The sequence below is a fragment of the Onychostruthus taczanowskii genome, unplaced genomic scaffold (assembly GCF_017590055.1).
Source record: "Onychostruthus taczanowskii isolate IOZ18803 unplaced genomic scaffold, ASM1759005v1 scaffold39, whole genome shotgun sequence".
NCBI classification, from domain to species: domain Eukaryota; kingdom Metazoa; phylum Chordata; class Aves; order Passeriformes; family Passeridae; genus Onychostruthus; species Onychostruthus taczanowskii.
The window spans coordinates 3,063,353-3,135,441 of record NW_024501348.1 but is presented as its reverse complement, the minus strand read 5'-3'; the positions used below and the strand labels follow the sequence as shown (position 1 = coordinate 3,135,441).

The following is a 72,089-nucleotide window of genomic DNA, read 5'->3' as shown; positions in this document are numbered from 1 at the left end:
TCCTCTTTGCTTGCCCTGTATGCAGCCACCAAAACAAGTCCAAGGATAAGAGCACTAAGGGGGATGTTTTCCTTAGTGTGAGGACAGATAGAATTACACACAATAAATGTTAATGTTAAAACAAGTCAGGCAGCAGCATTGGGGAAGACTCAGAGAGCTCATGTGCTGCAAAAGCCCAAGGGAGTTTTTTCTTATGTGCATACCTTATATTGTAAAGTATGAAATATTGTAGCTAATGAGTCCCATTTACCTGAGATGTTAATACATCCACATCCTGTGCCACTTTATCTTTTGACATTTTAGAGCTTCCTTTTTTTTTTAATGGAAGCCATAATTTTCTTGAGTATATTATCATGAATTCATTTCAACACCTAAAAGCTTAGCTATACTTTAATTGTGACATAGATATTGGCAATATGAAATCTGATTTTGCAATGCAAATGCCTGTCTATTAGCAGAATATTGTAAATTTGATTTGGACTCTGGAACAGCAGCTGTTTATTCAGTTCACAGGTTTCTTGTGGTTTGTGGTTTCTTGTGGTTTAAACATTTGCAGGGTGTAGACACTAACGAGAGCACTGAATTGTTTATGGTGATCTTTGAAGCAGAATTGCAGATTTGTTATGAATTTTTTGCCAGGCTAGCAGAAACCTATTAACCTCTCCTTATGCAAAGTCCCACATGCAGAGTAACCTCTCAAATCCAGCACTTTGGGACCATGACATCATGCAGGTCAGTGAGAGTTTATGCTGCTACTGTATGGCAGCTGGACACGTCCTTTCTTCTGGTCTCCTATCTGGAGGATAAGCTTTTCCCCAGAATACACCATTCTGGCATTCAGCAAAAAACGCCAACAAACCAACAACTCCCCAGAATTTCTGTAGTGCTCACAGCAGAAGCCCACGTAAGAGCACTGGATAAGGCAGCAGGTTAGTGGTCATCTCAGCAACTCATGACCTAGCTTTGTAAAGCCAGCTCTGCACTGGGAGTGAATGAAGGGATACTTCTCACAGGAAACATGTAATTGTCAAAACAATATTGCCCTACAGAGGAGCAGGAAAATTATTCTCACAAGCCTTTTCTACCTAGTTCTTGACAACATGCCTTCTTCCTTTAGGTACATAGCAAGAGGGAGCCCTCTAGGGTAAGTGTCATATGGAAAGACCTTGGTTTCCAGATGCTTTGCTGCTGGTTTCATTTTGTACTTCAGCAGCTGTGAAGGTTCATGGAACGTGGTGATTTACATTGCAACCTCCAGCCCACGGGAAGGACAAGCTGCTCACATGGGCCTGGGACATTCTGCCAGAAGAAAGATCTCATAATCTATGCCCTGTTTCTCTAAGCATCTATCAAAGACTTCATCCATCAAAGGCTGGAAGGGTTGGGAGACCATTGTACTGGCCCAGACTGGCCATTCTCATGCTCCCTAAAATGAACAGGTGAATGAATGCTAGGGAGCAGACAGCCCTCTCACCATTCTAGCTTTCACTTTTTTGTACTTTTGTGAATCTTTCACAGCTGCTGAAGTCCCATGTAAGTGTAATGCTTCTCCTTTTCCAGTTGTTATCCATCATTGTGCATTGCTCTGAGTCCCACTTACCTATGTGCTGCCAGTACTGTAGGTGACATGACACAGTAAGTGTCATGTCCTGTTTATTTCTTTTTTCTGTAATGACCATGCCTTTTCCTCCCCCTGCTCTCAGACTCCTCCAATAAACCAGAAAACCCAAGCCGCTCAGCTTGTGTTAGCTGCAGTGGGGGGAAGGAACAGAAGGCAGGAAGAGAAGAGTCATTGTGGTACCAGTGGTGGGCCAAGGAGAGAGATAAAGGATGATAAAGGGACAGCTAGAAGGAGTGGGATGAAAATTGAAAGTAGAACTTTGGCCCTAGCAAATCAAGTGGCTTCTGGTTTTTGTATGGTGTCTTCCTTGCAGGTGACTGAATGCCAGACTCAGACCTGCTCCGTGCCTGTGGCAGCAGCCCCAAGGACAGGAGGGTGCAACAAGACCCTCAGTGCCCAGTAGAATGGACATCCTTCAAAGGGGACATGGCAGACCTGGGTCAGCTACAGCCCTCCTGAGCTGCCTCACCATCCCACCCATCCCAGAGGCACCACATCTGATGGACCCCGCAGCCTCCTGACATCTCCTCAGTACAGAATTACTGCTGTGCCAAGGCTAACAATACTCCCTCCATTGCCCATGCCATTTTGGCTAAAGCACAGAGCAGTAGCTCAGGTAAATTACAGGCCTGCACCAAAAATTACTGGGTGTAACTCCCTGGCCTGAGTTGAAAGGATGGTAGACCTGGGGATTGCAGATCTTCCTTGTGAGCCTGGGAAACCATGAATTGCCTTGTGGAGCCCGTGGCTTTACACAGTATTGCAAAGCTGTCTTTTTTTCAGCCCCTTTTGTTTACAACCCCAGTGGCCATGCTTTCACCATCTTGGGCAGCTGCATAGCTAAAGGGTTACACATCTGTGTATTCTCTGGTCTTTCTTTCTGACCCAGAAACACCATGGAGAGTAAGAAATTCTTGCTCAGAAATGACTGTCACAGAGGCAATGTAATGCATTTTGATTTTAATGGGATTTCCCATTTCTTCTTTTTCAACTCTCACATCAAAGTAACAGAAACAGACAATTTTTCCTTGGGTGCTACCCTGTGGTGGCTTCTCCATCACGTGTGGCAGCTTGGCCTTAGGCTTCCACCAGGACTGAGTTCTCTGCACAGTGCCTGACCGCAGGCAATGAAATATGTGAGAGAGTGAAGTTGTTTGGGTGAGAAAGACACAGCTTTTGTTATTGCAGTCATTTTTAATATTGGACTAAAACAAGGGTAGCAACAGCAAAATTAATTTCCATTTCTTTTCTAATCAGGTGCTATAGCAGAATCAGAGATAGTTATGTGAAAGTTTCCTCTCAGACTTCACTGCTGCCCTGGAGTGGGCTTTATATTTCAATGTTTTAATTTTTCTAAAATTTCTTTCCAGTTTTGTACTGGCTTAACTTGGGAGACATCCCTGTGCCAATATGTCCCTCTGCTCTCTGCTGGGGCGCCTGGTGGGTGCCGTGGGCTAATCCCACTGTGCTTCTCCCTCTGCAGGGATGCATCTCCTGTCACTCCTCACTCTCCCATCTGACTGAATTTCTGAGCTGCATCCTGGTTAACACACAAACACAGAGGGACTCCAGGCATGGGAACATGGCTCACAGGAGCTGGAAGTGCTCCACTGGTACAGCTTATAATGAGATCCATCTGGAAGAGAAGGCAAAGGGAGCACTGACTGTCAGGGCAAAACATTTTCAGGAGTTGTCATCTGGCACAGTGCCCTTACCTTCCCCTGATGGGAACAGCCTGTCTTCATCAGAGAGGCATGAAGGCTTCATCTTGAGTCACCAATGGCATCAGTCTCCAAAAATACCTTCCTGCTTCTGGCACAGCCCTGGTTATTAGGTCAAGCACATTCAATACCCATAAACTAATGCAGGAGTTTGGCTGTGGCACATGCTGATTGCAAAAGGCTTCACTTGATGAAGAATTGCTCAATTAGTTAATGAGTTGCTCTGAAGGGACAAAGAGTGGCAAAAGACCAGATTTTGAGGTATTGGCTGCCACTTCTGGAGTGACAAAAAGCAGAGTATAAAATGGATGTATACAGAAAAGTCAGACTGTTTCTAACCAGTGTACTTGTTTCTGAACCAGAATGGGGGGGATCTGGTATGACTGTCTTTTCTTTCAAAAAGGTCTTTCCGTCCCAGCAAGCTCCATGTTCCCAACACTTATGCTCCTTTTTATCCAAATACTCCTTCTCTGGAGGAAAATACTTCAAAAACTATTTGGCAAAAACCCATCCAAGAACAATACACCAGCAAGAAGAAACTTTGGGACCTCCCTCAGGACAGCATTTCTACTGCTTCTTGAATTTGTGAGGCTTGTTTCCCATGGCAGTGGGGCAGCACCATAATAGCTAGCTGGGTAGGGATGATGCCACTTGCAAATTAGCATCAACATTTGTATTACAAAAATTGGTTTGTCAGATGCTCATACAGATGTTGTAGCTCCAGAGCATTTAAAGGGCAAGGAGTAACTCAACAGCTCCAAACTGGCTTTTAGAGGAGGAAGAAATGTGCTTAAGGCTCACCAAGAGAAGCAGCATAAGCAACTCTTCTGAACAAGCAATGCTGCTACACCTCGTGATGCTTTAGCCTCCTGCAGTGCCAGATGTAGCTAGTGTTTTACTATTTCTTTCTTCAAATAGCAGTGCTCAGAGGGGATAAACTTTACTTAACCTAATTAATTTTAATCACAGCTTTCAAATCTCATACTGTGCAAAGAATTACAAATTGGAATACATTAATAGAAGCCGTGGTTTATGCTGCAAGCTAATCGCGAAGTATGCATTTACATTTTCTGCATGAGTTTGCAATTACCATTAAAATAAAATTCAGTTATGTCCTTTTAAATTACTAAAATGTGAAGAACAGACTGAGCTGGTCCCATTTGTTGTAGAAAATTACTTGAAAATGGACTAGATTTCGAGGAATTAAATGATTCTTAGTGAATAAGAGGCTTTAGAAAATGATTTCCAGTCATCTAGAGTTAAGGTGCTTCCAGGCATTCTGGTTTAAACAATCTTTCTTTAAAAAGAATAGATTGCCTACCTACCTGCTTCAGTACAGGTTCATGGAAGGAACAAAGAGAGTTCTCCCATGAAGCCTTGGCTATATCTTCCTTTAGGAGTAAATCAAAGAAACATCTCAGCTGACTGCATGCAAAATCTAACTCCAAAATACCACAGTACTGAGCACTAGGTTAGGAAATGTTCTTCCCTGTGGAGAGGTTTCCTTATCATGTTACGGAAGAGGGGTGGGTTGAGAATAAAAATACCCCCAAATACTAAAATGAAGCAGCTCTGGATTATCATTACAAACATACAACTCCTCCATTTGTCCTTGAAATTGTAATTCTGGTAGGACCAGGCAAAAAATTTTACCTACACCAAAAGATTTAAGAGCCTTTTTCACATTTAAAAAGAATAAATGCATGCACTTGGAAGACTGATCCCTCTGGCCTCTGATGGTGACTGGGGCCCATTCCCCAGTGCCTGGCTGTGAGATCGCTGGACTGCTTTTCAGCAATGCCCACTCTTGTATCTGGAAAGTTAGGTGTCAAATTCCTGTGGTCTGTGTCACCCCAAGGCCCAGGGCGTCAATGACCACAGAAGAAGTAATAATAATGAGGCCTTGGCTTTCCTGATACATCTGCCAAAAGACCTGAATTTTTTAAATGGGATTGTTACTCCAGATAAAAATGGTTTGGCCAACTGGCACTCATCTTCAAAAGTAGCTTGATCCTTCAGGAATGCAAGTCCCATCCACTTCAGTGAAATGTAGGTGCCAAACGCTCTGCTGAGCATGGAGCTCAGATCTCTAAGTCATTCAGTTTTTTGAGAAAGTGTTATCTCGTTAGAAGTGGTCTCATATGCTAGAAAAGTTGAATTGCTTTGACAGCAACATTGTCCCGAGGAAACTATAGGGGTGCAGTCTGGCAGTGTGCAAAATTTGTTTTAATATAAAGCTTTACATGATAGCGACAATGTTCAAGACAGTACAGCAGTGTTTGTATATATTTTCTGGCACAAATATGCTGCTGCAATTTTATTTTTCTTTAAATTCAAAATCATGTAAAACAAGCAGTGCAAACTCTGGAGGGAAAACCACAGTGTCATCATAGTTTGTACAGACACAAAACCAATTTCTTTTGTATAGCAAAAAGGTCAAAATACACGGCTTTGAGGAAAACACAAGCAGATGTATCTATTATAGATTACAACCTTTAGCTAAGTTGTAAGCTCCATGCTTATTAAATATTTGATATTACATCAGAACTTCAGGAAAGCCTTGTTTAACATGCTGAGTTTAAATAAAATAGTTTCTCGTAATACTTTTTTCTAAAACATAATGTAAAGAACAAACACTGACACAGGGACCAACAGTATGGAACACTTCCATGTTATTAAATAGATCACTCTATGTAAAATAGCACTAAACCTCACTAAGATCTCTGGAAGAGGGAAATTAACCATGTTTTCATGGTGAAATATCACTTCAAACTTGTATTTACAAGAGGAAGCTTGCCAAAGGTTTATACTCTTTTAAAATGCAGCCTAAATGTTCTGTAGAGTGTTCATAACCACAGAAATTGATATAAGTAGCTTTAAAGGAAATGATGAGCTGATTCTTAACTGATGTAAATCACCAGAGCTCTGCTAGAGTAAATGGAAATTTATTCAATGGACAATTTTAATTTTAAATAAGATACAGATTGCAGATCCACCAAACTGGTTTCCATATACTTTCTTTAAATTGCAATGAGAAAAAGAAAATTCACTTTTCCACCCTTCCAGTTTTCGTAGGTGATTGTGAGACTGTGTGCTCATTTGGCAGAAGGAAATGTAAAAACACACCTCATTTTCCTCTTTGTCATGCTCCAGTAAATCACTGGTAAGTTTAAAAAGGTTGCAGTGCTGCAAAAGGGTAGTCAGAGGCAGCATGTAGTTAAATGCAAAGATGCTTCACCTCCAAGTGATTAATCTGCATCTTTTATGCCAGGTAGGAGGATGAGAGTGGTGCAAAAGTCCCACTTCTTCCCTCTAAAGAGCCCTGCCCACTGCTGAAACAGAAGCTGGACTTGAGCAAGTGCTTTTTGAACATCTCAGGGTTAAAGGTAAGCAGCCACTACAGATATGGAGGCTTACACCAGGGCTTATGACAGAACAGAAGAGCCCTGCACTTGTCTGCTGCTCTTTGGCAGCTGCTGCAAATACTGCAAGCATCCTCTGGTCATTTCAAAGGCTGCTCTAGTGATTCATCTTTGGGCCTTAGGTACTGTGCTGTGGTTTGGTTGGGTTTGTTTAAATGTAGAATTTTCTAAACCAAAAGAAACACAAAAGGTATTTATGAAAATAAATACAGGTTAATTTCAGATACCTCTGAGATTAATGCTTCTTAATGGCTATAATCCAACTTTTTTTTGGGTTCAAGCCTGTCCAGCTACAATCAAGATCAACCTAGACTGTAAGTAGGCTCTTGGTAGTAGCTGCAAAGCCCAGCCTCTCCCCAAGAGAGCATTTTTCTTGTTCTTACATTATTAACAATGTCTGATTTTAGACACAAAAAAACCCCAAACCATTTTGCACCCATGAGAGATACTTTGTGCATTGACTAGGCTCTCCATGTGATGTTCCTTCCCAACAATTCCAGGCCATAAGGAGGAAACCACTGCAATTCCCATTTCCAAGTGGTACAACAGCTCTCAGCACCACCAGCTGACTACTCACTGCATTTTAATTAGCTCGAGAATGTTCCCAGGCCACTGCCTTGAAATGAAATGTGCACACAACTGAAGACTTGCTCATTGGCAATCAAGTTTTTAATCTACCAAGCCTGCCGGGTTCTCTTTGCAGAGCAAAGCTGCTTCTTCAGAAGCAGTGATATTCCTCCAGGGGCAAGGGGGAGAAAAAACAGCTCTATTTTTGCATGATCACAGTTTTCAGTAGTACAAAATTCACTGCTCTTTGGGAAATTGCAAGACAAAAACTCTTAATAAATATGAAGTCCTCAGTGCTCTGGCATGTTAATGCAAGGGAAAAATTTCCTTGCACAAAAGAGATTATGAGCTATTTGGTACCATTTCTCGGTCCCCAGGCCATTCCTCAGGGTCTCATCTCTCTAACAGAGCAGAATGCCATGGTTTGAAGGGCTCTGTGAGCAGTATAGCTCAGAAAAAGGGCTTTGTCCGGCTGCTCAGCTCTCCTGCAGAAGTCTCTCACCTCCAGGAAATCCAGATTATAGCATGACGTAATTTAGCCCCTGCTGGCAGCCTCAGTATTGTTTAATTATTTTTTTCAAATTTATTGCAGTTTCTTGCAGATCCAGCATAAATGCTGTGTCTTGGCTGCTGCAAAGCTGACACCGAGGTATTTTGCAGAAAAACTACTTGCACTTATGATCCCTTACATAGTGAAAAAATACTGCTTTTGTGTAGTAGTGTGCTCAGTTAAAAAGGAATAGCACATTTTTCTTTTCCACTTTGCCTGAATTGAAAGGTTAACATGAGTCTATCATATCTCTGTGTATTAGCAAATAAGGTCAATGATTAGGTAGTTTAAAACTCATGTGTGCCCATATCCAGTCTCACAACATGGATTACAGGTAGAGGGTGACCTGAGGCCTCTGTACTCAGCTAAGCTTCAATGATAGAAGAATATGGGAGAAAGAAACCAGGGCTGGTCACTAAGAAGACGTTGATCACAAAATTGGCTGATCCTTTCAATGACAGTGTAGGGTACAGGTGGCACAGGCTGTGGGCACGTTCCTCTGGACAGACATCGGCCTTGGCTGGCTCTCCGGCCAGGAGGACCAAGGATGGGTAAGAGAGCCCCAAGCTGAGCACACAGGAATTTCTGCAGGACTCAAAGAGGCTCTCCAGAAGAGGTCTACTCTCCTGGCAAGAGATGATAAATCAGATCTTCACTAACACAGCAATGCTACTCTGCCAGTAAGCACAGAACAGTGCCGTTCTGTAGTGTGTGCTTTGGATTATTGCAAGAAATGCTGGCATTAATATTTTATTTTTACTTTTTTCCAAGTAAAGGGAGTTTGGCCTGGTTTCTCAAGCCAAGTAGGCCACAGTTCTTTCAAAATGATGGGCCTCCATGGAAACAAGTGTAACTGAGCTAAGTCAAGAGGCTGCCACAATTTACTCTTCCATAGAGCCCTAAAGATTTTCTGCTGATGTAAGAGAAACATTTATTTATTTAATTCTGATTTGCTTACTCACAGGCATCACAAGAAATAATTGCATTTTTATTTACAGCTTTGCAATCACTGCTAGATTCGTAAAAGAGATATGATCTTATGTTTCCTATGTTCTAAATAGCAGAGAAGATAGAATTTGAGCTTGGTGAGAAATTCTTTCTTCTTATGAGCACTGCATGCAGAGATACAGCTTTAGGCACATTCTTTCCTAACTGCACAGCATTTAAATGTAATTAAGCACAGTCACTTGTACCAACCAACATCATGAAGTGTATAACATAAATAGATCTCTGTTAACCTCTTCCATCAACAAAAAAATGATACCTTAATTTGAAAATTATTTTGCAGATTTTTTAAGAAGTAATAATGTGTTTGGTTTAGAATATTTTACTCTCTCCTTGAATTATGAAGTTCTTTGAGGCATTACCAAAAACCTCTCTCTTAGGTTTTTTATTTCATTAACAGTTATGATCCTGAACAAGATTAGGCACAGTCAGCTAGTTTGTAGCAAGTCCAAAATTGATGGTCTTTAATAAAAGCCTTTTATATGTAGGAGACACCTTATCTCATACTAAGATGTAATTTCATCAGCCACCCTGCTATGCATACCCAAAAGATGTACCCATTCATTCACTGCCATCCCACTTTCACAACGACAGCTGACCTGGTATGTTATATATATTATTTCCATTCGCATCAGCTTAATCAACTCAGACAGTTGAGAAATTAAAAATGTACCAAACCCTCACTAGCTAAAAGGATGTTTCCTGGATCTAGCTAAGCTAGATCCAGGGAACTTCTCCTGAGCTCTGCTGCTTAACTGATAATTATTCAGCGACAGAATCACTGGAGCCCACCACATACGTTAATGGAATGATAGGCAGGAAACATGAATCTTATTCCAAAATTCTTACTTCTTTCTGGAAGGTCAGCTGTGCTCTTTTGGGCCTCTATTTTCCTGTAATCACACATTTTGGAAAGTGATTTGAAGCCTTCAGGTGAGAAATGCTCTGCAAGTGTTATATATCAGTAATAAAATAGGCCTAATGACCACATCTTTTTCCTTAAAGGCTTCCCATGGAGCCAGCATTAGCCATGGAGAGGGTTCTGCAGGATTTTGCAGGTGTTTTTACCATAGGAGTCATTGCAAGATGGACTCCAGCTACTAGTTTGTCGTCATAAGCCTGTGCTGAGACCTGTACATCTAAACACTGGTGACAATTCAATCACCAATGTAAATTTCCTTATCACTTACGCTCCATGCATTGCCAAACAAGCTTTTGCCTCCTTGTTGCTGCAATGACATTTTTTACAAGGCACTGCTGCCTGTGAGACCACATGACAGTGCTAATGACCCATGTCCTTCCCCTGCTTACGCCTCTTGTTTCTCCACACTCAATTAAGGAAAAGGAATTGAGGTTAATATTCCCGTCCTTGAAATTAAATCTACCCTTGCCCCACAGTGCAATTAATGAAAACAACTTGGATACAGAGCCTTTCATCTTTAGTTCACTGGTTTATTTAGTAGGAGTTGACAATGACTCACGCCATTAATTTGTCTGCTGAATGGCAACCCCAGAGTGAATTAGTGACGTTAGTCGGGATTGAAGGCATAAATGTTGCAAAATCAGTGCCACGAGTTAACAGCCCTGCTGCTCTTTGAGGTGAGGAGTTGTGGTGACTCTCAGACTTCTCCTTGTGTCACAGGTCCTCCTGCAGCCTGCCTGCAGATGCACAAAGGATATGCATGGCCTGTGCTGCTCTTGATAATACTAATTCTAGGGGTAATTTGATAAAAATGGCTATTATACATCAAACATTAGCCCTGGTCGAAATAACAGGGCAAGTTATGCTATGCACTCATACTATGAGAAGTGTTAGTCAATTACATATTTGGCTATTAGAAGATTTTAAAGTCCAAAATAATGTTCAGCAGCAGAAACACAAGAGATGGGTCAAAATGAGTGTAGGTGTCATCTCTGATTTTCCTCACTGGCAGATGCCGATGACTGGGGAGTTCTTGAGGTTTTCACAAATGCTAAAGGCATCTGAGAGTAATCTCTCCTGTATCCACCTGTGTAGCCTCACTTGTAAAGCAGTGAGAGCTCTTTTCTGCACCATCCATTTCAGGACTCTGAATTAGACTCACAGCTTGATTTACCATGGAGGAATATGTGTATCCCTTGACTGAAGCAAGTGTGAGGAAGTATCTTTGTGAATACTTCTACCAGCCCTCCAGCTACCTGTTCCAAGGCTGAGCTCTGGGAAAATGGTTGGTATGGGAAGACTGGCCACATACTGAGTAGAGACAGCACCATCCTTCTGTGACAGTGAGAAGGTCTTGTGAAAGGAACCAGCCCTGGTTCTCTGTGAGAGTAACAATATCTCAGACCAACTGACGGAGCAGAACAAAAGCAAATTTTTCAGAACACTATCTCTCTGTACAGGTGTGAGGGTAATACATAATTTACTTCCTTGCCAGCCAGTTTTAGACATCTGGATTAACATGCCAAAATGACTGCAAATTCATTTTCCTCATTGGCATTTTCTTCTGTTTTTCTTGTCAGTTTTCGAGACTTCAGCATTTTGTTTGATTTCAGAAATGAACTGACTAAGTTTACTCTCTGTGATTCCAAAGCTCTGCTTTTCCTCAGCAGATAATTTCAATATCCAGACTAGAAGTAACTGTTCAGGCGAGGGAAGCCACAGTGCTGGTTAAAACTTGTAATATCAACACCAGCCATGAGACTGGTGTTCTACCTGATAAAGATATTCTGAAAATCACTCACTTCTTGTGAAATCTGCCCCCAAATAAATCAAGTAAGGGCTAAACCTCAGTAGAATCTTCTTTAAAATTTGCTACTTTCCTTAGCAACAATCTAAACTCTGTACATAGAAGCACAGAATCATAGAATAATTTAAATTGGAAAAGACTTCAAAGATCAAGACCAACCAGTAATCCAGCACTGCGAAGTGCAACACTAAACCATGTCCTTAAATGCCACATCTACACAGCTTTTAAATACCTCCAGTGATGGGGACCCAGCCACTTTTCTGGGCAGCCTGTTCAATGCTAGGCAGCTTTTTTGGTGAAGAAATTTCCAATCTAAACCTCCCTGGCAAAACTGGAGGGCATTTCCTCTCATTACTTGTGAGAAGAGGCTGAACCCCACGTGGCTACACCTTCCTTTTCAGGGAGCTGTAGAGAGTGACAAGGTTCTCCATGAGCCTCCTTTTCTCCAGGCTAAGCACCCACTGCTCCCACTGCTGCTCCTCACAGGACTTGTGCTCCAGACCCCTCACTGAACCTCACTGACAGAAAGTAAACTTGTAGGAGCTGGATATAATACAGAAAAGCTGTGTGCAATTGGTTATATTTGTATCTTTTCTTATTCTGGGACTGGGCATCAGGGAAGGAAAAATAAATCACCAAAGTCTCAGTTTCCAGATGATTAAAACCAAGTTAGATTCTTAATGTTCATCACTTTTTGCACCTTTTGTGATTTACTACAGTAGGATTTTATTAAAAAGGTATCCTTAGCTGAGGTCCTGCTCCAGGAATATTTAGATAAATCTTCCGCTTCATGGAGGGGCAAATTCAGCTGTGAAGGCCAGGTGAAGGCTGAGGTTTATCCAGGAGGTGCAGATTACATGGTGCTAAACCCACTGAATTAAAGCAGCTGAGATTGAAAACTCAGTTTCACCTCTAGCACTTTTTGGGGACACCATGGCATAATATGCAAAATTATTAATAAACCAGCCACATTCATCTCCCTAGCTGCGTTGTTATGGATCTTCCTTTTTTCCCCTCTTCTTCCTTTCAAGTCTGAGAACTCAGACCCCTCAGAGAAGCAACTATGAAAGCCTTTACCACTTGTTTCACCACATGGTTCTTTTGGTAGCACACTCAGAAAAGGGCTCGTGCCAAGGCTACAAGCATACTTCCCTGTTCCAGAGATGTGGGATACAGTACTCTCAATGACCCTCACCTCAATTTTTTTTTTTCTATCCCAAAACAAATAAACAAAATCCCTCCTTAGCCATCTCTTTGGAACTAGGGTTTTTGATAAGCATACAACTGTCACCCTAAATCTCACACTTCACAGCAGCTTTGGTGTCTGCCAGCACTCAAGGACACCCAGAGGGGTGGCTAGAGGCTGCTGAAGAAAAGCAGCAGCCCTGCTCTCACCACCAGCCCTGTAACTTCAGCCATGGCACTGTGCTCTGGTGCAAAGCACAGCAGCACTGACCAAAGGGGCTCCTGGTGCTGACTCTTCTTGTAAGGTCCCATCTGAGCCCTTCCCTGACAGAGGCAGTTTGTTCCCAGCAGTCCTGCAAGCCTCAGACAGCCCTCAAAGGATGAGCTGAATTATGTACACCTCCTACTTCATGAACAATTCCTGTCCAGGAATTTGCTAATCATGAAGGTGATGTAAAGAATGTGAGTAAGAATCTGATTCACATGTGGTGGCTTTGCAAATATGGATATCCCCACATGACAGGATGATTTACTCCCTGTTTAGCCTAATCTTTCTAACTTTGCCTGTTTTTGGAAGGGAGTCTGAGTAGTTTGAAGCATCTTTTGAACAGATACAGTCGCAAAGCTGCACGAAGTGTTCTCCATTTCTTAAGCATCTTTTCGGCCACCCCTCTTTCCACAATGTAGGAGTTACCAGGTCAGTCATGTGGCTTTGCACATCACTCAAAGGTGGCCACAGCTTGACATCTACACTGCTACTCTGAATGAGAAGGAAGGGGAATAGACCCAGACAGAGATTGTCACACATCTACCTCATCACAGAATGGTTTGCATTGGAAGGGGCTTTAAAGATCACGAAGTTGCAACCCCCTTGCCATGGGCAGGGAAACCTTTCACTAGACTAGGTTGCTTAGAGCTCCATCCAGCCTGGCCTCGAACACTGCCAGGAATGGGGCATCCATAACTTCTCTGGGCAACCTGCTCCAGTGCCTCACCACCCTCTGAGCAGAGAAAATGTAAAGATTATATAATTTCCAAGCTGCCTACCGATAGGATTTTTTTTCCTAATTTTCTGGTATAAACTACGATGTTGTTCCACAGCACATGCTAAGGCCATAGATTATACGAATGCAAGTCACCACACAGTCTTTTGCCCAATTACCACAGGAGAGCAGTCTGTGTGCAGTTGCTCCATCACTTTTCCTGTTCAGAATCAGTGGGACTGAAAAGCATGACCAGGCAAAGGAAAGACCAATGCATTCCCACCAGGCTGCCCACCAGTGTTAAAAGATTTACAGAATGGGTAAGGCTGGAAGGGATGACAGTGGGTCACCTGGTCCAGGCTCCAAAGGTCTCCTAAACCATGCTACTCATTATTGTATTCAAACATGTTTTGAATATCTCCAGAGAAGGAGACCCCACATTCTCTCTGGGCAGTCTGTTCCAGTGCTCAGTCAGTCACACAGTAAAGTTCTTCCTCATGTTCAGGTGGGACTTCCTGTGCATCAGTTTCTGTCCATTGTCTCTTCTCTTATTGCTTGGCACCACCAAGAAGAGGCTGGAAACACCCTCTTGTCACCTTCCTTCAGATACCAATACACACTGATGAGATCCATTCTCAGTCACCTTTTCACCAGGCTCAATAGGTCCAGCTATCTCAGCCTTCCCTCATGAGAGAGATGCTCCAGTCCCATCATCATCTTCACTGCCCTCCACTGGACCTGCTCCAGTAGCTCCATGTCTCTTCTGTACTAAGAGCCCAGAACTGGACACAGCACCTCACCAGGACTGAGCACAGAGGAAGAACCACTTCCATAAACTTGCAATGCTCTTCCTGTCACCCCAGGACACCATGTGCCTTCTTGGCCACAAGGGCATTGCTGGCTCACAGGCAGCTTGTTGTCCACGTCTTTTCCAACCTTAATGATTCTGTGATTCGATGATGTGCTCCTCTCCATCCATCTGTAAAAAGAAATGGTTCCCAAGTGCATGGCTGCCTTTATTCAAGTTAGAAGAGGAATACTGATAAACTATGTGGAATTATGCAGACACAAGCCTGTTGTATCCTTTGGAGTATTTCAAATTTTTAGCTACTTAGTGTAAAGCACACAGCTATAAAGAATTAATGCTTGTTTAGGCTAAAGCCCTAGGATTAGCAGAGCTCTAAGTATTTTAAGACAGTATTTTATTAATAATTAAAAATTAAAACTACTTAAGTCTAAATTCCTTTTTGCCCTTTCATTAAGCACTATTCCATAATGTAGGTTCAAAGTTAAACATGTGCAGCAAACCTCTCCAAGTTCAGTGAAGGATGTGAATTCTCCCTGCAAGAAGCAGGAAACTGCTACACGGGCACAGAAAATAACTGATGCACTCTCACACCTCTACTTATCTCTAAAGAATGCCTCTAAAGAATGTGATCTTCACAGGCATAGAATATCACCCATCTAGTGACATTACTGAAGTAAATAAAAACTAGAGAAAGCTCTGATTTTGGAGTAAGAAAAAGATATCTATCAATTCTGATTTGATATATGCAGTTCTCTACAGAATCAATGAGGTTGGAAAAGACTTCTGAGATCGTCAAGTCCAACCTATGACTGGAACCACCACATCAACCAGACCATGGCACCAAGTGTCACCTTCAGTCTTTCCTTAGGCATCTTCAGGGACAGTGAATCTACCATGTCCCTGGGCAGCCCATTCCAAAGCCTAATCACCCCTTCTGTGAAAAAAACTCATCCTAATGTCCAACCTAAATCTACCCTGGCATATCTTAGGGCTGGGTCCCCTGTCCTGTTGCTGGTTGCCTGTGAGCAGAGGCAGACACCCACCTGGCTGCATCCTCCTTTCAGGCAGGTAAGAACCCGCGAGTACGTAACACCGTGTTTCTATTTGCATACACATCTACACAGGATTGCTTTTCTAACATCCTGCTTGTCAACCAGTTCGGCAGGGATATCTCTATTCTGTGGGGTTGGGTGTGCCACACCGTTTTTCTTTCCCCTTGTTTTTTCAAACTTTCCCGGCAAGTTACAGCAGGGCACCTGACAGGATCAAACTGTTCAGAACACTTCAGAAGAGATCTGAAGCACAATTTTGGGATCTTCACAGGCAATGAGACACTTTCGGGGGTCATCTCTGCCTCTGGTATGACAATGGAACCTCTCAAGTTGTAACATACATTATGAACAAAACAGACAAGTTACAGGGAATGGAATTTTTCAGACGTTAACAACAGAAGACAAGCACTTATCTCTTTGCACTACATCCACAAGGTAGATGTGGCATTCTTAAAATATCTTTATACTCAGTTATGAGTAAGACTATTCATCCTACACCCCAGTTCTGCATACAGGAAGGAACAAGCTCATAGCAGAAGAATTTTTTTCAGCAGTGGGAACAACTGCAAGATGATTATCTTCCAACCAGTGTGGGATTCCATGAGAGATCACGGATGCTCTGGCAAGTGTTGGGGCATTACTACATGTTTGTGGAAGTCTCTCAGCTTTTATTAATTAGACTCCTGACAAAGCAGTAAAACCCTGTAACAGAAAGCCACACTGCTCATTCCTGAATCATATGAAATCATTCACCATTTTATGTACAAGTTATGAATTACAATCTTCAATTCCTCATCAGAAAAAATAACAAACCAAAAAGCCTAAAAAAGCATTTTTGGAAGAACTGCATAGTATACAGAAGCATACTTCAATTACAAAATATCTTACAGAACACAGACTGTAACAAAAAGCAGAGCCTGTTACCTTTTCTGAGAAGGCAGTGCCCAGCCCAAACTAGATGTTTCACCTCCATTATTAGAGGAACAGCTTTAACTGAACAGAAGAGTACGTGAAAAGACTTCCTGAACAGTCTAAACAGTTTAACAGAAAAATTAAAAGTACATTTGTAAACAACTTTAAAACACGAGCCTTATGAAAACAATAAAGGTCACTGAAAGTTAAGCTGCTAAACTCTTCTTATCCCAAGCTGCCGTGTTTTACCCTTATAGTTTTTTTTATGATGACAATTTTTTTCGTATGGAAAACCTCTGTGAGAAATCTGGGAAAGTATTTTAAAAATTTCTGGTAAAATTAAGAAAAGGACAATTTGAAGGCAAAATGTCAAACTCCAATTTCCTTTTGAAAATTAAAAGAGTGATAAAACCAAACTACTGATTGAAGTCAACAGTGTATGGTAGCACAGCACTCATTTATAATCTGAGACCCTTTTTAATGTAAACCCTGGAAAATCACGAACAACTGCCAGAAATTAATTTTGTATTATGTACCATTAATTTATCACTGCATTCGCTTTCATTATTCAAACCTTGCCATAAAGTGACTTTTCACATACAACAGATTTACCTTCAGCATATCTCTTTGACTACACAGCAAAAATGTAAAAACTGTCCTGAGAAATGATTTTGTGTATGTAACTCTCAATGCCTCTGAAGTTGAGCATCAGTATTTATGCTGCTCTACTTCATGCTGCAGCATATGTTAAGTTAGCTGCTGATCACTGAGTGTCTCCATTTTGGTAGATAGACAGATGTATGTGAACAGCAATGCTTTGGATAACTTGTGCTATTCCTAATACTAGAGTTATTTTCTCCCTCAATTACATTTTGCTATAAATATGTGTGCCCTTAAGTTGATCCCAATATCAGTTTCAGCTAACTAATCAAATTATCTCTTAAGGTTTTGGGAATGAGAACCCTTCCTTTATTTAAATAAAATGAGGGAAAGGTTTCTAACTCCCAAAGCTTTGCCAACAATGGATTTATTTTCAAGACAGGATGTTCAGTAAGTTGTTCGTCCTCTTTGCTGTTCACAGATAAGCACAACTGTAGTAATGGTTTTTATCAAGTAGGCAGGAAGAGAAAGAGAAAATAGTATGAGGTTTTTCCCCTTAAGGTTTTTCCAAGTTCTGCTCATGGGCATGAGTAACTATTTATTTGAAATAAGTGTACTTCAAATTTCAGATCACTTCTCTTTTATTTATAGGGCTCAGCAACTAAACTTCAATTTCCTATTTTAATTTTGCAAACAAGTGTTATTAAAACCCTGCCTGTAACTGAGAACATCAATAACTTATGTATGTATGTAAGGAGTAATTTATCATTGTATATAGAAGTGTCTCATTTTTGTACCAGTTAAAGTTAATTCATAATCCAAATAATCAATCTGCAATGTAAACAAGTAATTACTTTCTCCTATGTAATAATGGTAAATATCAACACTGAGCATTACATATTCCACTCAAGTTCATTAAATGCAATTCTTCAGTCACAAAGGCAGCAGGCATTCTGTGATGAACTTCCTTTAAGCTGTGTTCAAATGAGTGGAATAACTGAGATTCCTGACAGAGATCTAAGCTATTTCCCTCATTTTCTTAATAGTTTCCACTATTTGCATACTCAACTCCACTTTATAATTTGCTATTTAAAATAAAGTTATTTCCCCAAACTCTTCTCTATCTAAAACAAACTTATTTACATTTATGGTAATTGCTTTTCATCAAGTAAGTTTTAAGAAAAAAAACTCCTGAAACAAAATCAATAATGGAGCAAAAACATAAAGGGTGCAAATATTTCAAGTACTGTATTAATTTTCTTTCTGAATTTTCTTCCAAAGATCCTACAGGGACAAATTTTTAAAGGTTTGGAACACACTTTTACATATTTTTGATGATATCTCTTTTATATAAGGGACCAATTCTGTCCAGCAATCACTTTCCCAACTTTTGGCCAGTATTTAAATGAAACTGAATGTCATTCACCCGAAGAAAGTAAACAAAATACAGCCTTTTACTTCAAATATTTTATGAATGCAAGATTACAAGAAATATATTAGTCAAAATGCAGGGCTATCAAGCACTGAACCGAGAATGCTGGCATCAGCTTGCCTACCATTTTGCATGTGGAAAAATACACTATGTCTACAGGTAAAAGGCATCACTAATGCATCATGAATTACTCTGGTCAGCCAACATCACCTCTGCAGCTTGGTGCATGTTTCAGTTTATTATGAAAATAATCATCATAACAATAGTTTGAGATGAGACACTGGAACAAAACCATTCTTAAAGAGGAAAGTCTTTTTTTTTTTTTGCTCTTACTGAGGCAACACCAAAAACTAAAAATAAGTTCTCACAATTTAGCAGCCTCCTCAACACTGGTTAGGCTAGCCTTCACACAAGGAGCATGCAAACAGCCACTCTTCTTGCTTTAAATTGAGGACTGTTGGTTAATTCAAGTCACTGTTTTTTCACCCTATTCAATTAACCTGTTGAACTGGATTTCACCTAGGAAAAAGAAAATTAAATGATGTTAAGTGTAGCAGACATGTACAGATCACACCAAGAAGCTAACACTCATGAGCTGTCATAATACGGGATAATAATAACAATAAAAAAAATCAGTCTTTTCTGTGCATATTTTTCATTTAAAAGGTCCCAGGAAATCATGATGTGCCTGGCCGCTTCTGTTGCTGATTTCTGATGACCTCTAATTGTTTTTTGCATTGCTGATAGTATGTTGAGAGACTTTTATTTTCATCTAACAGCTTTTTATGTTCTTGTACTAGACGGGATGTGTTTTGCTGGTCTTTTTCATCCTGGTCCAGTTCTGCTATTAGTTCTTGTCTGAAATGGAAAAAAAAAAAGTCATTGTCTATATATTCTATTTTCATTTATATTCTATTTATATTCTATTTTCATTTGTGTGTAGCTGACTTCATATGTTTCAAATCAGTATTTGATTATCAATCTGAACTCACAGCTGGTGATATTCTGTGCAAAAGAAGTTGACAAAAGAATGTTATTCTTTAATGTAGTCTGAGGAAAAATTCCCTTCCAAATCAAATCCACATTTAAACTTTAAAACAGCTGAGGACTGAGCCTCAGTCTCTAAAACTGTCCTTTAGATAATTTCTTTCAGAAGTAGTTTTACAGGTCACAGTAAAATACCTAGGAGCAGCACAAAATTTCATAAATATATTCAATTCCAATTTTAGATATCTATATGTACATTTTAAATCTCTAAAAGGCAACTTCAAATACAAAATTGCAGTAATTTTTGTAACTTTTTAGTGAAATGCTATTTTCTATCTGGACTTGAAATTATTGAAGCAGTGGAAAAGTAGAATCAAGGAAATTACTTCTGTAACTGGCATTTCCCATTATTTATGCTGTAAGTATTCAATGTGTTTTCTTAGCAAATATTTTAGGGACCCAAACATACTGATAATATTGCTATAATTTATTCTGCAAAACTGATGTGGCAGTTTGTTTTACTATTTTGTTATGAGGTGACAAGAAGGCAAGCTGCCAGCAATATTTTTGCAACAAAATAGCAAAGGAGAAAGTTAATTAATTGTTGCCATATAGTTTTTAATTACAGTGAAAGAAAATTTAGTAATTATATGAGGGCTGAACTAATAACTACCTTAACTAGCATTAAATTAATCCATCACAACATATTTTTTAGTTTTAATGCCTGTGGACAATTACAGTCTGACTAAGAAAAACCAGTTTGGAAGAAATGTGAACACAAACTTCCTAGGAAAAAACCTAGTAGGAATCTAAAAGTAGAGAATAACAGTTTTGAAACAAGTATATTTTAAATAATTTATTAACCATTAGAGACAACATCAATAAAATCAAAATTAAGATATTAACTCTAGCATCATTATCTCCTCATGAAATCTAAAAATCCTAGTTACATGTGAAAAAACTTAATTGGTCACAGAATACTACGCCCAAAGTGAATATGTGATAGGAGTTCAATCTTACAGTAACATTTCCCCCCCATTCTGTATGTTATTTCTACCGTACAAAAGGATTACACACACATTTTTCTCATTAGCTAATCCACGAATACCAAGGCAAGATCTCTATTAACAGCTGCCAGTGGCTCAGACACTGGTGTGTCACAAGCTGATTATTTGGTCTAGTGTGCAACTATGACCTCTGGACTGGTCCCCAGCATCAGGAAACAGAACACAACAGAACTTGTTATGAACTCAAAATCTGAATCAGCAATCATTTTTTACCTAATACAACAATATGTGCAGCTGCTTTACTTATACATGTAAACAATGCAAGAGGAAAGAGCTTATTTCCAACACACAAGGAAAAGGCACATAACAGCTTTTAAGCATCAGGTCCTCAAGCCATGGCAGAAAAATCTAAGATGAGTGTTGATAATATTGTTGTAAATGCAATGCTTGACAAAAGTCAGAGATATGATTAAAACTAACAGCAAAATTACTAACACTGACATATTACCCAAAATTCTATAATTGGTTAACAATTATCTATAAATTACAACTGAAAATACTTTAATGGACAGTGTAGCAAATTAAATTCCAAGGTTCTTTAACAGTTCAGATGTTTAATTTGAGACGATAAAATCAAACATTACCAGTTTGTTACATACAGAGATTCACCACGACCTTATGTAGGACTTGTCCAGAAGAAGAGTCTTGATATTGATTAGAACTTTCAATTACCTGTTCTAAATATTTCATGTACTGTACTGTACTGAGAAGCTCAGTATTCCTGAGTTTAAGGTTGGAAAATAATTATGGCCTATGAAATGTTACTTCATAAAGCCAGAAATATTATTTACTTTTTATTATGTATTTTTATTATTATACACAGACTTTGCGTATAGAAAAGACATAGAAGGACGGAAAAGTTTAAATGCATTTCACTTACTTCCTCTGCAACAGCAATGCGATTTCTGTCTGAACTTTCATATATTCTTGTGCCATTTTGCAGTGCTGTTCAAACACAGCCATAGATTCTTTGGAGTTTGGGCATGGTGCTAGAGGCTGAAAATAAATCAGACATGTAAAAGACTAATGAACTGATATCTTAGTAAATAGTGTGTTAGAATGTCTCTGCAGTGTATTTATAACAGTCTTTTAAAAACTAGTAAGCCTTTAAAAATAAGTGTTAAACCATCCCCTGGAAAATATTACAGCACCGATGTCAAAGTTTACTCCAATTTGAAGTTTTTAATTTGACACTTGTCACAAAAATCAAAGCAGTGTTTAATCCCACACACAAAAAATAAAGTGTATACAATGATTTGAGTCAGTAACACTCAAGCAAATAATGTCTTATTTTGACAGTCAAACTCAGCTTACATTTGGTTTTAGGGATCATGTTTCCCAGGGCTTGTTTTTAATAGCTTGATCAAACCTGAGTCAACCAAGCTCAGATTACATAATATATTTTTTTAGCCTTGGTCAAAAATTAGACAGAACATAAACCCAGGTAAATATGTGGCACTGTATTTTGAAGCCCCAAAGTCACGTGCTAGAATGAAATGCAAACTTGAGAATCTAATAAACTGTATATTTATTACCTGTAACTGATGATCTAATGTGAGATACGCCATTGGGATGGAGTTATCTGACCCATTGGTCTCTGTAAAAATACCAAGAAAACTTTAATGTATTTAAAAAGAGTTAATTCTATTCTTACAGGACAAAACCAAGAAGTCTAAGTAATTACACAATACACAATCTGAATGTGGATAAGCAGATGGAAATAGCAGCGTTCCAATCCCAAGGCAGATGAATCATTTTGTTTTTCTGATAGTTAAGAACATCAAAAAGTATGGTCTATCACATCAAGAAAAAAAAAATTATGGTTATCAACCTACATTTCTAGAAGCCATGTAACAGCACACAGATTTTAAAAATACCACTTTTGTACAGTTTGCAATCATTTCTGTTTATAAAAAATTTGCCATTTCATTCTTGTTTATGAAGGGTCAGCCAGCCAGCCCATGCATCTAATGACTTTAAAATTAGAAGCTGTGCAAATCAGCTCTGCCAAAATAAAATAAGCACAACCTCCTGCTCAGTTTTGAAACCTGCTCCCAGTGAGGTCTCTAAGTATCTTCCTCACTACATGCTCTAGGGCATCTTCTCTGCTCCATATAGATATTTTGTGGGTAGCAAGGAACCCAATAATTGGTCTGTCTCCTGGGCATGGCTGCTCTCTTCTTACGCTGCAGTTGCTCTGGATTTCTCTAGAGCTTTCATTCCAGATTTAGTATGTTTCTGCATTCTTATCTTTCAGTACCCCACAATCTGGGGATCACAAGGTTACTGTTAAGCTTTAAGAGACACAGGAATAAAGACACATGGAGAAACTACTGGTTTTACAGCTGCATAATTGCTACTAAAGGATTATATGGAGGAGGGTAGGTGGGAAAAAAAAGGGGCTGCTTACCCATACCCCAAAAGCACCTGCCACAGAGTAGTCGTGGTAGAGAAACTAAGGTGTTGCCCTCAAAGACTATGCTATTTCCAAGAGCAGCTTCAAAAGGAAACAGAAATAAGAGGGTGGGAATGGAGAAAAAGTTGTTAAGGGTATGCTTGTAAGGAAACTGGAAGGTGGTAAAAACAAGAAGAAAAAAGAAAAAGAAAACAACCCTAAAACCAGAGACTTAATCACCATGGTATCTTAAATGCAATCAACATGAGAAGTCCTTCCCTTCATTAGGCTATTGCCATACACGGATATTGTGACAATGATTGCAATGCTTCAAAAATACATCAATACATGTAAATGCTTCAGGTGACATTCCCGAGAGTTTCAGCACCGTGTCACAGAACTGCAAATTCTCCTTGACTGACCAGATACGGCTGCATCCTTGTTTTATCACTTTGCTTCATTAAACTAAAACCATAGCATCTTTTACAGAAACACAGAATTATTTCTGTCCTCAGAAATTTGAACAATTCTTTGTGCATGGCCTACATAAACCTAGCAAGAAAAAATATACTTATGGCACATTCTGTATTTACCCGAGTATAAGGTGACCAATTTCTGTGGGCCAGAAAACAAACCTGACTTTTAGCTCCAGTGCTGTGCTGCATTTAAGACCAAAAACTCGGCACAAACTTTTGTTGCACTGGCTTACGATTTGCAGCTTTCAGTTCCCAATGAGTTCTTGACTGGGTAAGAGTTTGCTTCCAATGTGAGGCAGCAATTCCTGTTAGTGCTCACCACCTAAAGCATCTCGGGGTCCATGCTGCACAAGAGGGCCAAGGGTGGGCTGCAGCAGTGGGAAAGGGCTTGGGAAAGTTATGAGTGACAAGGCACTGACTTGTGGTCAGGCAAAGCAGCAAAGGAAAGAAAGAAGAAAATAGGGAAGCAAAACACAAGAAAATGTTGTTCTCCCACTAACACAGGGGAAAAAAAAGTACATCTTACATAATCACCTTATATTTGGTAAAATGCAAGTGAGCAAATATATATTTATATATATATACATATACTTGTGCAAGAATCAGTCACCACATGAGTTTGCATTTTGCAGTTGGTTACAGGAAGAGTCTGATCATCCAGATGAAAAGATCACAAAAAAAAGATTACAGCATTTGAGGCACTCTGAAGTACCATCTTGAGACTAAATTTAAGATTCAACATGGACATTTTGGCATCAAAAATGTAATTTTTATTTACACTCTAAAACTGAATTTGTGGGGATCCATTTTTTCCTGCATTCCAGTACTGGTTCTTTCCATAACAGCATGCATTATGACTTTTAAAACTGAACTATTCACTTATCTTCATGCTTAATCCTATTTCATAACAAAAGAACAGTGATGCTACAGTAGAAGTATTTACAATGTTTCTACAGACACTTGTTAGTGCATTTAAAACCAGCAATTTTGTGTGCACATCTACATTCTGCATAAGCAAAATTACAACTAGGATGGTAAACAGGAGTAACCTACTCCAGATGATACTCACCTACATAACATTTAATTCCAGATGTGAGGGCAATGAAATCTTTAAATGTGCATTCAAAATACAAATGGACAAGACTGAAATGCTCTAAGATGTCTATTCTCCTAATGCTCCAAAACCACACTATAGTAAAAAAGACTGCTAACAAGATGCTCATTAAGTATTATTATCACTGCAATTTACAGTACCTTCTTACAAGCAAAATATTTACAAGTTTATGTAATTTAGCAATCTATAAATATTCTTAAAGCATATGTGAAAAACAAGGCAGTAACGTAATGACTGGATTTAAGCAGAAATTAAAAAAATCATGATCTTCATTGCTTACTTTTATTAATGTCTGAGCACACACCCCATACCACAAACAAATTAATATTTACATTTTTACAGACAAAAAAAAATACACAATAAACAAAGGATTACCTGCATCATCTGGTGTCCACGGATTACGTGTTGGCTTTTCAGAGGTTGGTCCCGAGGTAGTGATCATTCTCACACTAGGACTAGACGATCTACTGCTGTTTCTACTCTCCTGAAATGACAAAACAAAACAAGTTAACAGAAGATTCTTTGAGAAGTTCATTAAAAAGAAAAAAAATATAAATTGAAGAAATATGAACCTATAATCCTCCTTAAAAATACTTTCCCTCCCCAAGCTTTTACCCTGAATGCTCTCCTGATGGTTTGGTCAATTTTACAAGCATTGCAGGGATAATTTAATCCCCATTTCTTCTTTACTGTGTAAAAGAAATTGATACAATTTTGCCATTCAGCATAACAAAAAGCAATGCTGAACAGTGTGTTTAAGATCTTTACAGAAAATCATGACAATATGTTTGGTGATTTTTGCACCATCGTTCAGTGAAATCTAGCACCTCTGTAACACAAAGAGGAAATAAAGTTTCTTTCCAACGTTTAATCAATGAATGGAACTACATTCAATAAAAGGAATACAGCTAAGTAGCTGCACTAGACTACCATGTATTAATCTACAGTTTTCTTCTGGTTCTTTTGTTAACTCAGAGGTTATGTGATTAATTTTCAGAAAATGTGAAAAAGAGCCGAATCAAAAAGGATCACTCAACTGAAGCACATCAATCAGAAAATGAGTACATTCTCCCTCATGAAGGAAATTAAGAACTAAACCAAGATTCTGAAGGTCATTTTTTCACGTACTCTTTGACTCCAATCTTTTTGTTTACCAAAGCACAAAAACATAATAAAGATTTCATTATTCTGCTAAGCTGCTTTTTCAGAAATGTTGTTTACAATATATACGTTTCTATTTCACATACCCCTTCAGTGACATTAAATTAACACAGTAAAGGATTTAAGACTATAAGCCCCAGCAAGTTTCTCAGAAAAAAATGAAGTAAAAGGAAAGATGCTATCAAAATACAGCTATTTTCAAGATGGTGTATTTATCATGAAATGATTCATTAAATGACTCAGTTTTTCAAAACAAGCACTCAAATATACATTAACTAGAAACTATAGTTCTTCATGACTTTATTTCCAAATATCCTACTTTAATTTAAGTTTTAAAATTCAGTATTCTGGCCCAGTAATGATCCAAAAAATAACAAGATTATACACACTGAAACACCCATTATTTCAAATGCATAGTCCTTCTGTGATGTTTATTAAGCATTTTGTGTTTTATGTTAATATCTAGCAACAAGACAGTAAACTGTAGAAATAATCTGATGGATATTATCAAGATGATGGCATCAGACATTTTGAAAAATCTTTTGTGTTGGAGTCTTTGACATTAGGTAAGGTTTAGTTGCTGAGCTTACTGTTAGTGTCCTCAGGTATGAATGATAAACACTCTGCTGATGTAAAAGATCAGAAGATAGAGAAAGCACTTGTAACAGCATAAAAGTTCTTTAAGCAAAAAGAGATTTGTTGAGTATCTATAGAGGATAGTGAAGGGCACCTGAGAAATACTCTAGTTACAGTAACTTCTCAGTGCTTTACCAGTTTGTTTTGGTCCACCAAACAAAACCACATTTCTTTGATACCTTTATTTACATGAAATTCAGTAGATATAGAAATGAAGGAATCACATCTGAAGCATAACTAAAAACCACTACGAAGCTGAAGGGAAGTTTCCAAAAGTGAACACTGGTTAGATTACAGTGTTTGAGTGTGTGCTGAGTGAGATGCTTTAGGCCACCTGGATGGCAGCCCCTCTGACAGGTAAAGTCCATTGTCTGGACTTTAGCAATCAGTTTCTGCTACCCCTTCATCCTTGCTTCCTCCAGACTTGCTAGCAGGTTATTCTCAAATCATCTTTGCCAGGTGGTCAAATCCACATGGCATTCTTAGCTTCCATTTCTCAAAGACTTACAGTCTTGAAAAAAGCTGGCATGCTCTGAGTAATAATCTTCCCTGAAACTTAAACAGGCAACATGATTTAAAGAAATCATCCTTACTAGTCCTGTTTCTTCATCTCATCTGTGAATTTTATCTTGCTGTGAAAGAGGAGAATAAAACCCAAATGTGCATCTGTGACAAATTTCACAATCTCATGGACAGAATGATTCATCTGTGTAATATCAGATCCCCAAATTATCCCACTTAGCTTGCATGCATATGGGCATGTACATTCTGACCTTGCTTCTCAACTGTTCATATCAGTACATGACTTTCTTTAATACAGTAATTCTTTTCACTTCAAAGTAACCTGCAAAAGTTATGAAGGCCCAGCAACAGTTATGACACCTTCTCTCCCCCAAAACAAAACAAAAAAAGTTTAAATGAGGAAGTAGGTAGTTTTTGTATTTATGATAGTACTGTAAAAGATGAGTACAAAACAACCAAACCAATAAAAGACACACAGGCAAGGAGATGGATACCACACAGCATCAGATCACAACCTGCAGATCTTGGGTCATTATGCCAGATATGTTTCTCAGTATCCATATAAAACATGAAATTTTATTAAGATTGCATGCAGTACAAACAGCAATTTGCTGTGTTCCTTCAAATCCCCAAAAATATTAGCAGTTGCATGTTTCTGTGTTGGAAAGGCGTTTAGGCAAGAGCAATAGCAACAGACAGATGACACACTAAAATGTTTTGAAGTGCACGTACAGGGAAATAGGCAGAAGAAACTATTCAGTTCCAAAAAAAGGGAGAAATTAACAGAGCATCACAGTATATAGACAGAAACAAACAAAAATGTAGCATTTGATTTTAGAAGGGACAGTTGCATCAGTGCTGCTTACGTCACTTGGAGCAAGGACCCGTCTAAAATCACCAAGTGCTAAAATCTGTGAAAATTCAGACCTGAACACATGTTCTCAACACCAAATCACTCTAACAGCTGATCCAAAGATGGAAAACCCTTGACCTAGCAAATTTCTTATCTAAACTGTTGATGCTGAGTAGTAAAACCCTCTGCAAAGCACTATTACTGTCTGCTGTTGAGAACACCAGTAAGAGCAATACTGCTAAGCACCTTAAGTGTCTCAACAACATAAACACAGTTAACTGTCAGCCATACAAGCCACACAAAAAAATCTTCCAAGAGCACACAGACGTAAAATAGACATACAATCATGAAACATACAAGGTGGTCAAATGAAAACAGGCAAACAGGTACACAGGACCAAGAGTCTTGGACCACCCCTTTCAGGTAAGCACCCAAACTTTGGTATATGTATTATTAAACATTTATTGTACATATACACATATACTATATTCATTAATATTATATATACATATATTTGATTATTTACATACAAGCCTGGTATTTTCCTTCACCTTAAGAAAAATTCCATTCTGAACTGGAAAAACCTTTCTAATTAAAAACCAGTAGTAGTGACAGAATAATTTTCTATAGACACAGCAGAAATTTCCAGGAAAAATACATTCAATAAAAATATTTCTGATCAGCTTTATTGTGTCAAATAGCTAAAAGCCAGGGAAGAGGCACCGTGGCAATCCTTCAGTTCTGAGTGGATAGGACCTTCCATGGCCTGGGTGAGGAAGCAGAGGGGCCACGGCTGCTTGGTGAAGAGGGCTGTGCCACAGAGTGGGTGTAAGGGAGAATGGAATGGGGGGAAGAAGGATGTTTGCAATGAAGGGGGCAAGGGGGAAGGAGATTTTCACTTTAGAAAGGATACCCTAGATATGGTGTAGTACATACAGAGAGATTGGATAAACTCACCAGAGCTATGCCACTCAGATGTTTTTTGTGCTTTGGCTTGTAGATTGCTTATATGGATAGCACCTCAAAATTTCTAATAAAAAATCAAGGCATTGAGGTCCAGATGTATAGAAACCCATAAAGATTAATATTAAGCCTTTAGCCATAATTATATTGTGCTCTGTTTCTTCATAGTTTTCCAATTTTTTTTAATATACATAAGCATGTGTACATCAAAAGTTAGCATTAGTTTTAGCAGACTCCTCTATCTCTCCTCACATCAAAAAGGGGATAAAAATTCATTATTTGTTTATATGGACAGTACAAAAATATCTTTGAAACTGCATTTTTCATGTGTGATAAAATATTGTTTTCCAGACTTTACCATGTTTCCAAAGAAACTGCAGGATAGCAACAGACAATCGTAGTTCTTCCACTTACATTTCCAATACGTACACTATCAGAAGCAATAACGTAAATTATGACTCTGGCACTTCTCTAGACCCACAGGAGATATTGGTGAGGTAAACATAAAATGAAATTTCTGTATCCTTCTGTTCACAAGGACAATTTAGCTAGAAAACCCATACAAGCAGTAGAATAGCTTTCAAACAGATTATTATAATAGTTATTAAGATATAAAGCAAATGATGAAAATCTGAAATATCAACCATTCATTAAAATGAACAGAATGAAAACTTTTAAATTAAAAAGCTATAATTAAATATATTCATACATCAATCAGCACAATTTGATATAACTGATGCATTGTCACTTAATTTTTTCCCTCAAGTCTTGCATAATTTTAATTCTACAATTAAATGAATAGGGTAAATTAGTTCCTAAATTTTGCAGATTGATTTCTTTCTATCAAACCTGTCTTCTCTGAAGATATTAAAATATATTATGTAGACTTGTTATTTTCTGGTAGATGTGCACAGTAAATTTACTAATACCTACAGGACTGATGAGGTTTCTATGGCTATCACACTCCATGGAATTAAAGAAGTATCAAAGGTTATCTTCCTGATAATTATACCTGCCAAGAATTACCACCTATTTTAGATTATTGCAGTAGGCTGTTTAATAAGGAAACTTGATTAACCTGATCAATATGCTAAGCACCAGTATCCCACATGCAAATAATAATAATAGGGATCTCAAAATTGCCAGTTCACACTAAGGATCAAATAGTCTCTGTAAATTGTTGCAGCAATTAAAAACACAAAATAACCACATCTGAATGAAGCATTAGCTATACTTTTCTCATTTAAACTGAAATGAAACTAGGAGCATGTTATGTAGCATACCACTGTCTCTGTTACCATGGCATTTACAATACCAGACAAATAGCGATGTTATTATAAAATACCTTTTTGAAATAGTGGGTTTTTTAAACAAAACTTTTTGACAACACCCTGCTGTATATCTTTTACAAGAAATAGAGAGATATCTCTGCAATTTACTATTCAGAATTCAGAGATTGATAATAAACAACATTTATTACAGTGATGCACATGCTTTTTATTTTCATGCAGAAAGTGAGTCTATATATAACTGTTTTACACAATAAGTAGTAATTATAATTGTTTCCTACATACAGAATGATGAAAAGGCTTTCCTGTGTAACATGTGCCCTCAGCCAAATTAAGCAGTACACAAAAAAAGTGTACATAAAGTGATAAATCCTGCATAAGCTATACAGAAAATGCTTCTCATCTAGAGCTCATTCATAGTTACCCTCATGGAATCTCATTTCAATGCAATACAAACAACACTACAGTCTGCCAAGCTTCCACATCATTTCTATGAAAGCATCAAAGGTGAAGATTTCCAGATCGGTTCCCCAGTACAGATTTGGTGCTGACTTTACTGAAAGGCAAAGAAGAGATAAGAAGGACATTACCTGACTGGACTCTGTTCCAGCAACACTAAGATCCTGAATGGATCTGCGCCTCTGCTGTCCGTTTCCTGCTGGGAAAAAAACAAAACAAAAACAAACCAGTGAAATATATTCAGAACAAAATAAGAAGGGTGCGACTGTTGCAGAGGAGCTTGGAATTTGTACAAATCCACAGAGACAAAGTGAGAGAGGGGGAGAGACAGCTGCAGAATTTTAACTCAAAACATGCTGGCCTGTCAACAAAAAGTATACCCTAATACAATAACCACTCCTACCACATGAATAGCTGCTGCACTCTACTCCACCATCTTCTGTCACATGTATTTGGTCAGGCTTAGTACTTGGGGCAGGAGCTGATGACGACATCTATTTCAAGTGCGTTACGTTATGGGGATTTCTAAAAGCTAAACCACAAAGATAACAGGCTGCCAGCTTTAACCTGTTGCTCTTTGGCTTGCTCAAGGAACACAGCAAGGACTTCTGCCTGCGTGACGCTCCCCTCAAGAAAAGTAAGAAGCGAAAGCGCTTCCTTCTGGTCTCCTGTCTCCTTCAGGGGAATGAAATTATGTCCTGTTCTCATGCTCTGACTAGTGTGAAAAGGGGACCGTTCAGCTAAATCACATCTCACCATCAACCTACGAAGCACAATGCTGTAATCTTTTCCTCTTCTCCTTCCACCTGTTCGCAATTATCCACCAGTGACAGCTACATAAAACAGTTTAAATTTTAGCACTGACAAGCAATCAAAGGCATTTTCAGGAAACAAAATCTCCTTAAAAATAAAAGGAGATTATGCAACAGAATCTCCCTGACTACTTTGATTTTTATTACCGTGATTGTTTATATTATCTCTTGAGAGCAGGTCAGCTGTCCAAAAGGAAACACCAAAATGTCCCGAGTAACAGCTGACAATGCTCAAAATTCTTGCTCTTAGCTCTGCATTACGTAACTCTGCTACTGGAGGGGAGCATCTGAAACATGTACTGCAGCCATGGCAGCCCCTCGCCCAGCAGCCCCACACTCAGCCACTCAAAGCCCTGCAAAAGGCATCACATTGCTGACCTTTTAGATACTTCTCATTCAGCATAATTCCCACGACTCCAAGCCTACCCTGACACGTGTTTTGAATTGCAACAGTTACTACAAAAATGTAAGACTATTTAATATTGACTAATATATTTAATAAGCCTTTAAGTTTTTAAATATATGTATTATTACACATAGGAACACACTACCACAAAACAGCAATACAAAATGCTTAGTGTGACTTTATCAATTTGTCATGATGATTTAAAATTTATAGAAGGTACTTTGAGAAATGAGCATATAAGAAAGTCAAGCAGGATTCTAAAACAGGAATATACTTTTTGCTCTGACTACAAATGCATTTGAATTGCAACTGTTCTGTGGTCTTGGTATTTTGCTTCTGAAATTCAGGGAAAGTATATACTTACCTAAGCAACAATGGCTAAGTTTGTTTAGTACTTTCATATGGGGATCTTGTGAATTACAAATCTATGTCAAAATGTCTGAACTTGTTCATTTGCAGTGAACTTTTTCTCCATGCAATTGTTTAAGAAACAAGATTATACATTTAATAGAATTCTGTGCTGTGGATACTTCATCTGGCTGCCACAGCTCATCTCAATATGCAACATATGTGCAATCCACCCACGACCGATACAAAATTATGTGCACATTTCATTCAACAACATTGTTATAAAATTAGCTCAGCTGAAATAGGCTTGCAAAAATATCTGAAATTCTCATTTCAGATTAGCAACATTTGTGAATTTAAAGAACCCAGCGCATGTGTTGCTGAAAGATTAGAACATGGCTGCCAAAATGTTAAAATAATCAGGGTGGGGTGCAAGAAAGAAAAGAAAATGCCTTGTGGGAAGTGAAGAGGTGGGGGGGAAAGAGGGGCCAAAACTACTGTTCTAAAAAATGAACACCTTTAACTGAAATATCTTCAAGTTAGTAGCATGAGGGAAGAGCAAGCTCAACTAGGCAATGCCATTTTAATTAGCATAATACTGCAGACATCTGGCAAATAGCTTCAACAAGGCAGAAACAGACTACGAATCAACAAATACTTATTGCTCCAGATTCAAGACAAATTTCAGTTGAAAAATATGCTATACAACACAACAAAAAATATTTATTTGAAAAGATCATGGGTACTTCTTTATGTTTTTCTCTTCCAGTTTTGATCTTGTTCTTACCTCTATGTCCATTCAAAAATATTTTTCCCTCATTATAAAACTAAGAGATTTGTACACGGACAGAAGTCAATCCACAGTAACTTAATGCACAGTGTCAGGCTTTTGGTGGTTTACAGGATTTTAAGATTAAAAAGCAAATGTCACAAATATACTTCATGGCCTCAGAACAACCCATTTCACATAGTGTTGTTTATTTTCTAAAATTAAATTCTAAAGGAACAGGAAACTTCCATCACGTCCTGCCCCACATACTGTAGGCAAAAATAAATTGTACAACTTATTAAGCTTTTGATCACCACCCCCACCCAGCCTCCAAATATCCAGACCAGCTATGAGCTCTTCTCCCTGCCCTTTAGCAGATATTTGCATCTCCTTTTACACTTTCTTATTTACTCACAGTCCTCTCTCTTCCTTACACACCTACAGGGCTCAAGCCTCTCTCACAGTGCAGGATGATTAGTGACTGCAACACTGCTATAAGACATTCTGAAGAACTTAAAACATTGACCTGAATTCCAGAAGAATTAAGCGATCTGGCAAGATAAGGGTAGGATTTCTGGCATACATTGATTTTAACTGTACAGACCTACAGCATCCATAATTCCTATCCACCTTCTAAAGACTCTCTACAAAATGTGTCTATCTTGAGTAATCATTTATGCAGTGTCAATGCTATAAAAATTGTAACGCTGTGGCACAGTTTCAGATGACAAAATTACAAAGCCAAATGCACACATGCTAAATGCACGAGATGTCTAACATTGCCAGTGAAGAGAAGGTCGTACTTGTAGGTATATTTGCTAGATGCTCCTTGAATGGTTTCTACCAGAAAAGTATACAAACTAGAAGTCAGATTTTGTTTCTTTAAACAAAAAGATACCTAAACCTTTTGTACTTATTAGGGTTTTCATTTTTTATACATAAATATGTATATAAAAATAAAGTCAGTGCTTATAACCTGTGCTATACATACTGCAAATGAAAAAAAAAAGAACTGATACATCACTAGGCTATCTGGTTACAGGATACCACCACTGCAAACTCATTTGCTAAGCTGTTATACAAAGGAGGAATTTTTTGATCCATTTTTCAGTTTTTAAGTTTTGTAAGCTAGTAACACAAAATACAATCTTAAATGAACAAATAGCTCTCTTCATTCTTATAGTACTTAGAAAGAAGAGCAAATATATTCTAAAAACTTCCCCTTCTGACAATATTTTACCTTTAATTGATAAAGTATGTATTTTACGACCTTGGAAGCATAATCAGTTCATGGACGAAATGCAGTTGAGGCAACGCATTACGAAAACCCCCAATGATAGCAGATGTAGCACTCATACTTCCAAAATAGCCCTGCCCAAAGCAGCTGACTCACGGTAACATGCCTGCCTGGTGCTTCCCCTCTCTGGGCAGCAGCTGCTCTACCATGTGCTCAGCACAACTCCAGGCAGCAGCACAGACCGGCACTTGTGCGGCTGCAAGGACAGGGACGAGCTGCTCGCCCCACCGAGGGATGTGCCCAGGGAAGTCCGGAGGAGCGGGTCTGTGCCTGAAGTAGTATAGAACATAACTGGGTGGGACTGAGACGGTGCTGACAGTTGGGGGTCTTGGAAGCTTAGGGCTCTAGAAAGGGAAAAGTGTGGTCAGAGGCCAGAACTGAGAGCCTTGTGCTGAAAGAGTAAAGAAAGGAAAGAAATGAGAAATATACAGATGAATATAATTAGTTTACTGGGCAGATGATCATGTTCTGCCATGTAATGATTAATCTCATTATTTTCTGGCTTTGGGATTATTACTGGAAAGCTGTTCTGACAACTGGAAAACTTTCAATGTAAAGCCCAGATTTATTTGCAGACAATTTACATATTTTTTTCTGTAGTGCCAATATTGTCTTTTAGCTTAAGTAGTTACCTCTTCCTAGATTTTAGCAGCAGATTCATCTATAGAAAATAATTATTCATTCTCAGCTTTCACTTTGTGAGCTAAAAAAAGCCATGCTTTCAGATTTGTTTTTATACTGTCTATGCCCCTCATATCCTAGTAACTCTTCTTCACATTATTTGAGTGCATGTTTCTTTTATATGGCTGACCAGACAGTATATTCAATTCCTGATTCAAACTCAGCAAGGGCCAGTAATAGTGCTGGTGCTTCTTTATCTTTCCTGGAAATGAACCTTAAGATTTCACGTTTTTTCACAACTAGATTAGATCTGTGGCTCATACTACCTGGTATTAATCTGCATGCATGTGCTATGATTCCATGTCATCTTATTAATAGAAATTGTTGTTAGTGCATGACCCTGGATTTTACCCTATTTCTATTCAGTCACAGCAAAATTCTCCCTATGTGATATTCTAATCCTCCACTTAATGAATAGTTGCTTCTGATGAAACATTAACTCAAACTCATTTCACTTAAATACTTTAGGAATAAATTTTGAGAAAACTCCTTAATATGCTTGCTCCAAACCTATACTTTTTTTTTATTTCTACAGGTTTCCATTTCTTTCATATGTATTCCAAATTCTTGAAATTCCCATCCTGTCAAGTTCGATTAAAATAGACCAGGTGAAGAATTTTTAATGACTGTCTCTGCCTAACGAAGAAACCAATAGACTGGTACAATACAATCTGTTTTGTGAAAACAACATTGTATTTTATTTCACCAACTTCTTTATTATTGCCCGAAAGTTTCAAGGTTTCTTGGAAGCCTCAATGTTTTTATAGACAGACAAGGTATAGAGGCAAGAGGCACTCATTAGCTTCTAGAGCTTATTCACCAGGCTCTCATCACGAGCTAACACTGAAACCGGACAGATGTCTTCACTTTCGCTTTCCTTGCTTTCTCAGGATTTCATTTATGTCAGTGCAGGCCAGGACCGCTTCAAAGTTACAGTGGAAAGCTACTCTAGTAAACTTTTTTGTCAATTTGTTAGCTTCAGTGCCAAAGAGGTTTGCTTTTTTATGGGTGCCATTGCTCTTTGGAATCTACTTTCTCATATTCTGTATTTTTACTGTAACCTTTAATAAAGTTATTTGAAAGAAACATTTGTACAAAATTATCTTTTGCATTCAACTTTTTAATATCTAACAATATCAAGATCTACAAAGAAACTTCCTCAGATGACAGAAATTTAGAAAAGGAGGCCACAGTTTTTAGTGGATTCCTAGATGCTTTCACTCACATTTCCTCATTTTCTGCTCCTGACATATCACTCTGAAGTGACTTGCATACTGTTAATGGTATGCCTATCACAGTTTGGGATTGATTATACTTATTTTTAGGCTTTGAGAAGTATGAAATGAAAGAAAGAAAAATGTCATTCTACTAACTAAAAAAAGACTTGGGATACATGAGAATTATTCATTAAATTCCCAAATGATATTCCCATCCATGGTGCCTGATTATATTAATTCTTTTCCTATCAAAAGCCTCTCCTAGTAATTTTAGTTTGCATTAACTTGAACACAACAGCAATACCTCATGCACACACATTTTAGCCCTAGAAAAGTGCACTCAAATATAAGAATTACACAGACTAAGTGTTAATGTTTTAATCACAAATATCATAGATTTAAAGTTCTGTACATAATTTATCTTTGTGTTTTTTTGGTTTTTTTTCTACTATGATCTGATTAAAAATGGGAGCCTAAACACAACAAAGATCAGGGCAAAACAATTACCTAGACAGGAATTTTTCAACTTAGTTCCATTTTCACCAAATGAGGTACTGTAATAGAAGACTGCATATATAGTTTTCCTCTGTAAGAAGACTCTGAACAACAAGATTTTAAGGGAAAAAGTCCTTTATCAGTAGAAGTAAATTTGATTTGAAGATTGAAGAATTTACTGATAAAAGTAAGTTTGTAATGAAATATCATGCTCCTCATTACTGAAGCATTAGGAAAAATTTAGTGGGATAATTTCTGAGCCTGTCCTAAAGCAACTGGAGCAAGAAGTATTTTAGCAGTCTGATCATTATTCCGGCATCTTAACCAATTGACCCGTTCACCTGGTCTGCGATACCTGGTATGATGATCTCAGGGACATCCAGAATGTTGCCAAATGAAGCAGTTTTACGATGGCCTCGTTTAGGCTTGGAATAGGCTGAAAAAATACACATATACAATACACATGCAAAACACTAAAATGGCAAGAGCAAAATTATTAAATTCCTAATACTGCATTTTTCATATATTTGGTTAAACTAGAGTTCATGCAAAAATGTGTCATGCAGAATAAACTGCATTGCTTTCCACTCATGCTTACACATAGTAAAGCAACTGTTAAAAAGCAAAAAATGCAGAACTAGCCATCATTACAACACGGTGTAATTAGTTATAGTTAGCAACACAAAAGTCAAACACAGAAAGCAGCATGGCAACACAGAAGGGAAAACCAAATGTAATTAACCAAACAGAAAACAAATTAAATTATTTCAATTCACCTATACATTCAGAAAAAAAAAACTTGATTGCCTGAACTTAACTAACATTTTCTTTTCAGTGTTAGGTACAAACTATTTTATTTAAAAGTCTAATAGCTCGGTACTTTTGCTTCTTTAAATCACTTCCTTTCAAAGCAAATCTCCTCTATCTCTGAAAAAAATATTTACTTTTACTGCATTTGACAATCATTCCTGCCAGTTACTCTTTTGCCCTGACAGTGAAGATTTTTTGAAAGATGGATATAACTACCAGATTTTTAATTTCTGAATAATGTTCAAGAAACATTATACACCTTGAAATAAAATCTAATAATACATTTTTTTAATTTTACCACTTCTGTAGTTTAAGATAAATAGTTCCTATTTAGAGAAAAATCTGAATGCATCTCCTAAAAGTAGACCATTGTAGCATACTCATCTCAGTAAGTAATGTGATGTGCATTACATGATTTACTTTTACAATTAATCCAGAGAACGATGGAACAAGATTAAATAGTTTTCAACTTGATTTAACAACAGCCCAATCCTCACCCAGCCACGCAATTTTTTTTCAGGTTCACAGAATATTATTTCTGTCACACAGTTAACAAGACTAAAAAAATAAAACAATACAGTGCTGTTTCACCTCTTTTTGAAAAAGCTGTGGTCAGTTGTGCTTGACCTCATTTCTCATAGTCCACTACTGCATGAAGTGATTTCACAAAAAAATATCCAAAGAACCCCAAACCAAAAACAGTATGTTCAATATGTACTTCTATTTCAAGAAAAAGAAACCCTACAGTCATAGCAAAAAATCACCAAAAAGCCCTTAGATTATTCAGAATAGTAATTATTATTTCAGAGCAATATACTTAAAGAAGACAAACTAGGAAAATTAAAAACTCGTACAGAGGAGGGCCAGGCTACCTCTGATAATGTCAAAAAGTTACATTAAGAATGTCAGTGACCAAAGTGAGTCCTGACATGTTTAAAATAAAACCAGCACAGTGTTATTACCAAGTAAGTACACAGTTGCCTTCTGTGTTAAGAAACCTTTATAGATATTCAGGGTGAGACTTGCTACACAGTCATCCAGTCAAAGACTAACAATACACAAGACAGATTTTGGAATAAGGCTTTAAAATAAAAATATTAAAGTAAAAAGAATTTAGGGCAAGATAAGTATTATTTCAGTACCTCAGTATTTAATAAAACAAGATCCTGGAGTAATCATAACACAATGAAGAACAAAAACGAAATAGCCATGGTGCACAAGAAAGCCAGAATTTGGATGTGTAATTCCTTATTAATTGCAGCTACTCGACTACCCTAATTTTCATATTGGTATAAAAATACTCAAAGAGCTAAATAACCCTGAACTAACCAAAGTAATTTTGTTTAATTAAATCTGTTGTTATATATCATAACACAAAAACTTTCACATACAGAACTTAAAACCTGAAGTTTACATATATTAACAAACAGTATCTTTGATGAAGAAAAGAGACAAGAAAGTGTTTGCCAAGTATACACATTTTTATTAATTCGTTCTTCTGGGATGAATCAAGATAGCTTTCACTATAAAATCATGTATTTATACTTACAGATAAATTCTACTTCTCTCAAAGATTTAAGGTTTAGAGATGACAGTTTATATCTGAAGGAAACCTGGCAAAACACCTGTAGCTTTTTTTTAACAAAAGACAATGCTTTCTTAACCTGGTGAGTGAAATCTAATTATGTTTCTCATTCTGAAATCTGTCACAGTGGGTTTTTAAACTTATATGGGAACATGAACTTTAAACCTACCTCTTAATTTCAAAAGTATTATAGAGACAACCCTGAAGAAAATGTTATCATGTAAATAATTAAGCTAGCAGAGATGCAATAACACTATTTCAGATAAAAAGGAGAAAGTTGTGCATTTGGAATAGGACTGATATCTAGAAGTCTCATAATGCATTTTTTAAAAAGGTAAAAATCTAATCCAACAAAATCTCTAAAACCTTTAAAATAGTCAATTAAAATACTCAGTCTTGCTGAGTCAATATCCATAAATAAAGGCATTCCCCCCACAATTAATAAAGGACAATCAAGACTACAGGAAAAGCTTAAGTATTTTCATATAGCTACTGTTGGCAACTTTCTTTAAGACTATGCATGTTTTACATTTTCCTTCCTCCTTTATTTCTTTCCAGTTCTTTAGTCTACTCCCCAAACATCATTAAATTTTACCTGTGATGGAAGCTATTCTTGCTTCTATTTCTGACATGTCAGCGCTCATCCTTTTGGCTTCTCCGGAAACGAGGGCTGACGGTGGTCGTGCGCGAACATCTGACAAGCTCTCAACACTGCTCCCACGAGATGGGGGCAAACTCAAGCGGCCAGGGTCACCCTGTTTAACAGTCACACTTTGTGAAAAGAAAATTCTGCACAAGCCCCTCCACATTACACACCAGTATGTTTCTACAATATGCATTTTCAAAGGGACAAGATTTAAAATTCCTAACACAATAAATGGCAATAATTAAACTATTATTGGTATATACAAATGAAGTATCTGCAGCTTTGAAAATAATCAATCTAACTTCACACCAATAAAAAATCAGCAGAACTAGGCCAATATTGTCATAAGAGAATCTTTGTATTTTTGCATTCTACTTGAATTCTACTTCAAAATTCACCTAAAATGTTTAATCCCTTGGAGATGTATTTAAAGGGATTTATTAGATTAAAATTAGAGCCTTCCAGTTTACCTTTTGGGGGTCATACAATATTTTTCTGTCCCTTTTCTTCTATATTCTTCTCCTATTACTAAATGGATCCAATTTTGCACTATTTTGAATGAGGACACATGTTTCAGAGCAGACACAACACTTATGTCTACCCGTGTCCATTTTGCTACTATGGTTCAAAATTGCACCCGTTGGCTTACCGGCTGCTTGGCTGTATTTTTGATTTGCTGTGCCAATTTTGATTCTAAACGTTTAATAGTGTCATTGGTAGAAGCTCCTTGGAAGTCACTTGGCTCCATGTTAGCATCACTCTTGTTACTTGTGTTTGTAGAAGTAATGTCCATAAATGAACCTAGAAACCAGTAACAAGGAAAAACATTTGAAAAAGTCCACTAAAAATAGTGAAGTGCATCACTTGACAGCAAAGCTCTCAGATGTCGTACGTGCCTTTAAAGCAACACTTTTGAAAACTTTTAATGAAAGACAAGTAGCAAGACTGCTACAGATCAATTAGTATAAGAAACAAGAGGAGTGAAAAAAGAATATATATCTAAATACTATGATAACATTCTGAAGTCAATCTTAACCTCTCTTTGAAATTTTTAGGGTAGCTGTTACATTAACAACACAACAGCAACCTCCTTCACAATTAATGACAAAGACCATCATTAATCACAGAGTAGCACAAATACCTGAAAAATATCAGCCAATATCTATTTATAGTTTGACGTGACAAATTCACTCAAAATCATACGCTGAGAGGTGGAGAAAAACTAGTAAAGTCAGTGAAATGCTAAAGCTGCAAAGACTTCTTTAATATAAAGATGAATAAGCTGCAAAGTAGTCAGTGAATCTTTATCCAAAATAGCAGCAACTTCTTTGGTGCTAGAAAATAATTCAACCAAGCAGAGGAAGCTGAAGACATGTAAAATGAAAAAACTACTTAAGTGGAAATAAATGTCCTCTAAATGTTTCCTCTAAACAATGAGGAAACTAAATATTTTTTGTTTTTGTTATTATTAAAAGGATTTCTTTGAGGGCAAAACTACCTGAAAGTCTAGCCCACATTTTGTACCATCCACAGAAATTTCTAGTGATTTTTCTTGCACTTATTTTAAATTACTGTATTTACTGCAACTTATCATAAAACAAATGCAAGTTTAAATTGTGGAGATTGCAACTTAAACCAGGTACAGCTATCAAGAATAATGAAACATTTTAAATTGACAACTCCTAGACACTACATAATGAGTAAAAAGAGTGTCAATTGCTAGCAAAATTCATGGGGATAAAACAGAGATATCAAACTTGGAGACAGCTTTTATTATAAGCTTTTTCTTCATTACCAGTACACTTCAGCAAAATCATTTGACTGAGAACACTAAATATGATGTCGTATGAGGTATTAACAAAATAAATGGGGTCTGCTCATGCTTAAGATTTTGGAAGTATTTTCCATTTTGAGTTCAGAATCAATGTAAGAATGTGCTTTATAATCTATCTGCATCATTTTATGTTGCTGTTCTTTTTCTCTAACTTATACAAATGTACCTGTGCTAGTGGCAGAGTTGCTTTGGCCTTCATCTGAATACTGGCAAGGATACTGCAGAGGTTCATCAGCTCCTGGAAAGTACTGTGAAAAAACAGTAATTACTTAATAAAAAAGTAATTACAATTGTTTTAAAATTATTTAAACAGTACCTCATAATTAATAAGTGTAAATTATATATTACATTTATAATAATTTATTTAGAATATAAATGAATGCAATTATTTTTAATAATGTAATACACTGGATACACCTATTACTTTGTTTATTTTCTCAAATCTATTATGAGTTACTATACCCCTTCAAAGAGGGAATATATATATGCATATAAGACAAATTTTTTCCCTTCAATAATTTGATAATTTTTGTCAAAAAGAGAGAGGCAAAAGTAAACACGTAAACCCATCTTTGGAGTGGGATGAAAGGCATACTTTTTGTACATGAATTTTCCAGCTTAATATTTTAAGAAATTATTAAAATACTTAAATAAATTTTTATACCCGCATCAAGTGTGTCATTATTTTAACAATTTCCTCCATGGATGGCCGTTGTGAGGGATCCTTGGACCAACAACGGGTCATTAAACTTTCAATTGGTTTAGGTAAATTTTTGATCAGTGGTGGCCGAGTACCTGCAATTGAAATTAGAAAACACCTTTAAACTTTTTAAACAGACTCTAAAACAGCTGAAAGTGTCTGATCTCTCGCCAGTATTCTGCTAAATAAATAAAGGAAAATGCAGAATTAATTGTACGTACTTAATTTTCTCTCCTACAAACAAAAACTGACAAGAAAAGTTCCTTTGCACTACACAGCAGCAGTAGAAAAAAATTAAACTTTTCCTTCAGTACAGGTTTGAATACATTCACTGACTGACCAAATACAGCATATTACAAAGGCTAATTAAATGTCACTTCTTTCTGAAGAATAAAGTTCTAGGCCAAACTAGGAAGCAAGTAATAACAGTCTTTGTTTCCTAATGCTGTATTCACAAGAAAAAAAAAAGTCAAAACAAAAAGTCCCCAAACAAACAAAAAACAAAACAAAAAACCCCAAGAAAACCAACCAACCAACCAACCAAACAAACAGAAAAACCCAAAAGACTTAAAGCATTTTTGAAAGCTGATTTTGCTCCTAAGAACATCCTGAAAAATTATCAGGCCCTGGAACTACCAATTTTGTGTGACTTTTTCATGGTCTATACTAATTTTAATAACATTTTACTTCAACTATTGTATAACAATTCAGCTCTTTTTTGCTTCAAGCTCCTCCTCTTATTACAATTTCAATGAGAACAATTAATGGACAACCAGTTGTGCTGGATATATGAGACACAGTGATGGTTTGCAAAGAAAGCAGTAGTATTTAAGAATATATTAAACAGAACAAGCAATACATGAAGTAAGAATGCTACAATAGTTTTAAGTGAGATGAAGTGCACTAACACTTCGTTCTTAAGAAAAAGGAAAAAGAAACTGGAAAAAGAAGATAAAATTTTAAAGCAAAATTAGGTACAGATAGTGAATTTTAAAGTATACTCCCACACCTTACTGAGACTTCCTAATTTAGTACTAGATTTACACTTAGTTTTACAGTAAATGCTTTTATGCAAGGCAAGTATTACTCCTATTCTCAATGTCCAGTGTCCTTGAAAAACTGGAGAATCTCATTCTTCATTCAAAAATGGCATTTGCAAACATCTCTCTATATGTATTATTAAGACTATATTACTAATTGATTCTATCTCTGTCTGCCCCATTCACTTCTTTGAACAGGATATGCCTGTGCTCACCTTATGCTTCTATCATTTACTACTGAAGCAATGACACTTGGGGAGTGTACCAGTCTTCATTGCTTGTTTGTTAATTTTTTCTTCCAAAAAGTTTGCGCTTGCCTTGGTGTTGCCTCTCACAAATGGCAGAAACTCTTTGCAGACATTCACTGAACTACTTCACTATCATTACTTTATTATTCAAAAAATTGTTTTGCCATGGCACCTAAAAACACAGCAGTAAAAAAGTTACACCTCTAGCATAAAGATACTACAGCCTACTCTACTACACTGGCCAGTGTTACACTACTGCTTTAAAGAAAGCAGTCCATTTGAACAACACTACTGTGTCCTGTTCTAGGATAGTCTAAGCTCCCGAAAATCTGTTCTGCATAGCACCTAGCACAGCAGAGTGCTGCTCCATGAGTGCAGGTACCTAGACATAAAGGTAAAACCATTCAAACAGCAGAATAAAAAAAAAACAAACCCCAAAACACCACAGAAGAAAAACAAAAGTAACATTTTTAACACCTAATGGTCCTGGAGGAGGTTTCATAGTTTCTAAGATTTCTAAACACAGGTTAAGTTACTTAAAGTTACACATTTCTTGTAGATGTCCAATTAAGAAAAAAAAGGTAAAAGAAAGACAATGTAGCTAATAAAACCATCATCGAGCCAGATAAGAGATTTTTATCAGATCACTTTTAAAGGGGAGTGTTGTAATAACTATGACATTACTCTTTATCCTTCTTTGTTAGGTAGCAAATGCTGTAGCAGCCAAGTAACTCAAAAGCCACACTGACACAAAGTGGCACTGTCTAACTGTTTAGTCTTCATGACAAAAATGAATCTTCAATGAAGCACAAAATTGAAACACTAATAATATAAAGCTGTACAGTTAAGAGTTTTTAGCACATTTATAGGTCATATACACAACTTCAAATGCAATAAAGTATTTTCAACTCACCATTGTGAACTGCCCACATTATTCGGAAAGCTGGGCCACCAATCTCATCAAAAGGTTTCCTACGGGTGATTACCTCCCAGAGAATAATACCCCAACTGAAAACGTCACATTTTTCACTGTAATTGCTACCTGAAAGAAAGCCATCAATTTAATTTGACTCTTTTCTATGTAACAGGTCAAAAAGAAATAGGGTTTGAGCAGATCACAGAATCAGGTTGTAAAAGAGTTCCAAGATCACTGAATCCAACCTTTCACTAAACACCATAATGTCAACTAAACCACGGCACTAAGTGTCATGCTGAGTCACTTCTTCAATGCTTCCAGGGATGGTGACTCCACCACTCTCCTGTGCAGCTTGCTCCAATAAATAAATAGCTTTACATACTTACTTTCACTTCACATTTCTTTTGCTGAGAAAAAACAGTTTTCTAAAGCTGGCTGATTCATGCTAACTTAAGCCTGAAATCACTTGACAGTATGACTGTTAAGAATGCCCCTCTCTGGGAATCAATCCTTTTCATTTGGAGTCATCTTGAAATGATAAAATGCATCACTTTTCTTATATAATAGAAACTGCAATTTATTATGTTTTAAAAATCTCTTGCATTCAGGATTCAATTGATTATGTTTGCTTCCTCTAAATATTTTTCAATTAATTTCTTCCAACCTTAGTCACAATATGCCAGCCAATGACATCTGTCATATCCATTACTCTTAATTAATTACAGGTCTTCAGAAGAACTACCAAGTTACCACATGAACAAAACAGGAGAGTTCTCAATTCTTCACCACCTTATTTCCTCCTTGTTTATTATTCTTATTATTTTTGTAATGTCATTACTTAATTAAAATTCTTTGACCATAAGTTCAATATTTCTAAGACTCCTAAAGTGCTGAAGACAGGTTGGAGATATAGAATAATAAATAAAAATATTCAGAGGCTACAAAGAAAGAATGTATGCTTTGTAACCATAACTCATGTAAATGCTCATAAGAAATGAGACACGAGAATAAATGTGCAAATATGAATTATAGGAGCTTTGCTCACCTATCTTCAAACAAGGATTAAAATTGACATATAGTGGCCAAGAGATTGTTTTTGTTTATACCTAATCAGAAAGCATTATTTAGACAAATCATTTCAGTAACAGTGGAATTAAAGATGTCTAGTTCCATGTGAATATCCACCATGTAGCAATAGTTGCAACAGGCTCCATCCACTATCTATGAGCCAACTTCCTCTGCCCCACACCTCTGACAAACTGCAAGGCAGCCTGTTCTCCGGTCAGTTCTTCCAGTCCAGCCAGTTTGCAAAGCAAACACAAGAAACAGGCTGCAGCATGAACCGTCTTTAAGTGAAGGCACTAATTTGGACTTTACAAAACTCTCTAAGAATGTGGATCTCAAAAACTCTTTACACCTGCATCAAAGTAGCTGAATGTGGCTAATGAGTTCAAAAGGTATGAAGAAGAAAAAGTCAGCTTTATCAGTCAGCTTATTTTCAAAGATGCTGGGGGAAAAAAGTAATGTAAACAAAGGCAGATAACTAAGGAAAGCAAAACAGACTCATCCATGCAGTCACAGAACTTCTGTAACACACAGCCTATAAAACTAAAGTAGTACCATTCCCCTATTTGAGCAATGGAATTCTACTTTATTGATGAGAAATCTTGGATTAATTCTGAAAAGTGAGAGTCCAAAAGAAGTGAGAAAGTATTCTGTATTGTTTCCTTATTATCCCAAAGCAATTTAATTTTTTCTTTAACAGTTTCTTCAAATGGGAATTCTTATATTTAAGTTGCTCTCTTTTATTTCATCCTGACCTATATCATATTATTTTCATTTCCATTATTTGATCTGTACAAAGGTAGGCGGTTAGGTTTAAAATGGGGGGAAAATTCCTAATATTACAGTAACTAGCTCACTAAGCACCACATTTTGCAACAGATGCTTTTCATGCCTTTATTTCTCTCACCAAGAAACCTTAGTACTAGAACAGCACCAAAATAATATTAGCCTTTATTTCATTGTTGAATTCTTATTCAGTAACACAAGTAAAGAAATTTTTAACAATTTTGCCATTTAAAGTGGTTATTTTTAGTAGTTTAATGACTTTTTCAAGAGTAATTTGATATGCTGCATTGTAGAAGATGCATCATAGTAGATTGTTTCCTCTCTTTGATACTTGTGTTTTTATAATGATTTGTCTATTTATCAGTAAATGCTTTAAGTTAATAGCACATAAAAACAACTGTACACTGAAGGCTTCTTGCGCTGCCCAACAATAACTGCAATACACGGTTTCTTTCTACCTTGCTGGATTCATATACTAGAGGAACTAGGATACGAACTATAAATCCCTACTACAATACATTTATTTATATCCGTTTTATATTAAGATTTTTTACAAAAAAAAATCTATCTTTAACACTGATTGTTCACTTGCTTATTTCTAAAAGAAAAAAAAAATCTCCTATTTATACAATTTCATTTAATAGGATGTGTTACGAAAAGAAGCAGTCCTGGCTAAAAAAATAGGAAGTGCCTGAATATAAAATGACATAATGGAAAATTTTCAGGAATCAGAGTGAAACAAATAATCCTTCAGTTGGTACTCTAAGTAATATGTGGAAGAAAATGGTACCTTCAGAACAAAAGTTCCGAAGGTGATGTTTGGGAGGAATTCTAAAACTGTATATGGACAGTCTCTGGAATAAGGACAGTAAAAAGAAAAGAGGCCACCTGGATCCAGAATCTGGGAAACCACTGCTGCACACAGGCACTTGCCAAATATATCAAATCAAGGACACCTGCTTCCTAAACCAGGAGGATGACATTTCCAGACCATTGCTAAATTGCATTGATAATTAAGGTACAGACAGATTAAAAGGTGTTTAATCTACAATTTAATATCTATGTGTTTATTTCTTTGATAATCATGCAGCAATTATAGGTATCTAATTATCAAGTATCATCAGTCTTCCCCAATTACACTCCAAGAAATAGCTTGTTTTTCTACTTAACCAAATTAACTGCTATTAACAAGTTCCTCAGTATGTAGGAAAGAGGAAGTACATCAAATCTCTAGATTACACAAAAAGCAGATGAAGATGGGAGTTACAAGAAAGTGGGGGATGAAAAAAGAAAGCAATTATGTTCAATTTAGAGACTCTAACAGGGAAATTCTAAAGTTAAAAGCTCATCAGAGTAGGGAGTGAAAGTAGTGACAGTGTATTTAAATGACAGAAGAGTTTGAAATTATTTAAGAATCTTAGAAACAGCAAAACTGTGGGGAAAGAGCCCTCTGGCTGTATTTTACTGACTTACAAAATAAGGAACTGCAGCTGTCTAAAGGTACTCCTTATGCAAATCTCAGCAATGACAAATAAAGGTTCTACATCTTCACGTAATTAAATATCTAATAATAACATGAGAGAATTGGGTCAGTGCTGTTCTTCAAACCTCTGTACAATTATTTAACAATATACACTTGTAGAGATTTTTAAGAAAATGTTAGACTTCTGCCAAAACTCTTTCAGTTGTTACCGCAACCTTAGTAAACTTTATTTTGAAGACTACACGATGCTCTTATTCTTACACTACATTAATTAACAGTTGCATCCTTATAAAAAAAATGTAATATTAACACTGAATTTTTATTACCTTCAAAAACTTCAGGTGCCATCCAAGCAGCACTTCCTTTGTTGTTGGTCATGTGTGTTTGAATATCACAGGCTGTACCAAAGTCACAGATTTTTAGAACTGTCCCCCCAGCTACCAAGAGCAAACTGTCAAAGAAGAAAAAGGATGTTAAACCACTTTCTTTTTTTTTTTTTTAAGTCCCAACAACTATCATTCTAATACAGGTGAATATTAGGCTTTGTATTTCAGGGCTTTGTTTTATAATCTAGGAAATACAGAAGGTCATTTGTGTCTAATGTGAACATATTACATATTTTGAAGTAACCCAATATATTATGTAATTTATTAATATTTCTACATGCTAGATCTTAAATAAATATCTTTAGCTATAGTAAACCACTAAGCATATACTGACAAAAGTAGACTTGCAGATGCCAGGGGCTGAAAACCAACAAGTGCTGTAACAATTTTACCAAAAGAAGAGCAATCAAGACTCCCACCAATGTCAGTCAAGGTATTTGTTTAAATGGAAGCACTTGAAGTTACATGTGAACCCTCTAAATCAAAACTGGGGAATACAAGAAAGAACTAAAGATTTAAATTGCGGCTTCATGTTATATTTTACCTGGTAATTTCTGCAGATTACCACCAAAAAGGGATGATTCTGCTGATCCTCAAATATCTGTTTCTATCTAATCTGTGGAGCCAGATCTGAAGCTGTAAAATGAGCTGAACAACAAACTGACTGGGTAGGAAACTATTAGATTTTGTTTTGGCGGAAAGTGATGGGAGCTTCTGGCAGGGGTATTGGAACGGGCAGAAGGAGGGGATAAAGGAGGATGGCCATGTGGCTAAAGAGCTGTAATGCAACGGATTAAATATGACATTACAACCAATCAACCCCCCATCAATGTTCTCTTACTGAACACCACAATCGTTCCAAAACTGGAAGATTTTAAATGCCTCTGATTAGAAGCCCTATTCCTAATAAAATCCTCTTCCATGATGCAGGGCAGGAGCAGGGTATTTTTCTAGCTGAACAGAAAGTAACTGAATACAGTTAATTTTCTGTATCATAAATCATCATTCTGCAACTGAAGTTTCAAACGCACAGCTTTCACTTGGAATACAGTACATCTAAAAGTTAGTACCCATTAAAGATATTTCTTTTAAATGCAATAAAATTATTGTAAATGATCTTAAATACCATTTGTAATAAAATATGAAAAATGAACTCTACACCTACTTTGGTGGTTTCAGGTCTCTGTGAATTAGAGCCTTTGGTTTCATACTGTGGAGATATGCCACTCCTTGGGAACACTGTAAACACCAACTCATGGCATGTGCAGCAGTATAATGAGGCAGAGGTTCAGCACCATGCAACACTGCAAAATAAAGGCACAAACTAAAAAGAACTTTATTGCATATTACAACAGATACAATGGAGTTAACAAAATACCAGCCAGAAAGCTCTATGGAATCTAAATAATCACCAACACCTCATTACTGCAACTAAAATAACTTTCTGCAGACTGTTAAAATAACAGAAATGTCAAAATACTTCCCATTTTTTAAAGTACATTTTCCATAATCATTTATGTTAAAATCCAATATGAAAAGTGTTGCTTGTTCTCAGCTATCCCTGGTAAAGTCTGTGTTAAAAAAATGCCCAGGGAATTCACAAATTAAGGAAGAATGTTTTCAGATGTTCCACTGGAAAGCCTTACATTACTTGTATAAAATACAAGAAACTGCTATCAAGAACAAACCAGTGAACTGAAAAGAGGTTTTAAAAGGCACACTCCCTTCTCTTTAAAATTTTTTAAGAATTTCAAAGAACCACATAATAGTTGGAAGAGACCTCTGCAAATTCACCAAGCAGGTCAAGCAGGCCACCTCCAGCCATTTGCCCTGGACTGTGTTCAGGTGGCTTCTGAATAGCTCCAAGAATGGAGACATATTTATGAAACAACTTGTAGCTTACATGTTTGTCCCAATACTAGCACTTTAACTCCAGGAAGTTGAAATGATACTCACCATTGTATAGAGAACCTCCTTCAGCATACTCCATAACAAGACACACCTTTGGGAGGAAGGGGACAAAAAATAGAGATTTTCAATGCAGAGGCAGAAAATGGCTCTTGTAAACTGAAAGGGAAGTTCTTTGAGAGCAACTGCAAAGCCTCCATACCTAAGCTAATGGAAAATACATCAGTCAGTTTGAAATGTATGTATTTGCATGTAAGAAAAATCAGTTTTACACTTAGCTCTCACTGGAAGTTAGAAAATAAAAGAAAGACCTCCCTCCTCCTCAGACTTAAAAAGCAAATACTGTCTTCCAACTGCAATTCATTGTCCTTTACTTTATTCCTTTAGTGGTTTACAAAAAAAATTTTGTTAAATATTATGCCAGAAGAATTTCACTAGTACAAAGAAAGAAAAGGGGTGCAGCATTATTTTAAACAATTAAATAGTCCATACAAGAATTAGCTAAGGATACATCTGTCCTGTTACAGAACCCTCTTTTCTGCTTAGAGAATTTGTGAGACTTTTTGCAGCTGTGGCATAAATCAAGAAAATCCTGAAAATTACATGTATGAAAATAGGAGCTGATTTACAAGACACAATCATGTCTTAAGACTGCATTTCTTTTTGTATTGATTTGCAATTAACAGGTCTGCAGATAAGAATGTAATTACATTATGTAATACACTAGATGCCATTTTGACAAACTGAAGTATAACTGGTGTTGAGAAAGAGATTTGGGGTGTTCTTGAAAGAATTTTTTATAGCAGTAGAAAGGAAAAACAAATACCTGAAAATATCAACCAACCTACATATCTGTATATTTCCTTATTATGGCTAAAACATGAAAAATATATAAAATATACATTTTTAATATAAAATACATGTTCTGTGCATTGGTGCTTACATATGTTAAGCTAGTGACCTTGTGTCATACTGACATAAGCTGTAACTTACTGGGTTTAGGCAGGCTCCATACAACTTGACAATATTGGGATGGTTTACCCGTGACAGTTGTCGAAGCTGCAATACAAATCACACAGTTCCAAACCAGAGGAAAAAAAGACTGATGCTTTGTTTTCATAGCTATAAATAATACATCACAACAGCAAGTACAGTTTTCTATGTCTGCATAACTCCAGATGGTGATTTTACGAATTACAAGATTCATGTCACTCTTTGCAATTTAATTTATGTAATCAGGTTTGTGTCAAACTGGACATGTATTTTAAAAAAAAAGTTTGGTAAAATTATCTTTAAAGAAAGTATTTTTGTCAGGCTATAGTAAAGTCACTCAAGACACAAACATTGTGCAACTATGACGTCTATAGATTTGGTGCTCTTCCTGAAGCCTTCAGTTTTGGGACTACATAAAAATTGTCTGATTAAATTAAAAGAATCAGAATCATACTGTCTGTTTTGACAATATAGAGGACAAAAGTTCTAAAGTCCCCAAGCCCACAACCCCATAAAATAACTTAATATTAGAATTACATAGTTCCAAGGACCTATTTGTGCTGACAATTGCACTTTTTTGCATTAGGATTTTTTCACTAGTACACAGTAGAAGCAAGCAAGAAGGAATTTTTTTCCCCTGTACACAGACTGGTGAAGTACTTTATGCTGTCTTTGGAGCAAATGCTATTTTTTCTATACACTTCAGAAGATCTAAAAAATCAGAATGAAATATTTCAACTGACGCTTACACTGAGCAGTGTTTCCCAAATAGCAGTAATTACTGAAGCATTTCTGGGATTATCTACTCAGATCTCTTTCGAACACAAAAATCCCAGGAGACTGATGAGATTTACTCAGTGTTAAACCAGACCCAGATTAATAACCTTAAAAACTTTCCATCATAATGAACAACATATAAATATTTACAGAAAGGCCTACTACAAACATGTTTTTTTCAGCCCTTTAGTGTGTCACATTTTATTAGAGTTAGTTCTAAATTTAAGAGTTTCATTTTTAACATATTTTGTGTATCCTGAACATTCTAAGCTATAACTGAATAAATACTAAGCAGCATGTCACAATATATGTAATTTAAATTAAGCTTTTGATTCTAGAAAATATTATGTATCTTGGGAAGTTTATCAATATATCTGAACTACTCAAGACATTTTTTAAATAAGCAGACATTGAATGAAAACAGTGATTGCCTTTAAGGTAGCAATGAACTTGCATAGAAGAAATAAAATTAATCAAATTATTAGAACTGCTGAAAAAACTCAGAAGCAATTTCAAATATCAACCTGATTTTACTGGAGAACCTATGCTGTGGCCCCTGGAAGTGTTAATCTGCTTCAAGGCTTTGGTGGGTATTCCAGCTGTACCCTGACTTCACACTGGGACAGAATCTAAGAACTGTTATTTCCCTACTTGTCTCTCCCACACTCTTGCTTTTCAGATTTTATGAGAAGCAAACTAAAGGAGCTGCAATGTGCTTTGACAGGTCTCCTGTTCTGCAAGACAAGGGTCCAGGCCTGAACAGGGTACCGCAGGCAGCATTTATCTTGTGATAAAGACATAGCTTTTAGTACACTGAGTGCACCCATGAATTTCAGGAAAAAAGCTCTACCAAACTCCATATTTTCCATCAAACGTACTGTACCTCTACAATGAAGGCTTTTCTTTCAGATTCACTTTCTATCTGTTTAATAGCTACATCTTTAGCTCGCCATTTTGCCTTGCAGACCACACCAAAGGCTCCTCTTCCAACAACCTAGAACAAAATATAAAACACTGGAGTTAAAATCTGAAACAGTTTTATTCACTGTGTAGAACTTCACAAGCAGAAAATTTAGAAAACTGAAGATACACAGACTCGAGTTTTGCAATAGGAATTGAATACTATGCCACCAAAGCATAACTGGTCTTAGCTAAGCTTGCTCAAGAGATCATTTAGACAAGAATGGGAAAATACATACAAAAAATTTTATTATTAATGTGCAGTGACAGTATCTCAGAAAAGTATAAACTCAATTATTTAGAACAAGATTTGCTCAGAAGAAAATCAGAGGAATGAAACCAATTTTTAATTTTATTTTTAGGTTTCACCCCTGAAATCACATCTATCTGCTGTATTTGTTTATTCTTGCTAAAAAACAGGAATTAGGACTTCTGAAATTTAAATGCATACACAACTGCACAGGACCATGATGAAATAGGGACGAGATGTTCTGTGTGCTCAACGTCACCAGTTCATTTTCTCACAGATGACTCAAGAGTGTGATACCAGTAAATAATCCTGCAAGTCCTCAAAAAAAGTGTCTATGAACGAAGTTTTCCCTCTTTCTGTTGAAGTCTGCTTTCTAGCTTATTTGGAATTAACATTGGCTAAAACTATGGAAAAAAACAACCAAAGACAAGAGTCATAACTCTTCACTGTAACTTTGCAAAAGCAGTAGTAGCTGCTTTTGCATTCTATAGTGTTCAAGTAATCCTTAACATTTTCTGTGAAGAAGTTCTAACACCAGCATTATTTAGAGCAGCTCATTGAAACCAAGCATAGGAATGTAAGCAGGATAGAAAGAAGGTCACTTGCAGCTACTGGTGTACACATGATGTTTAATTGAAAATCCACTTATTTTAATTGTTCTTCAGAGGAAAAATGGCAACATACAGGAATAATGACAAAACATGTATGCGAGATGCAAAATTGAAATGAAGGTGGTGCCAAAACAGTGACTGCAGCCACTACAGGAAAGCACAGACAAGTGCTTTGTTACTCATATGCTCAAAAGAAAATGAGAAGGAGGAGGAAACCTAAGGTACACACAGGCACAAAAGGAAAAGGAGCTCCTCCAAATTCAAAAAATGCAAGGCAGGCAAGATGGTGGAGAAACAAGGGGCTAACATTTACGTAATCCTTAAGTTAGGTTATTAATATATGCTTTCCAAATAAATAAATAATACAACTGATTTCCCCTGGGAATGGGATGGAAAGGGCTACAGATGCACAACTCAAGACTTGCTAAACTGTCATGATGGATATGAGAAAGTCTGCAATCAAGGCCTCAATTTTAAGAGATGAAAAATATAAGTTAAAAAAACCCCATCAAGATCTTGCATTAAGGAAGATCAAAAAAGGGAAATTATGCTTAATATTTCTTAGAAGTTTCATGTGGATATAAGAGACAGTCCCTGACAGCCATGGTGATCAATGGCACTTTCTTCTTCTGGTTTCCTTATTATGTAAGAAATATTTCACTCTTTTACATTACAGCATGCACTTAGCCTTCCAGGAGTTCCTGCTATCTCATGTTTACTTTCCACAACAGTGGTTCACAGCCTGAGTCTGTCGTAAGACATGCACAGGACATGCACAGAACATGCCCAATTCTGCTCCATTAAAGAACAGAACCTGTTGATTGCAACCTCATCCCCCAGCCAAAGTGCCTTGTGCTTTGTGTTGCCTTGTTACATCTTGTCCTGATGTGACACACACTGACTATTTTCTTGCATTCCACACGTGAGGTTGGAAACACCAAGCCATGAATGATAGATGAGCAGCCTACAAAAATAGTACATATAAACAAATTGGAAACAATGAGTCACTGGAAGACATAGAAGTCCCGAACAGTCTTCCTTGTTATTTCCTTTTCTCTCAGACCATGTTTTGAATAAAATTGCTCATTTTCTATGGGTTGGCAGGCCCCCCTGCCCTTTACCGCCGCAAAAGCTGTCTATTACAAAGCCCTTGCCCACCTTGTATGGCACAAGACCAGACCTATAGAATAAGGAAAATCTCATCAAGATTCATCATCTCATCAAGGTTCAAGCCTCTGGTGTGTGTGCTCTAAGCCTGTGTTTCGCAGAAATGGTGATTAATGATCACATAAAAATGCACTGTGCAAGCACCTGGGAAATACTAGGGACATATCCTTAATGAGAGAAGGATACCACAGAGCAGCTTGTGAAGGACGAAGAGTATTAGCAGCAGCAATACAGTTCCACATCTGCTGCTCCCCTACACTGTGAAGGAATCCAAACAGGGTTACCCAAGTGAGAGGGAAGAACTCTCCCTTTCGCTTAGGAAAAAGGAGATGGGCATATAATGAATTCTCCTAGGTGGATACAATTGGCCTTATGGTTCAAGCCTCCGTGAGACACCTTTTAGAAGGTTCCTTTTCTTAATATACATTTCTCACATGTTTTCAAACTACTAGTTTTCAACTACAACTTTGTTACATTTAATCCAGTGACAGAAACAAAAAGAGTGATTTGAAAACAGTGCATATATGTAAGTTAAAAGATGGGTCTCAAAAATTAATGAAGTAATTTGACTTTTTTTTCCACTTAGCCTGAATCACAACAGTTTGTGATGGGTCAGGCTTACTTTTTTTCTGGCTAGTCGTATCTTTCCGTGCTGAAAAGACTTGTGTATGTCCATATGTACAAATACACTATATGTATTATGTATATGATTTTGCTATTATGAATATGCAATATATACTACATATATTTTTACACATTACATATTTTTACTTTTGAGATGTATAACAAAAAAAAGAAAGCCCATGTATCTCTTCCATGTGATTCCATATGGTTAAATTCATCTCAATATAAACGCATACTGCTCCCCTGCATCCCCTGCAGATAAATTCATGACTTTTGCATGCTTCATCTTGAGAACTGGTACGTGTACTTTCAATATACTAAAGAAATCGCTATTTTTTAATGCTGTTGTGTTTTTTAACAATGTTTCTACTAAATGAAGAAATTCACATAAACAAGTATACTGCCCCATGTAGTGTTTTACATTGAGCCATGAATATCACAATATTCTGGTTTTAGCTGAAAAGTGGAATAAATTCCAAGAATTAGATGTACTTTAAGAAGTCCCACTGATGACTGGGGGAAAAAAAAATAAAATCAGTGTTGCACACCAAGAGGAAGAGTTTACCAGGCAATCTAAATCCTAATTACGTAATAGAAAGCTGTGAGACCATCAGGTAATTATTATTAGTGAAAATAGCTTGATAAATGGTTATGCAGTCAAGGTTTCATAACAATTTATCAGTGACTTGGTGCCTGCTTAGGCAGAAGGTTGAACTTGAGAAGAGGACATGAATGCAGTGAATATTTACCTAGGATACAGGGAAAACAGAAGAGCTGATCCTCCATTAAAGCAGCTCAGGCTCTTGGATGGCACATGAAAGGAGCAACCATCAGAAACAATGACGGATCCAATACAAATTGAAGCTTCCCATGTGCGAAAACTCAAGTGTGTTTTTCCTACTTAATCTGGAAAAAGTACCTTACTCATAGCAAAAATCCCTTTATAATCAACAGAATGCAGCTTGTGATGGAGTCCATTTACATATAATTTTCTTCCCTTAAAATTATTCTTTAAGGGAGTAAGTCTTAGATATTGTCAGAACTGTTTAAACACTATGTAGTTTCCTTCAGCACCTCGTGCTGGAACTAAGTAACTTAATACCACAGGAGGGAGGCACTGCCTGAACTTTAGTTTCTTCATGCTCATTCCTTCTTGTCCCCTGCTGCTGCTGCCACACCATATGTTTGGGCAATAGCACATATTCAGAATTATATGAAGCACAGTTAATGGAACTATTGACACAACAAATCAATAAACAGCAGTTGAACCGTAGCACTGTGTTTATTTGGAAAATGATCTAAAAATAAACACATTCTTTTGGTAAAAGATTCTGTTCCTTTAAATATCTTCTAGGAGAAAAAAGGGAGATATAGGGTAGATGAAACATTTAGAAATAGAGTAAGGACATGTCTGCTTCTACCTTTATCACAGAAGACAATTAAGTTTGTCAAAAACCACTTGATACATGGCACAAAACCATTTTAAACTGGAAGTAATACTTAAAGAGGTTCAAAGATTTAAAAGTGTATTAAAATTTATTATTCTACCAGCAAAATACATACCAGTAAAAAGTTACATTTTGTGACATACATGTGACAAAGTGACATGGTGAAGGACAGTGCCACTTGCATGTTTTCCAGATAATGTATTTAGAGTCTTATTTAAAGAATATGAACCATACAAGAACCCTGGAACAAGCATTACCTCTGTCTCTGTGTACAAATAGTATCAAATGCTGTACATAAACAAAGATACATGATACTGACTTGTAAGTATGTAGACTATACTGACTGGTAAGTTATGTAGACTAGAAATCATGCAGGAAATAGAGACTGCAGATATGCTAAGAGCTTAAGGATGTATTTTGTCCTAAGGGATGTGACCAAAAATTTCCCCTCCCTCAGTAAAAAAAGAAAAATGCATCTCTATTTATTCAGATGCACCACAATTCCCTAGAAAATGTCAAAACTTTGGAAGAATTAATTTCAACTTTGCATTAACTCCACAAGTTTTCTATTAACTCAAAACCATAAAAATGCAAAATTTTTCTCTTTACCCATAAAGTTTCCATGTAAGGTAGCTCTGCATGCTGGATACCTAGTGCTTTTCTATCTAAAAAAAAACTTGCTGGATATATAAGACAGCAATAAAATATAATAGCTCCCTGGTTAGCAGAGGTAGTATTCTTTAGAGAACTGACTTCGTAATTTGCAGTATCTACTGCATGACATGCTCATTTACGATTTTGGGAAACAAGACAAGCAGTTACAAAAATCCAACAACAGAAACCCAACAAAACCCATGCATCCAAAATGACAACAGGCTTTAAGTTATCTTTAATATCTATATTGCTTTGTTTACTGGTATATTTGCTAATGAAATGGGATGTACGAAAACTGAATGTTTGGATCTCTCAAGCTCCAGAGACTACACGAGACAGAGTAAAATAAATGTTCTATAATGTGTTCTAAAAAACACAAAAAAGATAGATTCACATTTTAAAATCCAGTTGCTTCTATTCTCTCTGCCTACCAGAGCTCCAGCAGCACCAATAAAGTATACTAATATTTTCGATTTTTCACATATGTGAAATGTATGGCACATGCTGCATAAATTTAAAAAAAAAAGTGCCAAAGAAGCCATGAACAACAGTTTAGAGCTTCTAAAATTATATTCCTACACTTTCTATCATTCATTCAACCAGCGTCAAATTCCAGCTTTGGTTCCTCTGTGTGTGCTATGCTTTATTAAGTAGGTTGAAGCAAATCGGCCCCGTGCCACGAATGACTGTGGCCAATACCCTGGCAGCACTTTTAGGAAGGAGCTCAGATCTATCTGCCAATTCTTACAGCTATGTTCTTTGACTGGTTAAGTTTATTTGTACTAGTGTCAGCACAACTCTAAATGTTGCTTTTCCTTTCTGGGATTCCTACAGCAATGAAGAAACCTCCAAATCCTCTCCACTCCCCCACCCCAAAAACCCATGGAAGCAATTCTACTAATTTAAAGTAAACTAAGTAATTTAGTTTAGATTTAGTTTCCAAGTTTGAACTTCGAAGTTATGCAAAACACTGTAGGAAAAAAATATTTCTTCCTGAAAGAAACTGGTTATTAAAATCAACTTAGATTCTTAATATAGGCAAGTTCTGTTTGACAAACTCATACAGTTGGTCCCTATCTAGGGTTTCATCTGTTAGAGCTGTATAACACTGTACAGTTTTCATTCAGTGGCTTGTCTATCTGAATTTAGTTCTAAGACTAATTATCTTTTCAGCTTCTTTAGAACACATTTATGAAGAATCAAAGTATCATCATACATGTTCATGAAATTACAGAATCATAATATGGTTTGGAAGGGACCTCAACCAAAATCTAGTTCCAACCCCTCATCATGGGCAGGGACACCTTCTACTAGACCAGGTTACTCAGAATCCCATCCAGCCCGCTCTTGAAAACTATGTTTCCAGAAATTCTTCCTTTGCTCTGAACATGCAACCAACCCTCCCTGCATTTTGACAGCTCAAGTCATTCCAAGAAACGCATGCATCTCAAAGATAACAGTTTATCAAGTTATACATTCATTCTGGCTTATCACATATTGAAAACTTTTTATGCACTGATAGTATTTTATACATCTGTCTCGAGAACTGAACTAATTTTACTTAATGGCAATTAAAAAACATTAACAAAACAACTGTCTGATGCTCTATTATGAATCAATTTGTTCTGTTAGAGCAGCCCAGAGAGTGAATTATTGTTTTAGAAACAAGATGTTGGATAAGGAGGCACTTAGAGTGCAGGACTCTAACAGGAGCTCTCTGGGCTGGCACTGTCTAAAATTACTGGTCTTTGGAAAAAAAACCTGAAAACAAACAAGTATTCTGCAATTAGTAAAATACTGGTAACAATCCACTGGGTGGAACAAATAAGGGACATGTGATACTTAGTCTGTTGTTTTAGTTTTGTTCTTATGGAAAAGTATTAGACATAGAACTCCATTATTATCTCATAAATATGGATCTTGCTTTCATCACTGGAACAAGAAGATCTGTGAGGTTTCTTTCCCATATATTCTTTATGAAGTATGAGTCTCTTTTACAGGACACAAACTGATTCACTGCACGTATCTGCATGCAATGAGTGTAAATCTGCAAGAAATGAGTGCAAAGGGCCACATTAAGAATTTAACTAGCTTATTAGCTATCTCCTAACTCACTGCACAGTAAATTTCATCCACATGGAATAGATGTTGCATAACTTCTGTTATAAATTCACACCCTAGCTGATATTTTGGCTATTTTCTTATATAAATGAATGAAGAGAATCTTCTATTGGTGCAACTAAACTACATTTAAGTAGTTATTTGAATTAATCCAGAAATGTATTTAGAGTAAAATCAGAGAAAACACTGGCATATGTTTTCACCATGTACTTATTTTTTGCCTTTGTGTTTGAATATCCAGCTTTGCACCTTGAAGTCTTACTGAAAAAGGCTGAGAAATTTGACTGAGTTCAAATGAATTTCTAACTACCACCCTTGGTTCTTGAGAACCAATCCTTCTGTACTTATGTCAGATATCCAATAACGCTGTTCAGGTCTCAAATCACACCTTGTTCTTCTCCAAATTTCTTCCAATCTTTCAGGCTGGTACTCTACAAGTGGGGATGATCCCCAGGACACAGAAACAATGGAGGCAGTAACAGCTCCATGTACAACAGCAGCTCACACAAATCTGCTTTACCTTGTAAAGGACATAATCAGACACTGTATCTCACTAACTTTTTAAAAGTTAACTATATAAAGGGGAGCAAAACCCAGTTGCCTTGCTGTATTGCTCATTCTCTTGCCTCTGAACTGCTTTGCTCCAGAATTGAAGGAACACATGTAGCTCTCAGCACACTACTCAGTTAATGAAATTAATCAACTCTTTCAAAAATATCTAAGATAGGTGTATATACTATCAATTGCATCTCCTTAGTTGCTGGGACCTTAAGTAAATTTTCTGAAATAAATATTTGTAAAGCTTACCTCTTCATCTCAAAGAAAACATTACCCTAATTCTCTTAGAGTTAACTACTGCCCAAACAGATCATTGAAAAGAAACTTTATTGTAAACTACAATATACCAGTAGAGCATTAAACAACAGATTTCACATAATTTACATTTAGGCCATCCAAAAGTAACTTGCAACTATGCAAATATGGCATTAGTTTTTTAACTTGTCTACATCAGGCAGTGACTGGGCAGGGTTGCAGTATACATGACCAGACATGTACCTCTGGCTGTGCAATCCAAGCATACACACATCATGTGATGAAGAGGTCTATGTTTTGGTCATGTATGGGACTGTTACCCAGTTATCTGTAGAAAGCCTGTGGAATTTTCAGGAAAGAGTGGCAGGGAGTAGGCTGCCAGAACAATTAAAAACCAAAGTCTGTTTGTAGCTTAGATGTGGAAACTCCCCTGGGAAGAAACAACCAGAGTGTTGTTCTAGATTTAAATATGAGATTTTAAAACCAGGCTATTAGGCTTTTTATTGTTGACTTGATTTCAGTTATATTAGATTTTATTTTTTCAGTTTCTAATGATTTTTTTATACAATACTAAAAAATTAAAATGGCCATTTTCACCATTGAAAACTTGCATAGTGAAATAGAGAGCTTTTTGTTCAACTTCTGTTGAACAAAAGTTTTGTGTTGTTTTTCCCCTTCTAGTTTTGAAGATGCTCCTGCTGTGTCACATCAATTTTGATTTGACTCCAACTCTTTCATAATAATTGTCTCTATGGTTTACTTCATTTTAAGCACCTGAAATAACAAAAAGGTATTCTGAAGCTGAAGATGTGGTTGATTGGTGAAAAGTAACACTGCAGTTAGTCATGTGCATGGCAGCTAAAGCAAAATATGGTATATTCTTGTTTTTATCTTAATGGAGTTCAGACAAACCTAAATGAAAGTGTACTTAGATTTCACATTTATTAGCAAGGTCTCTGGGCCTGCAAGTATTCCAGAACTTCAATATCTATTAATAAACCAGTGGCAGAGTGGGACTGCTATCTGTTGACAAGACAGCCTTGATAATACAACAGCAAAGCTATGATTATAAAAGCAGTTGAGTTTCCAGTGTAGATCTCTTAACACTCCATTTTGAAACATTTGAAGTTTGCCAAGCATAAATATGACCATTTTGAGATCTTACAGCCACTTAAAATCCTTGAAAACCTCTGTGTCTAAAGTGAGAGCACAGAAAATCTTCAGTAAGGATGTGCTTTTTGTTATGACTACAAAGTTGACTGTGCTGAAACTGCATCATGAGTAAGAGGTCAACACCCACAGCTCAGAAAAGCAAGGTCTAAGTATGATCTCCAATGAATCTGTTTTCTTGTAAAGTAGGTCTTATTTCTTCCTCTGTGCAATGTCATTTAGACTGTGTTCAACACTAGAGTATTCCCTTTGCCTATAATAACTTCTGGGAGGACAGGTACACTCAAAATGCTGTGTCACCTGTGACCAGATTTTTTCATGGAGACAACACTATCAGAGTTCTCTTGCTTACATCACATGAGTTTGGGATCTCTATGAAGATACTGTGTTGAGAATAATGCATTAAACAAATTTCTACTTCAGCACTGTCTCTAGATATGTCTTTGTACTGACAGTCCTGTTTCTGCCAGCGCCAGGCACATGTGTGGGACACAGTCAAGCTCTGAGCACTAAACCTCAGAATGCTAAACTCTAGTTACACCAACTACACACTGTGCAGCTCCACATTTCCAATACGTCAAACATCAATGCAATCCTTGATAACACCTCCCCAAGGATGTTGTGAGGATTAAAGATTTGTATAGCGCTTGATTAATTCAAAGGGTTATGTCTAACACAGCAGATGTGGTACTCACTTCTGTGAGCCATCACTGGGTGCCTTTTTACAACCTGCTTAACATTTCTTCACTGGGTGAGAAGCACTATTTCTCCCAAAACATGTGATTTGATCCCCAGCTATTAGTAAGTGTTGCAAAACCAACAAAAAATACCTTCATTTCAGAACAGTTAAATGCATAAAGGGAGGCAGAACAACTAGATTTACAGAAACAAAAATCTTTATGGTTGCCAAATTCACAGAAAGAGAGAAAGGCAATCTTTTGAAATATACTGTCTTCTGAAAATTTCCAGTGTCCAGTGCCTGCTATGGTGAAAGCCAAAGTTCCCACAACACTACCTGAAAACAGCAGAAGGTGCTCTGGTGCTCCATGGTAAATTTTAAGGTCCCTGAACCAGAAGATGTAAGCCCAGTAGGATAATTATGAACAAACCAGTATCTAGCAAACTACTGTAAAAACCTGAGATGCAGGTTGTCATACCTATAAAAGCTACTACACAAAACTCCATCTCCACACAAACTTTTTAAAGGAAAACAGGGTTATTATTACTTTAAGAGAAAGATGTTAATCTACAAATAAAAGCACGGGGACCATTTCAGCAGTGTTGGATGCCTGTTAGGTCCAGACTCTACAAGCTGGCCTCATCAAATTTGTTATGGATCTACATGAAGAAACTTCATGCCTGTAGAGAATTTAGCAGGTGACAAAGCAAAAAACAGCAGAAATATTTTTGTGTAATTCTGGAAGTCAAACATCACTGTAGTAAAAAGAGACTACTGAGCCCGTTATTAAAGCACACAAGCTCCCCTAGATCACACCTAGATACTTTCACAGGAACTGGAGACAGATGAAAGGTACACCTGAAATAATTTCACATAAGAAAAACTTCCAATTTTGTTATACAGTAACTGAATGTCACTTCCTGTGTAACAGGCACAGGTCACAAATGAAACGTTAAATATCTATGAGCACAACATCACTAGCCTATGTTAAGAAAAAACCCCTGTTTATCCTTACAGCTCACAGAGCAGTAAATTTAGCAAATCATGAAGAGTGGTACGATCCTTATATATACAATGGCTCAGTTTGGTGGCAGAAGGTGAAAGCAGGGGCATAGAGAAATAGAGATCTAAAACAAATATTATAATTAACAGTTCCCTTTTGACAACTATGCTTGCCACCCATACTAAAGTGGGTGGCAAAATGGGCGGCGAAACTTTTAAAGTCCTGAATAAATCTATCCCTTTTAAATAAAACTCCACAGTAAGGCATCCAGCAGCAGGGCCGGCAGAAGTAAGCTGGCACCTCCGGTCCCAGCCTTTGTTCGCTGGTGCCAGCCGCTGCAGCATCCACGGGAGCACGGAACCCCCGGTCAGGTACACCGGGGGGGGTCGCGGCATCCCGGAGAACCCGCGAAGCCTCCGCGGACCCCTCCGCAGCGAAGGGCCGGCGCCGGGAGGAGAGCCCCGGCGGCGCTCGGGGTCTGCGTGGCGGGGGCCAGGCTGGCCGCGCCCGGGGAGCGAGGGGGACGGCGGGACCCCCACTCACCTCTTCCACCTCGATCTCTTTGTAGTCGATTTCTTCGAAGTTGAGGACCGGGGGGGTTTCAATCATTTCAGCGGAGGCGGCAGCGGACATGCCTCCTCTTTCACCGCAGGGAGGAGAGGGGGCTGGGGCTACGCGAGGGTCCGGCACCGGGCAGCCGAGGGCCGGAGCCGGGGCTACGCGGGGCTCGGCGGCGGTTCCAGGCGCAGGTCGGGGCGGGCCTGGCCGAGGCGCCGCCGGGGCCGCATCCGCGGGGGCCTCGGGCCTCACTGGCAGCCCCAGCGGCGGCAGCGGGAGAGGGGGCCGCGGCGGGGGTGGGGGAGCCGCTCAGAGCCGCGCCGCGGCCGCCGCCGCTGACATCAGAGCCGCTTCCTGCTGCCCCAGCCGAAGAGGGAGGGACGGAGTCAAAGAGTAAGGAAGGGAGGGAGGGAGCGCCAGGCGGGGGCGGGCGGGGAAGCGCCGGCAGCAGCGGCCTCTCGGGCGGCAGCGGTGGGACCACGGCCTGGCGCCGGCACCGTCCGCCCCGCCGCCCGCTGCCCGCTGCCGACAGGGGGAGCAGCCGCGGTCCCTGCCCGGCCCCGCTTCCTGTTCCTGCCGCCAGCCGGGAGCCGCCGGCGGGGCTTGGAGCGGCGGGAAGGGCTCTGCCGCGCCTCCCTGCTGGGGCTGGAGGGCAAAGTCCGGCGGGGCTCCCCCGGTTCCCGGGGGCTGCCGGGCACGGCCCCATCCCGGGGCTGCGTGTTACCGCCATGAGAATGCGGAGCGCAGGCCTTTCCCCTACACATGTATATATATATGCACATGCCTTTTCCCTGCATGTGTGTTGATATTTCTCCAGGGCAGGAAGTTTTACGGGGTCTTGGGACGAGGGCAGGCCTTGTGCTCTTCAGTGGTGCTTTCTCAGGGGAAACTTGTGTGTAGGAAGGCGGCTGTGGAGTGGAGGGTAATGGAGTGGTTGATGTAAACATGTAGTAATAAAGGCATAGGAAATGAAAGTCAATACCTTAACTGCTCCCTCTCCAAGGGAGTCTTGACCCACTCTTTGCCAGGGCTGTCTCCTGCTCCTGCTTCTGCTTTTGGCTGGAGCATCCATCCCGTTAATGTTTCAGTGGTAAATGTCTCAGAGTGACGCTTCAGGGCAGTCCATGGTGTGAAATCAGTGCTGAGATGAGTGAATAGAGCTGCTGTGTTCCCCTGAAACAGCTGTGCTTCATTTTGATATGTTTAGCCTTTGGGCTATATATAAAAAGTTATGTTATTGTACAATACTATTAATAGTATGTAATTTTAGTAGATCTAGTAAGCTTTCCTAGATCTTCCTCTGCTAGCATGCTAGTGAATGTCTGTACCTCACAAGGAAGTCTCATAAATGTAGAGAGATCTGGTTTACAAAGCTGCTCTGAGAAAGCCACTTAAACAGTTAACTAGGAAAAAAAAAAATCAAGGATGAATATGGGAAGTGACCAAATCATATAGTGGCTCAGCTGTTGTTAAAAAAGCCAAAGTGAAGGTACCTCTATCAGAGCTGCTGCACTTTGTGACGGGTTGCCATTAAGGGTTGTTTGCTCCCCTCTTGTATTTTCCTGTCAGCTTTTGTAATTTGTCCAGGATTTTCACTTGTACACCAATCCAGAAATCCCAGGCAAGCAGTCACAGTACGTGTTGACTCTGTTGCATGCAAGATGAAACTCGTATGCAGGGCTGGTTGGGTGGGTGCAATGAGATTGCCCAAGCAATCTGTGTGTGCGTGGGGAGCAGACTCATATGCTGAATGTGCTGAGTTTCTACTGTTGCTTTTTGATTTTCTGATATGGTTTGGTGTAGAAAGATCTAAAGAATCTTCTCTTAGTCCAAGTACCACAAAATCTGGCTAGTATTGGCTTCATCCAGCAGTGGGGTTATTCAGAGCCCCTATTTTCTCAGGTTGTTTATAGGTTTGGATGTTCATACTAACCCTGGCACCCCCTTATACCCAGTGAAGCATTTGATTTTCATTTTCTCAAAAGCCACTATTAGTGCTCATCTTGGTCATGCTGTGACACAGTCATAAAGAGCCATGTTTATACCTGGACCGCACAACTTCTTACAGGAAAGTGTATCGCTTTGTGTAAGCAGCTGCTGCTGTCTCAGCTGCTAGAATGTGAAATATATTGATTATTGTAGGATGAAGAATGTGGATTTCTGAGGTATTGAGAAAACTGCAAGTCCAATGAAAACCAGACTCCTTTCAGTCTGGTTAATACTGGCTTCATACTGCTGGATGAATTGCTTCAGTTCTCTAAACACTTGTAGATCAAGACAAGGAACCCCTGAAGTCAACTGAAGCCCCGGAAAAAGTGTGAATGAAAAGAAAGGGAGATGTGAAAAATCCATCACTGGATACTTGAAATCCATCATCTTGATACTTAGTTGCAATCAAGAGCATGATCTCAGGCCAAAAGCTTAATATTTTATTTATTTTTTGGGCGCACATGCATCAGGAAAGGTGAACTACATCAGTACTTATTAGAAAGATGGCCAAATGGGTGGTTGTGCTTTAGGGGGTGTCAGTTGGTGATCTCTGGTAAATGTAACTGAATATTTGGCTTTTTGTTATGTTTCACAGACCTCTCTTGAGGGTATGTATCAAGCAAATGGCAGTTGCAGTCTTCTATTTTTCAGTGGAGAGATTTTTCTGTTATCTTTGTTATATTTTGTTGATGGGTATTAAGACAGCAGAAGAGAGCATTCCAATTATAGTTGATTGTAAGGTTCATTTCCTTTCAGAAATTGATGTGGAAATATGAATCTCAAAAATAATGAGCTCTTTCTTTGTGAAGGCAGAGTCATCATCATTATCAAAATGTCACTGCTGTGAAGATCAGGAGGGGTTTTAAGGATGTGGTAATTTTGATATTACTTTTTTTTTTTTCTTCTTTCCTGACTGATACAGTCTTAATTAGTTATGATTAGCTATTTTGTGGACTGGGTATTGCTTGTACAGCCCCAAAATATTTATTCAACAGATACAGGAGAAAAAGGAAAATAAAAGCTGCACCTGCTGTTGTTATCTTGGAGAAAAACTACTTTTGTGTTTAGAAGAAAAACCTAAAACCTGGGAAGTCCACATTCTGGGTCTCAGTAGCCTCTCTCTAACATTGGAAAGTGGTTGCATTGCCTAGAAGGTTGCTTAAAGATTGTTGGAAATGTCTGGGTACCATGGCCAGATTGTGCACAAATACTCCAGCCTGAGACAGCTGCTGTGGAGCTTTTTGTCACACCTGTCCTAGAGTGTAGGGCTGTGTTTTTTCAGAAGAGACAGCACTAAGTCTGACACAAGATATAAACAAAATCCACCTGGACAGCTTAACAGGCCTGAGGTTTAGCATTAGTGTCTGCAGATCCTAATGAGAATTTATCCAATGTAAGATGGAATTGTACAACTTAGAATTTGGACACATTTTCATGAATACAGACAAAGGCACAGATACATTATCCTGGCTACCCTTTGTCCATCTCCCTTAAAATTGCTCTAACAATTTTTAAAAAGGGGTGAACAAGCATTATTTTCCACTAAATTTAGAAAAAAGCGAAGTGATTTCTTCTTCCAAAAGACTTCAACTTGTGTTGTTTTTTCAGTGTGTGAATTTTTTAAATAAATGGGTTAAAATGTTTCACTTAAGGTGATTGATGATTGAAACTAGAAAACAGTGGTGGAACATATTGGGTGGTATCTGCAAATGGAATGCCTACAAGAAAAAAGATTCCCTTCTAGATTAAGCACAGGAATATGTTTCTGCCAAGTCTGACTCTATTTTATCCCTGTTAAATATTGTCCTGTAAATATGAAGTGATGTTATTTCAGTTTGTGGGAACCCTCTGTGATGAAAGAGCAGGTTCCTGGTGACAGTAGTATGGAGAACACTATGAAACACATGTGCCTCACAAATTCATGTCCCAGCTGGGAGGCACTCCAGAGGAGCCTGCTGCTTGTTCCAGTGCAGGTACAGTGGAAATATCTCATGAGGACAAATCATTGTGATGATATTGAGAGATTCCTGTTTCTCTGCATGGCCGAGTTGTTGCCTAATCCACTCTTCTCATGCAACTTCTTTGGCATGTACATTAATACTTCCCAAGAGCAGCTTGCAATATTGTGTGTGTGTGTCAGATTCCACTTTGAATTTCAGTGATTTCTTCAATTGTGTCCTGCATTAATGGTTTACAAAGTCTTGGGAAACAGCACAAGGGTGTCTTCTGCCAAATACACTGAGATAGCACCCCCAGCATGCTTCAGGTATTTTTATTGCTTTTTTTGCGTTCTGGGAAGACTTCTCCATAGTATGTAAAATCTTCTAAATAGCTATTAATTCCTTCAGTGGTGGTGTTCCCTATTATTTGTGATGAAATGCATATATTAAAAAAAAACCTAAAAAATCCTTGCAAAATAAATGCATGAGCTGCTTTGCTAAACAGCAAACTCGGTTGTATGCAAGGAATTATATTCACTTTAGTAAAAGGAAAAGTTTTATTGTATGAGTATTACAGAAACTCAAATGATCACATTTGTTTCTGAACCTTATTTTGCCTCCTAGTCTGGGGCATGTTAGATCTCCCAGAGTTTTCCAGCAGTCTAAACCACCAAGAGAGCCTGGAAAATCAAGTAATGCAGCCACTGTGCATTAAGGGCAAATTAAAGGTGAGAGACTATCTAGATTCAGTCCTGCAACCAAACAAATACATTTTCTCTGGTGCAGCTATCAGCAGCTGGGCTTGGCTAAGTGGCCAGGGGCAGAAAGATAGTAAATTTAGCACAGAAAAGAAGGAGACAGATGGCTGTAGACTGGCTGATCTTGAACTGAGAGGTCTGAAAGATATGGTACATGAAATTGCTGATAGAAGATGTGTTAGACAGAGGCATAAATGTAGGTAGCTATAAAGTAGCAAAGGTATTTTAGAAAGATGCAAAAGCAGATCCAGACATCTAAGTATCTTTTGCTGTGCTCTCAGTAGGCTTTGAAATAAAATGTAATGGAGAGAGTAATAAAGAGCATGGAGGTAAATGGAATGAAATGTCACATCTTTTTAATCAAAGGTCAATTATCTCGGATTAACAAAAGATCATTTTTGATATATTCAGTGATATTTTTAGGCAAGGAGAATGGGTAGAACTATTCTATCTTAAATGTATTTCATATATTGTCTTGCGGGAAATCGTTAATTAATCTGGACATGATAAGAATCATTAGAAGAACTGAAAGTGGGTAAAGAAAGTAGGGGAGTTGTTAGGAGACAGTAGAGACTATCAAAAGGGAAGTATTGGAATGAAGTTACTAGTACAATCTTTTTTTCAAGATTGAATTTTGAGAGAAAGCTTCTTAGTAATTTCATTAACAGTGTTGATAAGAGAATTAGTAGTATGACAGTGATTCTGAAGACACAAGTTTAGACAGCATAGTTAATGGGGAGAAGGATAAGAATATCAAATGGGAGAAATTAGATGACTCCAAGGATAAGAGAAATAAAGTGGCTAGTATTTAAAATATTAGAATACGTGTTCATTAATTAATTTGAGAACTCATGACATCTTGTTATCCTATGAAAGACTTACGAAGAAGAGGTGAAGAAGATTACAACTTGCATGTTTTATCTGCTTTTAGGAGGACTGTGAATCTTGTAGGTAATGCACCTAGAAAATGTGCAAGTTTATATATCCCATCAGATATATCCAATAAAACTATAAAAGCTTATGCAGACCTCATCTGAAAGGCTCTACTGTGTTGGTACTTGCTTTCCAAGGAAAATGAATTGAGACCTAACTAGTTGCAGAGAAAAGCTACAAAGGTGGTCAAGATAAGAGAGGATGTACCACAGAAGGGAATATAAAACAACTTGGCATGTTTAATCTTGCGAAACAAAGACAGAGAGGATATATGTTGCCTCTGTTTAAAGAGATTGGAAAGATAAAGACATTCTGGAGGTAAACAGTACTGATGGAAAGTGATATTAAAGTAAAACGAAACTCCTTTATACACAAGAACCCTGTTAATGCATGCAGATTGGAGATCTGTAAATATTCCTTGCAACTGGAGCAAGTCACTTCACTGGATGGTCCTGATTAATGAAATAATTTATTTGTCATAACTATCTGTGACAGCAAAGTATTGTATTAACTTCCTAAGGAGGTATCTTCTAATCATATGTTGAATAAAAATGTGCTGTTAAAAGTGTAAATAATGTAATAAATTCTTATAGTGGTATTTTTTTACTTGAGTATAGATTGAAATGAACTGCATGTTCTTAAGATTAAGTAAGTATTGCATTGAATTGTGTGAATAAGGCGGTATTCTAAAGAAGGAAGTAGGAGAAATTTTTGGTATTTTATTTCTTGGGGAAGTAATATCATTATCTTTCATATTTTAAAGCTTCCAATTAATGATTCAGAGCATGTGAAAGGAATTGTTGCAGGTGTGATTTTTAAACAATATTGGGAAAGGGATTTTACAGCCTTATGTGTTTTATACAAGACACAAAAGTGGATGGAGTATCAAAAAGCATGGGAGCAGTGGACTGGAAATAAGAGGGGAAACTGTTCATGATCACATAATGGGGATAAGACATATAGTCTGAGAGTGCGTCCACTAAGGCTCCTGTGTATGAGGAACTAACGTTCAAAGCTTTTCTTCTAGAAGATCTGTTCTGCTATTTAAATGAGAAACAGGAATAAAAGCTCTTACTACCTGGTTTCATATGAGCTAGAGCTGACAGAAATGAGGAACATATGGAGCTCTCGGTCAAATGGAGAACTTTCCTATGAGGAAAGTCTGAAACAGTTAGTCATTTTCTCCCTGAGAAGGCTCAAGAGAATCTCATCACAGGTATTCTAGTACTTAAAGGGCTTCTCCAGAAAGGATGGAGTCCCTCTCTTCATAGGGAAGGAAACGTACAATGGGTGCTGGTTTTGCCAGGTTTCATCCTGATGCAAGAGAGAATTTTTTTACAGTGAGAATAACCATTGCCTAGAATAACATCCAGGTTCATAGCGAAGTTGCCTTCACTGGATGTTTTCAAGACACAACTGAACAAGGTGCTAGATAATCTCATCTATCCTCCCTTTCCTGCACAAGTCTGGACTAGATAATCTTTCAAGGTTCCTTCCAGCCTTGGCTGTACTATGTTCATAAGGATATGCTAGCAAGCTGGAAACATCTCACAGAAGGTGCCCTGGTTCTTGTGTGGTTTGCAATAACCAGTGGAACAAGTGTGGGACATGGACCTGCAGCTCCAGCCTGGTTGGCTTGGTTGGATGCACAGGCATGTCCTCTGTGTGGCTCTGCTTTCTTGTTGTTTGTGGATGCGTTTGGAAAACAGCCTATGAATGGACATGGAAGATCCAAAGATGCCACCAAATAGTCATATTTCTAATTGATATGTGAGTTAGATGTTATGTGTGCTGTAAGTCAGTATTCTGTAATGTAAAATAAACATCAAAAAGATCTGGTTCTTTTAAAGAGGTACTTGTTAACATGCTTTGCCATGCATCGTTAGAACAGTATTTCTTTCTAGAAGGTATCTTTAAAAATGATCAGTAAAAATAATCTGTAATCAAGACAACACATTTCTATCAGTGGAAGAATAAAGCAAATAAAATTATAGGAGAAGGAAGTAAACAGTTTATGTCATTGTATCCCTTGTTTGCTAGTGAAATACGGTCATTGTCTTCTGTTTTATACAGATAGTCCCGGTTAAATGAGACCATAGTCAAAAGTCACAGTAAATATGGAAGTGATAAATCACCAAAATTTTTTGTGTTTCCTCTAGAAAGGAAAGAACTTCTTGTTCTAGACTAGAAGGCTCTAGTTCTGTTTCATAAAGCCAGCCTTCTTCAGGCCATTACTGTACCTGTTGCTTCAACAAATCAATGTAATAGATGTGATGAGCCAGTTAACTTGCTAAGACCTAATTTTTGGCATAATCTCAGCATTTCACTGTCTAATTAATTTACCTTGATGAGACCTGGTGGCGTGTGCCCTCTTGGGAATCTTAATCTGTGTTCATTGGTCTCTACCATGAAGAGGAAGGAAAATGAACTTTAGTAAAAAATATATATATATATATACATAGATCTCATGGTTTTGTGGTGGAAAACTCAAAACTTCAAAGCTACTCTGAAATGTTAACTTCAGGACTTGCATGCTTTTTATCTGAGAGTGTCTGTGAGTCTCCCAGACTGTGGGGAGTCTGGGATACATGGCTAGTGGCATGGCAGGCCCTCCAAGTTTCATGTGCCTGGTGGTGGCATCTTCTAGAAAATCATCTACTTCTGGGATGTGTGCCAGATCCACTGTGATGGAGACTGGGA

General features: G+C 37.6%; 1 protein-coding gene and 1 long non-coding RNA gene across 11 annotated transcripts; one reads left to right on the top strand and one right to left on the bottom strand.

Moving 5' to 3' along the window:
• Window positions 1-17,778: 17,778 nt before the first annotated feature.
• Window positions 17,779-64,022, bottom strand: MAP3K7 (mitogen-activated protein kinase kinase kinase 7). Of its 10 annotated transcripts, XM_041412267.1 has the most exons (19): window positions 63,755-64,022; window positions 52,595-52,705; window positions 50,935-51,000; window positions 49,990-50,035; window positions 49,199-49,337; window positions 47,974-48,098; window positions 44,311-44,439; window positions 42,074-42,204; window positions 41,576-41,657; window positions 40,225-40,376; window positions 39,525-39,684; window positions 36,890-36,970; window positions 30,641-30,708; window positions 25,002-25,110; window positions 24,582-24,620; window positions 23,052-23,138; window positions 22,177-22,238; window positions 21,522-21,637; window positions 17,779-19,445 (listed from the first exon to the last, which is right to left on the bottom strand). In XM_041412267.1, exons 1-19 carry the CDS (start codon window positions 63,842-63,844, stop codon window positions 19,265-19,267), a joined length of 1,974 nt encoding a protein of 657 aa, XP_041268201.1. In that variant the 5' UTR covers window positions 63,845-64,022; the 3' UTR covers window positions 17,779-19,264. The 10 variants fall into 10 exon arrangements, with proteins under 10 accessions (XP_041268201.1, XP_041268191.1, XP_041268192.1 ...); XM_041412257.1 differs by lacking the exons at window positions 23,052-23,138; window positions 24,582-24,620 and adding an exon at window positions 37,133-37,171; XM_041412258.1 differs by lacking the exons at window positions 23,052-23,138; window positions 24,582-24,620 and adding an exon at window positions 37,133-37,171 and having other exon boundaries at window positions 30,641-30,705.
• LOC121339975 lies at window positions 34,251-35,908 on the top strand. Its single transcript, XR_005953241.1, has 2 exons — window positions 34,251-34,403; window positions 35,358-35,908. It is a non-coding gene; the product is annotated as an uncharacterized LOC121339975 (long non-coding RNA).
• Window positions 64,023-72,089: the final 8,067 nt, after the last annotated feature.

Excerpts from the sequence above, each read along its gene's own strand:
- MAP3K7 (XM_041412267.1), bottom strand. The coding sequence starts at position 63,844 with ATGTCCGCTGCCGCCTCCGCTGAAATGATTGAAACCCCCCCGGTCCTC. Across the intron at positions 52,706-63,754 it reads AAGAGATCGAGGTGGAAGAG|GTTGTTGGAAGAGGAGCCTT; the intron begins GTGAGTGGGGGT and ends ATTTTGTTCTAG. Across the intron at positions 22,239-23,051 it reads CAGGTGCTTTTGGGGTATGG|AGACCAATGGGTCAGATAAC; the intron begins GTAAGCAGCCCC and ends GTATTTTTACAG.